The 72,089-nt window shown below is 46.3% G+C and overlaps 1 non-coding gene and 1 pseudogene across 1 annotated transcript; one reads left to right on the forward strand and one right to left on the reverse strand.

Annotated features, from left to right (window-relative positions):
- Nucleotides 1-17,337: 17,337 nt before the first annotated feature.
- On the forward strand, nt 17,338-25,631 carry LOC124973860 (protein FAM240B-like; annotated as a pseudogene).
- An 18,199-nt stretch (nt 25,632-43,830) lies between these two features.
- Nucleotides 43,831-43,905, reverse strand: Trnaa-agc (transfer RNA alanine (anticodon AGC)). Its single transcript has one exon. It is a non-coding gene; the product is annotated as a tRNA-Ala (tRNA).
- Nucleotides 43,906-72,089: the final 28,184 nt, after the last annotated feature.

A 72,089-nucleotide genomic window follows, 5' to 3' on the forward strand; every position in this document is an offset into this window, starting at 1 on the left:
CAACCCACTGGCCTTGGTCCTTTGGAGCAGTGGTTCATGTAGGTTGGCAAACTTTTTCTGTAAAGGGCAAGTCTTTACCCAATTCTGCCTAAATGCCTAAGTGAATGACCAGGCTGTATTTGAAGAAGAACTTATTTATAAAACAGGCAGTGAGAATTAAAGCTAGGTATTGAAAGACTCATAGACAAATTTTCTTAATAACATCATTCACCATAGCCAAAGACAGAAACAATTTTTGTGTCCCTTGACTGACAAATGGATAAATAAAAAGTGGTTATAGCCACACCATGAAACACTATGCAGCCAGAAAAAGGAATAAAATTCTAATACATGTTACAACATGGATGAAACTTGAAAGCATTTTGCTACATGAATAAAACCAGAAACAAAAGGGCCCCTATTTTGAACCAACCTAGATGCCTTTGAATAGATGAATAGATAAAAAACTGTGGTATATATGCACAATGGAATATTATCCAACCATAAAGAGAAATAAAATTATGGCATTTGCTGGTAAATGCATGGAGTTGAAGACATCATGCTAAGTGAAATAAGCCAATCCCCAAAAACCAAAGACAATGCGTTCTCTGATAAGTGAATGATGATACATAACAGGGGGCAGGGGGAGGGCTAAGGGAAGAATGGAGGAAGGATGGTTGTGTAGAGGGAAATGAGGGGTGGGGAAGGAAAGATAATGGAATGAGACAAACATCATTACCCTATGTACATGTATGATTAAACAAATGGTGTGACTCTACTTCATGTTCAACCAGAGAAATGATAATTGTAACCCATTTGTGTACAATGAATCAAAAAATATATAAATAAATTAATAAATAAAAGGAAAAATAGGGCACCTATTTTATGATTCCATTTATAAGAAATACCCAGAATAGGTAAATAGAGACAGATAGCAGATTAGCCATTGCCAGGGACTGAGTGGAAAGGAGAATGGGATTAACTGCTTAGTGAGCATGAGGTTTCCTTTGGGGACAGTGGAATTAGTAGTGATGATCACTCGTGACTGTGAATATATCAAATGCCATTAAATAGTACCTTTCATTGGAAAAAATGGTGAATTTTATGTTATGTGTATTTTACTGTGATAAAATTAAGTGCGTAATTATTTTTTAGAACAGGGCAGTGGACTGGATTTGACCTGCACTATGTAGTTGCTAATCCCTGATCTGTAGACACAGCATGTGACCAGGGCTATTTAGCCTCTCTGTGCCTCAGAAAGTTGGGTAAGGATTAAAAATGAGTCAATATTTATAAAAAGTGTAAAGTCACGCTTAGAAGGTAACACGCAGTCAGTAGATTTTAGGCGGTGGTGTCACTGTTGGCAAACCTCTTAGAGTCTTGGAGCCCTTTAAGGATTTGAGCAAAGCTATGAAAGTTCTCTCAGAAAAAAAAAAAGAAAAAGATACACACATGCACCTGATGAAGGTTCCCCAAGGTCACAAGCCAGGCAGAGGCAGAGCCCCTGGACTCCTGTTACGGGCGCCTCTGCTGACTGAGAAAGGAAGCCCAGGAGTCTCAACCTGGGAAGGCGTGACAGTCAGGAAACGCTGGAAGAATGGGAAACGAAGGCTCAGGCCCCACGGGAAGGCCGGAGGACCAGCGCCAACTCGGCCCAGCCAGCAGTTCACTACGCAGCCCCAGGGCCAGGTTCTTCTGCCCTGCACAGTCACCAGCTGCACCCAGGCCACAGTAGACTGGGGTGAGGACTCACACCCTATGCCTTGGGTGTCACTGGCATGCCACTGACATTGGAGGCAACGGGAACATGGAGATGTTATCCGTAAGGAGTTTCATCTGTTTCCCAGACCCTGTGACTGTTTTTTTCATATTCTTGATGTTCCAGCATTTGGGACCCTGTCCCTGGAGATAGCAAAGGACTCCGGTGAGCACAGCTTCAATGTATGGTCAACCAGGCCTGAGCTCATGTCCACTCCACGCCAGTCTCTCCCCTGCCCTAAGTCACCCCAGGGCAGGTACCAGGCAACCCCTATAGCCCAGAGCCCACCCACATTAGTCCAGCTAACCAATCCTAAGTTCACACATCACACCACTCCTTCCCCATTCATTTCTTCACCGAAAAATTCCAACAAAGACTGTGAGCCATGCTGTCTCTTTGATCTATTGTGTTATAGTTATTCATTCAATTTCACTATATTTTATTTTATTTATTTTTTATGTTTTGTACTGGGAGATTGAACCTAGGGGCACTTAAACACTGAACCACATCCCCAGTCCTTTTTTATTTTTAATTTTAAGATAGGGTCTCACTAAGTTGCTCAGGGCCTCACTAAATTGCTGAGGCTAGACTTGACTCACAATCCTCCTGCCTCAGCCTCCCAACTCACCAGAATTACAGGTGTGTACCACCTCACCCAGCAGTTTCACTATATTTTCTTAAGCAGAAAGACATATGTAGATATAGAGATAGGTGGATGAATAGAGAAATGATGGATGGATAGATAGATAGATACATAGATACATAGATACATAGATAGATAAAACTCACCACTATAGTTTAAATATATTCCTTGGAAACATTTTTAATTGAATTTTTCCTCATTAAATTGTTTTTGCAGGTGGTACTCTGCAAAAAATTTTAAGAACTAATTCTTCTTTCTCCTTATGAAAAAAAAAACTCATCTGTAAAGTTTGGTTCTGCTATTACATCAGGCATCTAGACTATAGTAAATGGGATAATTAAAATACCTTCACAGATTCTACATTAAATATTACCACTTCAGCAAGATAAAATCTGAACATCGATATTAGACGAGGCTGTCATGTGTAATATGTATAAATTTATAACCTGCCAACCAAGTAATAGGTTTGCAATTAGGAGCCTAGTCAAAGGATTTGATGAAAACAGAGCTATTTCTGTGCCCCGATGAGTGGGGCTTCTAAATGTTTTCCTGAGGACAACATGTGCTCCTCCCTAATGAGATAAGAGCCACTCTAAAATGAGAAGTCGATCTCACTTGGATGCATTTTATTGGAAAACACTCACTGGGGGTCAATTCCTGCTCCAACGGGCAGAGAACTGAACAGGCCATGATGTGTCATCACCAGCTTCTATGCAAGGATTAATGGATCCCAAGAACAAGATGCCTCTAAGTCTTCCTGTAATGTTACACCCAAGGGTGACTCGTCCCACCATTCCAGTCCCCTTTACACACCAAGGGGCCGAGGATGGTTTTCAGGAGTCACCGAGCAATGGGGCACCTGGATAATCCAGCTCATGCTCTAAGCCATCTCTCCTGGTTTGGGCCAAGTCATAGCATCATGACACCTGCCAGAACAGAAGCTCCTCGCCCCGGGGGGTGGGGTAGCAGGAGATGGAATTTGTTTAGAGCCATCTCTCACCACAAGGAAAGGCTACAATGTCCCTGGAAAGATGTTGTCTGATTCTGCTACTAATTTGGCTCAAATGACCTTGAAAGGCTGAGGGATTTCTGTAACTCCTTCCAGTCTATATAAAAAGAGCTGCAGCCATGAGACCTCAGGACTGAGCCTGCGGCCTTCCCTAACCTGAGCTGAGGAGGCAGGACTGGGGCTTGGATGCTTGCCCTCCTCTGCACCCAGCAGGAGATCCATCACCTGCAAGTTCATCTGTAAGGTAAGGTGTGTTGAGCTCGTGCATGTTGGGTGTGAGAATATCTCAGTTTGGGGATAGACATTGAAGTGGACATGGCCCCTTATACATGTGATCTTTGGTGGAACTCATTTTCTCCTACCTGCAACCAGTGGGGAATGACTTAAATGAGCCAAAAGATTTTTCTTTCCATCTTTGATTGTTTCCATCTTTTTCTAAATGTCAATGATGCATGAATTTCAAGTTGAAGAATGTGGAAGAGTCAGAAATCAGTGTTCATCTCAGTGAGGAAGGTTCTGAGATTAACCAAATAAGGAATATACCATGCTGATTGATGTAAACTAAGTCCCAAGAAAACTTCATTGTAGGTGCCAGACCATGGGAGTCTCTGAAGAAGCTGGTGCTCAGGAGGATTAACCTTTAACCTGGGGCTCCTGTCAGCTGAGTAACCTGGGACTTGGGAAATTAAATGGTAGAATTCACTTTTGTTTTGGTATATACAACTGACAAGTCCATAGCCCCTCATTACATAGATAAAAATGTCTGAACCACACAAAGTTAAGTTTCAATAAATGTTATTTGGCTAAATGGATAGTCATTTAAAATTTATTTAAGAGTGAATTCTAGTAGTCTTCAAGTTAATCAGTAAAGTAAATCACCATTGGAATACAGACTTTTCCAAACTGGTAATGATTTACTGCAAATAGGACTCATTCTCCCAGGAGATAGAAACTAGCAAAAACTACTTTTGCTGTAGGGGATGCAAAGAAATAGATTCTTTTATCCCCAGCAGTCCCTGTTGCTAAAGGCCTTTCTAATTATTGATATTTGCCCTTCACATATATACAAGGGAACCAGATACCCTCATCTCGAAGTGAAGAAAGCAAAACCCGCAGCCCCACTAATTGATAGATACTGACGATTCCCTCGAATTTAGTGATTTCCTGACTGTCAGAGCCAGAGGGACGTGGATGAGCCTCAATCCACAGACAAGGACTCGAAACCAAAGTTCTCCCAACATCTAAAAAAAAGAAACCTTTCAAACAAAGTGAATAAAACCCATCAAATAAAAAGCATTTAAACTTGTACTTAAGAAACAGCTGCACATTAATAATCATAGGGTAACTACACACCAAATACCATTCAAAGAAAATAGGAGAAAAAGAAATTACAGTTAGCCAGGAAGAACACCCATCTGCTGTTAGAACTTTGAGCATTTCTTTTTACATACCTCAAACTCTATGTGGTTCCTACTAGCATAATAATGCAATAAAACTGGTTAAAGTTGAAATTTATCTGTTCAGATGATGAAGGGTTTTCATGGCTGAGGCAGAATTGAATTGAGACACATCTCGAAGGCCTCTCTATAAGCACATCATGATTCATTTGTTTATTAATTTGACAAATATGTTTCAAGCAACCACAGCTGTCCAGGGTCTGCCTTGAGTGACAGGTTCAGGTCCACCCTCTTCAGCACGTGACCTTCATCTGTGCTCTTTCCACTACGAGGCAGATCCATGGGCAACCTGGTGTTTCCTGCCCCACAATGATCCTCCTAGGACCCGATGCTTCAGACCTGAGTGTGTGACCAAACGTGATTCCCTCTGAAGGCGTCATTTAATTCCCCTGCAGTAACTGGATGCCCATCGGTGTGGGAATGATTAGACAGAGCCCAGCATGTCTGTGAGGGGATTAGAGCGCAGCCACGAACAACAATGTGCACTGCAGGAAAATGTTTTCCCTGAATAAAGCAAAATCCGGAACAGTGCACGCAGCTTGGCCCTGCTTGCAAGAACAGAATACATATGTTTATATATACACAGAAGTACGCACTCGTAGGCTTTCATTAAAATGGAAATATGAACACGGCGTCGTTCACAGTGGATGTCATTGGGAAGTGCTGCTGGTGGCAATGTGGAGGAAAGCTTTTTATTTCATATCCTTCAGTATTATGTACACATTTTACCATGGGCGTTATTTACCTTTTTTTCAAATACAATCTGGAAGGAACATCTTTGCTAATAGTGTAGAACTTTCTAATCCTTTGACCAAATTATTCTGGAGTTACTTTTGTTGTTGTTGTTTTGGGTTTTTTATTTGTTTGTTGTTTTAGTTATGGAGATTTTGTGACAAGAGAGAGTGAATAAATTATGGGATGCGGTAACTTTTGCACGCATCCTCAAACCCAAGCACCATCACAACATGAAGAAAACGAAGGGAGTGGTGGCCCTGAAATACTCAAAGAAACAAGGAGCACATGCTCCTGGTCGCCAGGTCTTGGTTCTTCAGTCATCTGGTCCTGGGTCTGTCACCCCGACAGGCAGAGCACCCCTCTCCCGGCCAGCTCACTGCCCCTCACCACCCCTCCCCTAGCAGCCTCCTCCTGGGGCCTCCTCCGGGCCTCCTGAGTTTCTGAGGGCCTCGCTATTGAGCCCGTAATCCAGCTGGTTGGGGCTGGATCTGTGGACCTCCACCCATGGCTGATGTCACTCAGCAGGACAACAGGGGAACCAAGGAGACAGTGTTCCAGACAGTCAGCTCTCTGCTTTGGTGAGGACAGGCAAACCCAGAGACATCTTTGTTTTGAACACACAAATCCCTGTTAGGCCAGCAGAGAATTTGATTGATGTTCAGCACAAGGCTTTAAAATATCTTAAATTCATTAGCAACATTTTAAAATAAGGAGATTATACTTGTTTTAAAAAATCAGGATTTTTACCCTTTTTTGAAAAACTTGAATATGGGGTCATGCTGGGACCACACTCTGCTAGAAACATTCTTTGGGAGCTGAGAGGCCGTGTCTCTTTTAGAAAGACCCACACATTCTAGAATTTGCCATAGAACCCTTAGGCTTCTGAGTTTGTGGCCTGTGCTATGTGGATAATCAACAGTATAAATATTAAAAAAAAAAAAAGATTTTATTAAGCATGTACTTTGTGGGGTGCTCGACATTACCCAGAGTAGCCTTTCCAACTGAAACCTGTGAACTAACTGTATTGTACTGTGAATGTATTGTTCCATTTGACAGATGAGGAAATGGAGGTTCAATTCAAGTACCTGGGCCAGATGGGAGGTAGGCGTCTCCTAACTCCTAGTCCAGGGCTCTTTCCCTGACAGGTAGGGCAGGGCTCTCTGGGACCACTGGCTCTAAGACACAGGATCTTTGTGTGCATTGAAAACATTCCTTAGCTGGAGAACAGCCCATAATTCACACCTGTCAGTGGCGTCAGGAAGATGCATGTGCTTGGTATAGCCTTTTTTTTTTTTTTTTTTTTACTTTTTATTTTGAAATAATTTCAGATTTAGGGAAAGTTATAAAGACAGCACAGAGTGTGCCCATACATCTATCACCCGGCTTTCTCTAATGTGCACATCTGACAGAGCCGCGGAACATCTATCAAAACCATGAAATTAACCCTGGTGCAACGAAATGCACTGTGGACTTTGTTCAGATCTCCCACTTTGCCCACTTTACAGTGTCCTCAGATTCAATCCAGAAAAGCACATGCACTTACTGCAGTGTGCGGGCGAGGGTGCGTCAGGTCTCCTGCTCTCCAGTCTGTGAGAGATCTGCAGTCTCTCCTTACCTTTTGTGACCTGGACTATGGTATTTTGTTTTGTTTATTTAATCTTATTTTATTTCATTCTATTTAATTTCATTTTATTTATTCTGTGTAGGATGGAGCCAGGCCCCCGTGCACGTGAGGTAAGCGCTCTGCCACTGAGCTACACCCCAGTCCCAGCCTTGACCCTTTAGTAAGGGGTGCTCAGGTATTTCATAGAAGGTACCCTGACTTTGAGCTTGACTAATTTTCTCAGTAAGAACTGAGCTTTCTGGAGTTTAGGGACGTGCACCACAGTGGCGACAGGTCTCTCTGTGGCACCGTGTGGGATCAGGGGCACATGATGCGGTGGTACGTACTGCAGGTGATGCACCCCTGACCTCTGGGTTGAGGTGGGCTCTGTTTCTGCACTGGAACGTCACCGTTTCCCCTAGTCACCAAGTCGTCCCGGTCTCCGGGGGAGGCAGGTGGGTGTGGAAGAAGGTCCTGGCCTAAGGTCCGCAGATGCCTGCTCCAGGCCTGGTTCCTCTTTGGTGGATGAAGTCTGCTGCGTAGGCTCCCCACTGCTCCAGTGTCTCGCCCCTCCTTCCTTCTACACTGACTCACTGGAATTATGAGAGCAGTTCTTTTTCTTTCATTTATTTATCTCCATCATTTCTACCCATTTGGACTCAGTCTTCGAAGGGTGACCGAGCCACGTGACTCAGGTGGCAGCTCCAGCTTGGCTCTCTGGCCTTTGGCAAAGCCCCCACCCACCCTTTAAGCCTTTCATTCTTAGCAAAGCTCAGTCCCAGGGCTGTAAGTCCACGCCTCTCGGCAGTGTAGAGACAGACCTGGGTTCTGCTGAGAGGTTGGCCAGGAAGTCAGAAAACCTCAGGGTTCTTTCTCTTATAAGGAGATAAAAGTAATTTTGATTGTCTTAACATTTACTTGGAAATAATTTTAAGATTACAGACAGTTACAAGAATAACTCCAAGAACTCCACACAGCACAAGCCCAGGTGTGCCTATGGTGGCCTGATGGCTTCGGCAGCTGCTTTGTCCACCTACGTATTTTTTCTGAACCATTTGAGATCCGTCGACACGTGGTGACCCCTCAGTCCCCTCTAAACATGCCAGCGACTTCTCGCCAGCGAGGTCACTCCCATATAATCACAGCACAGGGTTCAACTTGAAGAAATCCGACCTCGGTACCACTGTCATCGTCCACGTTCATTCAGCGTCGGCCCTTGTTACAGTCTGAAATTCAGCTTCTGACCAGAGCACCCAGCTACACCCATGGTGCTCCGACTGGCCTCATCCCTTCTGCTCCACAGGAGCAGGGATCCTGACCAGGAGCAGAGACTCTTGGGACCTGGAGGGGTCCAGCAGTGCTCCCGCAGAGCATCTTGGGATAATTATAATCTTCGGTGACAGACACTCATTAGTCCTTGAACTTTCCCCTAAATGAGTGAGAAAAGCGGCTCAAACCTCGGGCTGTGATGACAGGCGCATGGTCATCAGACGGCACAGGATCAGACAGCCCGGCATTGACTGGTTCCATGATGGAGACAAGCATTTGCACTTTCCGTGCCTGGCTTTTTGTCTGCTAACTGGGGAGTCATAAGACCCACTTCCCGGAGCTATTGATATCATTTTCAAGACAAACTAGCAATTGCAAAGCTTGATTCATCTTTTACTGTCAGGCACTTCTGTGTGATGTCAGCACAGCAGGACTGGCAGACTGGGGACTGTGAAATGAGCAGGTCTGGGCAGGACGCCTGGGACGTCACTTAACCTCTCAGGCTCCCTTTCTTGTCCCCAAATACAGGCATAATAAAACCTATCACAGTATATTGAGGAGTAAATGAGACAACATTTGGAATTTCACTCAATGCAGGTTGCTAATAGGAATAGAGATGATGTAGAGCATTTACTATGAGCCAGGGGTTATGTTAAGTGTTGGCATGCTACATTTCCTTGTTTAATTCTCAGAACAATGCATTTTTCATATAAAGGAGTTAAGCTTCTGAAAGGTTCAGTCATTTTCCCAAGGTCATAAGAACCCAAAGTCATAGTGACTGCCCTAATACCTGTTGGTGTTCCTCCTTCATGACCTAGGGTCACTCTGTGATGGACAGCTTTTCGTCACTGTGACAAAAAGCCTGAGAAGGAAAGATTGATTTTGACTCACAGCTTCAGAGGTTTCAGTGTGGGGTCAGATGGCACATCAAGGAGGAGGGGTCTGGCGGAGAAGATCTGCTCCCATCATGGCTCTGAGCAAGCCAAAAGCCGAGAGAGGGAGGAAGAGGTGGGGTTGAGATACAGTGCCCACGGGCAGGTCCCCAGGGATTCACTAGCACCCACTTCCTGCCGTTCCCACCACCCTCTAAGAGTTCATTCAGCCATGAATCCATCGATGCATGGATTCATTGACGAGGTCAAAGCCCTTCTGATCCAATGACGTCCCAGAAGCCCACCTCTGAACATGGCTGAATCAGCCTTAGCATTATGAGCCTTTGTCAGACATTCCAGATCCCAACCATGATGCCCCCTAATCAAGTCAGGCAAGCCCCAGAGGAAAACATGGGACTGAATTATGATGGACACGTTCAGAATAAGCATGTTTTCTTTATAAATCTTTTAGTTGAAAAATACAGCTATCCAAAACTCACATGGTTCCAGGTAGGTTTATTTCCCTTGGGCCTCTTCATAAGACCCAATATACTGTTAGCACAATCTGAGTGACTTTGCAGGATATTAATTATACTAATTGGAAAACTGTAGAGCAAAACTCAAGATCTAAATGCAAAGAGCCTGACTAAAGTTGGAGGGGAGGAGTAAAAATGTGTTTTTGCAAGTTGCTAAACTGAGAGGCACTTCCACATCACACCGCCACTTCCATGGGTGCAGGCAAAGGAAGAAAAAGGAGGAAGACATTTACTCCCTGAGCCTGGAGCCTGGAGGTGGGACGGGAAAGAAACCCTGTGGTCTCAAGGCCACTGTCAATTGTAGCCTCTTAACTGAACCCAGCAACTTCTGACCTAAACGTATTGCCACCGGGTGTGAAAAAGTCCCCCTAGAGGAAATGGAGTGCCAGGGAGGCCCTGGCACCTGCAGAGGCATGAGCCCCAGGTGAAGGGACTGGCCTCGGTGCCCCATGGTGAGGAGCGCTAGCGTTAGGACCCTGGATCTTGTTTATTTGGTTCTTATCATGACACACATAAAACTGGCACCATGAGTACGTTTGACTGAAAGTACTGGAGAGGAGAAAGGAAGTTTGCCATGATGCGATAGCATGGAATAATCTTGGAGACCAAAAATTAATCCAGTTCTATGCTGATAAAGAATTGGTTCCAGCCTTGGAACATCAGGTGCAGGTGCAGAGAGAACGCAGATCTTCAGTCTGAGTAGAGTCCAGAAGGACACCTGGTGCTTGCATTACCCAGCAACCCCAGGAGCTGCCCTCTGTCTGGCTGGCCAGATTTGCACTTGGGCAAGGTTGGAATCCCAGCCCATCACAGTGCACAGGTGACGCTGGGCAGTGGCATGCCTCTCCACTTCCCCAGCTAAGGGAAGGTAACAAGGGGCTGGTGAGGATGGAAGGTGAGAAGGAAGTATCAAACAAAGAGCATGAAGTAACCCAGAGACCATGGCCGGGCAGCCCACCAGCCCTGGGCGAATCAAGGAGGTGGGTTGATCTGAAGCCCTGGGGACAGGCCTGCCCCAAGGCTGCATTTCAGTGGCCAATGCCAATGCATTTTACCCTCCTTTTTATCTTAAAGGAGAGAAAGCATTCTCTATACCCAAGATTTTATAAAAATCAGGGAGATAAAACATAAATGCAGGGAACCTGATACATTTTTTAAGTGAACTTGGGAAAGCAGATAGTACCCCTAAGTGTTCCTCATGAAAATAACCAGAATAACTCATTGACGTGAACTTCTGACTGCTGTAGTCAAATCTGCTGCTCTTGATTTTGAAGCTCTTGGGGCTGCGGGACAACTCAGTTCTCTGGGTGTCAGGAAAATGCACCATTCTCTGTTCTTAGCGAATCTCAGGATTGGAGGGAAAGAAAAAGACCAAAGCATTCACACACTCACATGAGAAATTTTTCCCTCCCATCCACAGACACCACAGGATCTGAAAGTCACAAATTGAAACTTAGAGGGGGTGAATGTAAAGATCTGAAGTTGGGTTTATAAAAAAATCAATCACACAAGAACAGAATGGAGACACCTGAGTTTAAAATGTTCCTCATATAAAAAAAAAAAAGAGGAGCTTAATCTTGCAATTCTTCGACAGTGACCCAGGACGGGTCAGGTTCCCGACAGGTTGACGTGTCTACATTCTTTAGCATTTCTTATTTCTGTGACTATAAAAACACTACTGATCCAGCCCACAGGAGATCACAGCGGCTTTCCCTTTTTCTGGATCCTGCAGACAGCAACTGGAGAAAGCAAAGCCTTTCAGTGCTCCCATGAGCCCAGCAGGGGGCAGCACTGTGTGCCTACAGTGCAGAGTTGATTTTTCTCCTCCTGGATCAGGTGCGGGTGCAGAGAAAGCAATTATCAGAGCTTAGATTTTCCATCAATACCCCCAGGGAAAATGGACAACATTTATTCCTTTTTCCTGCCTTATTTTGATATTTCCCTAATATGTCTATCAAGTCCATTTCTTGAGGGTCCAAAGCAGCAGATATCAGCCACTACTGCACTGCTCATAAATGCAAACAGCAGATGTAAATAGGAGGAAGAAATGCATAGTGTATCTGAATCAAAGCATATTTCCTCTTATAGAATGTGTCATAGTCCTGAAGTTCAAATTTCCCAGCAAAACAAGCAACTGGGCTGCAATACCGCAGGAGGATTGAGCCCCATTATTAGCAGAGAGCAACTATCAATTTGAGCAATACAGTCACTTCTTCCATATGTTCAGCAGCCCTCGATGATTGTGCCTCAAGGCCTGACCACAAAGAGCCCACAAATACAGCATCCTAAGTCATAGGAGGGCCAGTCGCATCACCGAGAGCTTTGCCAAAGGCTTCTCTGTCCTTGCCAATGCTGGATCTTGGACAATTTGGGAAACCGCTCATCCCCATGACCTCAGGCTCTCTGATTCTGACAGCCCAGCAACAGAGATAAATAAACCTTAAATATGGAATGAGTCAGTAAGGAGCGAGCGCTTGCCATCGTGTGTAATCGGAAGACCATGGGAGTTCCATGAGGCGGTGGCCAAGGCAGCATCGTCCATGCTCGCCAGGGGCGGGCAACAGACCCCAGCTCCTGGGGACCAGCATGCAGCCCTGGGGCAGAGGGACAGAGGGCAGGTCGTGTCTGAGGCCCTTTCCTGTATAGTCTCCATTTCATGGGTAATAAAACTGGGGTCCCCAGTGAGCAAAGGGCTCGCTTACTCAACACCACAACAGTGACAAAGTCCTGTGTCCCTTCTCAGCTCCCTCGCCCCTCTGGCTACCATGGTGCAGCCTGCAGGTCTGGGAGGTGGGCAGGAAGGCGGGGAGGGCAGCCAGGCCTGCATGTCCCCTAGGGGCCAGGGAGGCCTGGGGAAGAACACCATTTCCAACAGGGTCTGGCCAGAGTCCAGTGGATTTTCCCAGTCTGCTCATGTGCACAGGAGGAGAGGCAGCTGCTCGGAGCTGGGCAGAAAGTCACAAGGCCAGAGCTTCCTGCAGTGTGCGCCCCGAGAGGAGTGGGGAGGCAGCCCTCAGCCTGCACCTTCTCCGGTGAATGGCAGGCACCGTGCGGGGCTCCTGTTGAGACCACAGTGCAGTGCCTGGGACTCCCTTGGGCTCAGGTTAGCCTGGCCCCTGAGGGCATCGGAGTTGGGGACTCCTTCCTATGTCTTCCCAAAGGTCATGGCCACTGCACTCAGTTTCTCATGAAAACAGAGTCCTCTGTCCCTTCCCCAACTGCCTCCTCCCTGAAGAGACCAGGAAACAAGCCCAGCATGCTGCCCCTCGTAGCCCACTGCCTGGCCTCCTTTGATCATTCTGGTCCCATTTACTGCCTGAGTTTGTGGACACCACTCTGCCTTCAGCTCATGATTCTGCAACTGTGGGGCTGCTGGATTAAAGCCTCCTGCAAACGCAGAACCCACCTTCCCGGGAACAGACAGGATGACCTGCAAGAACCGCGTCTGAGCCTGGGCTCCTGCCCGGGCCTCTTTTTTCTTCTCCTTGATGCTCTTCCATTTAAAATGCTAATTCTAAATATTGAGAAAAGGAAGACATTTCCATGAGGACCTATTTGGCTGAACTGTCCTTTCTGAGTGCCAGATACTTGCTAGGAGCTTGAGATTCTAGGAGCACTTTCATCCTACCCGTGAGGGGTGTTCACAAGGTGCACGTTTAACAAGCTCCTCTCCATCAAAGGGCACGCTACTTTTTCTCCTGTCATTCAAGCCTCAACAAAATGAGAGGACTTAGACCCCCACAGCGCCAACCACCCATACCAGGGAATCCAGTCACTGCAGAAGGGCGCGCACGTACAATTTCACTCCACCTTAGTTCTGGGAAAATGTAAAGGCTGCTTTATTTTCATGAACAGCTTTCCTTCAGATCCCAGTCACTAGGAACCTGTTAGAACTCCTTGCACCGGATCCTTTATCCTGGGAGAGAAGTGACAGATACGGCCCCCGGGAGACGAGCATGTCTGTGGTTGGGCAGAGACAGGGCAAGTTCAGAGAGGCTCCAGGGCTTGGTCCTGCCAGGAAAGACAGCCCAGGGCCCTGGATGGAGCTCTTCCCTGGCCAGTCCCTCTCTGACCTCCCCTGAGTAGCTGAGAGGCCTCCAAAGGAGCCATTGTCCTCTCCAGCCAGGACTTTTTTGAAAACAATAATTTAGAAAGGGATTAAGTTAGTTAAGAATACGGAAGCCCTATCAAATGTTTCGAGGCATTTCATATGAAAAATATCAAAATAAGTCTCTCCAGGAAACTTGGGCTCCCTGTCACAAAGATCTCTGTCAGTCACAGGAAAGACCTCTGAGCGCGTGGGGGAGGGGTGGCAGATTCAAGTCATGCTCTTCAGGGACATCTCCACGCACTGGGGACAGGACCAGCTCTGCGCTTCTGCACCCTGTGACCTCGGCAGCGGCAATAATTGCCTCTGAGAATCAGCCTCCTCTTGTGCAACGTGAGGCATTCGTTCAATAGTTTTAGCCATCCCAGAATGTGCAGGTGTTTCAGAATATCATGTCGTAGGTGGGAAGTACGGACGATTTCACTTGTCTATTAAAAACAGTTTGGGGTGGGCATGGAGGCACCTGCCAGGGCTCGGAGGCTGAGCAGGAGGATCACCAGTTCAAAGCCAGCCTAGGGAATTTAGTGAGGCCCTAAGCAACGCAGTGAGACCCTGTCTCTAAATAAAAATATAAAAAAGGCTGAGGATGTGGCTCAGTGGTTAAGCGCCTCTGGGTTCAATACCTGATACCAAAAAAAAAAATAGTTTTTTTCTTTTAAATAAAAAATAAAATTATAAAGGATCAAATTGCGTTATGTGCATGTACAAATGTGGCATGATGATTTCTACTACCACGTATGATTATAATGCACTGATTAAGAAAAACCTCTAGTAATTAAGTATCTATTTTTATTTGTTCTAATTAGCTATATGTGACAATAGAATGCATTTTTAAAATATTTTTTAGTTGTAGATGGGCACAATACCTTTATTTTATTTATTTTTAATTTTTTGATTCATTGTACACAAATGGGCTACAAGTGTCGTTTCCCTGGTTGTACACGAAGCAGAGTCACATCATTGGTGTAATCATACATGTACATAGGGTAGTGATGTTTGTCTCATTCTATTATCTTTTCTTCCCCAGCCCCTGCCCCACCCTTCATCTAACTCTACACAATCCATCCTTCCTCCATTCTTCCGTTACTCCCTGCCCCCACCCAGTTATGTATTATCATCCACTTTTCAGAGAAATCATTTGGCCTTTGGTTGTTTGGGATTGACCTATTTCACTTAGCATGATGTCCTCCATCTCCATCCATTTACCTGCAAATGCCATAATTTCATTCTTCTTTAAGGCTGAGTAATATTCCATTGTGTATAGGCACCACATTTTCTTTATCCATTCATCTGTTGAAGGGCATCTAGGTTGGTTCCATAGTCTAGCTATTGTGAATTGAGCTGCTAGAAATATCTATTTTTTAACAAAGTAAAAAATGGAGGGGAAGAAAAGTCAGGGCAGTAAAGAATGGCTGTCATGTGACTGCATTACAGGTGGGAGTTACCCAGAGCGCAGCCAGTGAAGGGCACCTGGGAAGTGTGCTCTCCCCGTCCCCCACAGTCTCCTTCCTGCATCCCCACATCCACCCACATGCTCCTGGCTCTGGCCACAGAAACTACCAGACGATTAGAAGACAGACCCAGGAGGAAGACTAAGAAACATGGGCTTTTAAAATCTTACAGAATTGATAGAGCGGCTGCTTTCCCTTCCAAGATTCCTCCTATCTCAGGACGTTTCCGTCGAGAAGGCTTCACTGTCCCTCTGACGGTGGCCTCAGATCCTATAATGAAATATAACATAATGGTAGTAGGAATGTTATGTACTGTAAATATTAAATAATAATTTATTTTTTTTCTCTGAAGTCCATTTTAAACTCCTCTCCAAACCCAGTCCTGTGGACTGACCCAGGGGGACCTGGCTGGCGTGGAATCACTGGACTTCATAGCAGGGGAGAAGGGACAAGGTCCCTTTCCAACCTGCAGCCAGGCTGAGGCTTTGAGCAGGTGCGGGCAGCAGGCAGGGAGAGATCTGTTTTGCTGTGCTTCGCATCTGCCTGCTTGATGTACATAGGCAGAAAATTTTCTGGCTTACGGTCCAGAAAATTTGCACCTTCGGGCACAAAGCCCACACCCTGAAGCATGGCGTTCTCCGAGATTCACACACAGGCCCAGCTAGTTGGCTGAGGATGTAGCCATTTGCAAAGATGGTGGCCACTCCTAGTGCCGAGGATCGGAAGAGCAAGGAGCAGGCTCTGGGTAGATGAGCAGACCCAAGCTCACGTCCACCCAGCACACCCATGTTCAGTGGTGAGGCCGTGGGTAGGGTCTCCTCAGTGTCCTCATCTGATGTGAGTGGAGAGTCCTCCATTTCACAGGGTTGCAGTGAGGAGCAAAGAAACAGGGTGTGTAAGATGCTTATCAGGCATAAGTAAAAGTACAGGTAAATACTCAAATGGTAGAGGTCATTGTCATTGCATGAGGAACAATGGAAAAAAATATAACATTTACTGAGTGCCTGCCTTTGCTCTGCTTTGTGTTTGGTTTTTGTGTGTGCTTTTATTTTTGTTTTTGCTTTTGTTATTGAAGATTGAACCGTGGGTACTCTACCACTGAGCCACATCCCCAACACTTTTTTATTGTTATTTTGAGACAGGGTCTTGCTGAGTTGCTTAGAGCCTTACTAAATTGCTGATATTGGCCTTGAACTTGTGATCCTCCTGCCTCAGCCTCCTGAATCACTGGGATTGCAGGCAAGTGCCATGGTGCCTGGCCAGAGTTTTTGATTACTCATTTTATACACACATGTACACACCCACACACAAACTATAAAATAAATGGTAAATATATTTTAAGAAAGTTTAAATCATGACTCTCATACAGATATAGAATGAATGCATGCCAAAGATTTTATTTTACTTATAAATAGTGAGAAAATATTCAACCGATATTCAAAGGGAAATTCAAAGAACACACAAATGTAGGCAATTGGGAATCCTCAAATGAATTTACAAGCAGATTAAAAATGGATTGATATCCATAGGTGTTATCATTTGCATCCCACTGGACAAAATTTATTTGAATTTCTATGTTCAGAGAATCATTTACATTATTATAATTTTTCTATAATTTAAAGAATTGCAAAATTGCTCGAAGGCAGTGGAAGGGGCAGGCAGTTACAGAACCAGTCTGGAAGGGCTACCAGACATGCTTTTTATTTCTGTTCACTTCAAAAACGTGTTCCCAACATTCTCTGATGTAACTGTCGTCATCTTCATCTGCAGCTGAGAAAACAGATTCAAATGTGAGCGTGTGGTGTGTCTACACTTACAGGAAAAAGCATCGGGAGGCAGTTGGCTTCAGACTCACACAAAATTAAAGTGGCTTTACTGAGAGGACTGGACCTCACTGTGCCTCTTGTGCTTCAGGGATGAACAATCAATACATCCGCCGGGAAGTCTTCTGCTGTGAAACCTGCCACGAGCTCAAGAGCTTCTGGGAAAAAGAAATCAGCAAACAGACTTGCTACTGAGAGCTGGAGGAGGACCGCCAGGGAAGGAGCGCCCTGAGAAAGTAGGTGGACTGTTTCTCCATTACCATTGGTCAATAGGCTTCCCCAGAAACTCGCCAGATGTGAAGAGCAGGGGCTGAATCAGCTTCATCATCTCCTGCCCAAGGATGGGCAGAGGAGGGTGCCACAATCTGCGCAGCGCAGGAGGAAGTGAGAGCAGCTTGGAAGGAAACAGGTCCCAGGAGGGCTCTCCACCTGTCCGGGCTTGGGTCAAGTGGCAGAAGGCAGGAACTAGTGGGAGTCTAGGCCAGAGCCTGCTGGGGTCCGTGGGACAGGTGCAAACCCAGTTGGCGCCTTCGAATGATTCTGGTGGGCCTCGGGCTGTGGCGTGGCTACAGCTGGTCCCGGCTCCAGGATGCTCTAGGGCAGGGCATGTCCTGCCCAGTGTGTACCAGCCAGGTGAGGAGTCTCAGCAAATGTTGGTCTGGAGATTGCCTGAACCTTCTCCCACCTTGGAGAAGGCCAGTTCTGGGAGGGGCAGCCCTGCCCGTCAGCAGGCTTCTTAAGATGCCAAATGCACGTCACACAGAAACTAGAAGCCAAGGTTAGTACAGCCATTCACTCAGTCTTGCCACATCCACACCAGGATTTCTCAGGTGTGTCTGGACTCGTTTGCCACAGGGTTTGTAGCACTACTAAACGTAGGTCCAGATGACTCTCGGCTGTGCGGGGCTGTCTTGTGCTTTGTAAGTTGCTCAGCACAAGCCTGGCCTGGAGTGTTCCAATCCCATCCCAGGATCAGAGGTTCCCTGGAAGGCAGAGGGGTCCCTGTTAAAAGTCAATGGCTCACAGAGGTGGATAAGCCTTTTTAAATTGCAAGCAAAAGAAGTTCTGTCATCTGTATCTCCATGAACCAAAAAAATAGCTCTTCCTCTCCACTTCACTGTTATAGTCCCCAGTACATGAGGTCACACGAAGCATCAGGGTTCATTGACAGATGAGTGTGTGCATGCAAAACCAGCTTCACAAAAATACCCCCCAGTGGGATGGGAAGAGTGGAAGATGGGGAAGAAGGGGAACATGGCCATCCCATTGGCAGGCAGACGTTCTCGCTCTAGGCAGAAGTTGCCTGAACAGGGGACGCATTCACGGGTGTGGGGAACATGCATATCATGTGTGTGTGTGTGTGTGTGTGTGTGTGTGTGTGTGTGGTTATGATCCGAGGCCAGCAGCTGCCCCGGGTGTGCAGTGACCCAGAGCAGCTCTATTGGTAGGGAACCGCCCGCTAGCCAGGGGTATGGTCGGTGGGTGACTTGCTGGACAGCAGGCTCCTGATTCCTGTGTCTGTCCAGTGTGGGCTGAGCTAACAATAGGCACAGTTCTGATGGCTTAAACTATTTATTTATTTATTTATTTATTTTGGTACCAGGATGTGAACCCAGGGGTGCTTAACCACTGAGCCACATCCCCAGCCCTTGTTATTTATTTACTTATTTTTGATTTTTGAGACAAGCTCTCACTGAGTTGCTTAGGAACTCCCTAAGTTACTGAGGCTGGTTTTGAACTCGAGGTCCTCCTGCCTCAGCCTCCTGAGCCACTGGGATTATAGGAGCATTCCACTGCACCTGGCTGTCAACATCAAGTTTTAAAAACACTTTTTAAGCCCAGAGAGGAGCCTCTCTCCATACCCTGGTAAAATCAGGCACTTCCCTGAGGGTCACACTCCAGAGCACCTAGGGAGTGAGGACACCTCCCTCCCCTAGTCCTGGACCACTGATTCTCTGGAAGCTGGACCCCACACTGAGCCCTGTATGGTAACTTCCTTTCTAGAAGCCCTGCAGTGCTGGATTAAAGGCAAATTTTGTGATATGATTTGATTTTTCTAGGGATAGTGATTGTGTGTGTGCGTGTGTGTGATTAACACATGTAATAGGCTTGTATAAGATAACAATTAGAAGAAAATGTGCTTAGATATTATAAGTGGCTATTTTTAGATGGTGGAATGGCAGACTGGAGGGACGTGCACATGCTCATATTTTCCCCAGTTGCTCTAACGAGAATGTGGCATTGGGTATTTAGGAGAAATTTGTTTAAAAGGCCACCAATGGCCAGTGGTCCATAGAGCAAATGCATTATTTCCCCAGGCACCCATATGCCCAGAAAGGACCCCTTCCAAAGTGTGGGGTCGTGTTCTCTTCCTTCGACATGTGTCATCGTGAGACCCTTCATTGTCATCTCTCCCAAATGGATGTTTAGAGACATGGATGTCACTTCTGCCTTGCTCGGGACAGGAGGGTCATGAGGAGCTGGGAGAGGACTTTTCTGTGGTCTGTTCACCCAATCTCAAGCCCACTGTCCAGAGCTACACTTTTATCAACTGTAAATAAAAAAAAAAAAAGGAGAAAACCTGAAGCCTTCTTCATCTGGAAGCCACAAATGAAAACCTACTTGCTACCAGATCACCCAAGAAGAGTCTAGATATTTTGAAACTGAAACCAGAAAGGCAGAACATTTGTTTAAACCCCCATTGATCTGAGTGAACAGTTTGAAACACTGTCCTAACAGAGCGACCGTCCCCTGGTGTGTGCTGGCAGGACAAGGAAGCCAAACCCTGGTTCAACACCACCCCTTGTTCCTTCCAGTCCAGTAACACAGTGGTTATGTTGTTCCCTGGAGAAGTTGGGGGCTCTTTGTAAACATCCCCCTGGGACAGAGTGACAACAGTCAAGCATGGCGTGGATTCTGTGCCAATCATACCTCCTGGTTTGCCTGGGGTGGGCTGGCCCTACAGCTATCCTTCCAGTCTAACTTTCTTTCATTCCCTTTTATTTTTAAAAGCATCTGTTTAGATGATAAATCTGTCAACATCTAAATCTAAGTGACCAGCCTATAGCTATAACTGAGAAACTGTACAGCGATTCAGTGAAAAAGTGATGTTTAATGCAAACAGTGAGGTCTTTAAAGTACCTCTTCAGAATTTAGAGGAACTCAGTGTTGGACAGACATCAAATCTGGTGAGATTGCAAAGGGGAGAGGGCTTCACACCTGTCCAGAACTCACTCGCTCCCTCCGCTCTGATGGCTGCCCATCAGCTCTATCCATCAGGATTCTTATGACCACCAGCAACAGAATATCCTGCTCTCAATGAGTCATCAAGGTGAACCACAATTTCAAACTTTTCACAAGAGTTAGCCTACAAGCCGTACATGGTGGCACATGCCCATAATCCTAGGAGGCTGAGGCAGGAGAATCACAAGTTCAAAGCCAGCTTCTGCAACTTAGCAAGGTCCTAAGCAACTCAGTGAGACTCTGTCTCTCAATAAAATATAAAGAAGTCCTGAGCTGTGGCTCAGCAGCTAAAGGACCCTGGGTTCAATCCCCACTAACAAAAGAAAAAAAAAAAAAGAGTTAGTCTACAGAGGATAATCAGAGAGGACATTTATTAGGTAAATTTGTCATTTAAACCAAAAATAGAAAGTGCGGTTGGTAAATTGAGTTGCTCAGATGAGCATGTGGAAGCTTTTCAGCCTGTGTCGGCTGACTGAGCACTGCCCCATGACCAGAGACCGGGGCAGTGAGCAGCAGGTCACAAAGAAACCAAGCTCAGACCCCAGCTCCCCACACCAAGGAAAAGAACTCTAAAGACCTGTTCCCTACTGGAATGCAGGAAGAGGAGCAGAATCTCATCTAACATTTCATATTAAACCAAAGCACAGAAGAGAAGATTGGAGTAACGAGAGCTGAAATAGGAGATGGAGAATCTGTCAGTCATACATTCCTCCAGGGCAGGGATTGCTCTTTCCATTACTCGTCTTTACATATGGCGGCCACGGTCATGGCCCCTCTCAGCACTCCTTTAGGGAGCAGATGACTGATCCTCTAGCTGCCGCCTTTCCACATCTATCATGGTGGCCAAGCTGCCCCAGACAGCAGCCAGGCATGGCACAGGTGGCCTTTCCACACAAGTCCTGCATGACAGACCTCCTCTGAGGAACAAGGTTTACTCAGAGATGCCTCATCAGCCCAGCCAAGCTCTCTCTGAAGCGGACTGTGCTGCAGGGCTCTTCCCACCCATCATTTCTTCTCTCTGTCCTTCTTCCACAGATGTCAGACCAGTGGCCGTTCCTACCCACTTCTAGTCCCTTCCACTGTGTTTTCCCCATGTCTTTCCCCTAAATCTGCTTCTTAGGGGGTCCCAAATAACACAGATGTTTAATGCCAGCAAATGATGGAAAAGTATAATTATGGGCCCAACTGATCCTTACTGACTCCCAATAAGGACACTATAATTACGGTTTAAGAGCTTCACAAGCATCACCTGCTTTCTAGGTAAGGCCCATACTTCTCAAGAGAATCTGTGTTCCTAGACAGGAACTACAACTCCTGAACAGCTCAGAAGAATCCAGAACAGCAAATAATAAACATTGTTTGGCCCCCATTTGAAAAATGAGGCATTTCTAGGCTGAAGGTAAAAATGTTCCTCGTGAGCATTAATGCCTGTTTTCTCACTCCTCTCACGTGTTTGAATCTATACACTAACTTTTAAGCATTGTCTTCCTCACAATGACCGCCCCCATTGCAAAGTAAAAGCTCCATTTATATTCACCAATTTACTGAGAACCTGAAATTAAGCAGAAGCAACACAGTGATGAAAGGTATTGACCAAAAAGGAGCCACAATCAGTCTAAATATTCATAAACCAGGATTTAAAGGTCACTGGGGAAGATGGGGACCTGAATCCTTCACTGTTCGGCAATAAATAGTGGCAGGGCTGCTATAAAAAGTGAATGAATGTGTTCTGAATCCCAGATTTCTAAGCCGTGTCCTAGAACAAATGCCTCAGACCAAATGTGTTGATTCAGGTCCTCTAAGAAGCAGAGGCAAGGCGAGATGAGGTGTGCATAGATTTACTGGGGGAAGCACCTATGGAAGAAAAGCAGGACAGAGGTGGAGGTGAGCTGATCAGTGCTTAACAGCCGGCTCTGGGGAACGCACACAGGTAAATACACGCCCAAGTCTGCTACAGGTCTCACTGGTACAAAGGCCCCATAGCACACACTTACACATAACAGGAAAACACAATATGTTCTTTATTGGAAATTTTAGGTAGCCAGCTGATTCTCCCAGCCTGCCTTTATGAGTTTTTGCCACCCTCTTGTATCTACAGCCAACCATGCAATTCAACCAAGACTGACAAAATCAGACAACAAATAAGTGTCTGATTACTATCCAGCTCAGCAAAGTTCATGTCATTGATCATAATCAACTTTTTTTAATTCTGAAAGAGCACTTTCATCAATTATTTTGAATTCCAAAATATTAGCTATAGATATGACATGTTTCTAAATTTAATGCATTATTAAAATTTCCTCAATGGCTCTCTTAAATGTAGACCAGGGGTTCAGCAAATACTTTTTCAAAAGGACCAAGTAGTAAATATTTTGGTTTAATAAGTCATACAATCTGTGCAGCAATGACTCAACTCTGCCATTGTACCAAGAAAGCAACTATGGCCATTTGTCAACAAAATAGGTAAACACATAAATAGGGCCCTATTCCAATAAAACTTTATTTACAAAAACAAGTGATTATCTAAATTCGACCAGAGACACAGTTCTTTGTTTGGCAGTGAACAAAGTAAACCAAATCTTGTATTTAACAGTGTTTGCTGATTTGCATGTTGTGAATGTTACCACCATAGTCTACTCAGGCTGCCAGTGCTGTCCATGCAGACAAGTTCTGAGGCGACTCTAGGCTATGGCTCCCCATCACACACGGCCCTCATCACACAGAGGCAGTAGACCTTGACCCCAGTGGAGCACAGAGGTCTGTGAGACGTGATAAAATAGGAAGTGGTGAATTCTGTATATTTATCACTTTTTGTTTTGATAAAATTTAACTATAAGCTTCTATAATTTACTTTTAATAGTGTCTGTATTTAATAACTCAAAAATCTACTAATTAATAATTAGCCCTCACAGACTGTGTATCATAAGCCAGCTCCAGCACATCCCTCAGGGGAAACCCGAGAAGGGGGCAAGAGTCTTCAAACCCTGATGCAGGCCTGACCTCTGTGCCCGAGGAAGGGGAGGAAGAAGTCTTGGGTGGACAGCAGGACAGGCCTCATAAATTTTGGCCACACTGATGGGGAGACCTTGAGCCAAAGTCACCTGGGAAAGAAGTTCTGCTGCTGCAGGAATGGCTGTGCTCAGTGGTGCTGGGTCACCAGCTGGGGGCAGCCCGCAGGAAGTTTGGCCTTGGCATCTGCCTGGGGGGCAGACACAGGCATATCTGCAATAGAGCCCTAGCAGCTGCCCAGGTAGCGCAGCCCCCAGTCAGCCTAGGCCACATCCGACTGCCCAGTCCTCATGGCCACTGCCCCAAGTCAGAGCCAATCTCCTTTTGTGAATGAACAAATCCACATTGTTAAGAAGTTCATCAAGTTCCATGCCACCGCTGCAGCAAACCTTGTTGGTTAGGGGTGGAAGAGCCCAGGTGACAAAAGTCAATGTAGGTAGAAGAGGACTTTGTTACAGGGCCTTTCAGAGATGTATACGAGGGAGCTTTTGTAAATCTGGCCATTCTCCCTGATTGGAGAAGCTGATTACAAATTACAACATGGAATGACTAGTTCACAACCCAGTGAAGAAATATAATCATAAAAATTACTAATAGGTGGACATCAGAAGAGAAGGTTCTAGAAGCTCGACACATTTTTCTAGGCCATCTTCCCCCTCTGAGATCAGCAATTCCAGGCCCTCTGTCCCCTCTTCAAGCAGGCAAGGCCTATTGAAATGTCATTGACCTCTGTTCTAAGTTAACGTGGAGGAAGATGACAGCTGATGTCCTGTGACTTTCCCCTGCGTCCCTCATTCTGTGCACACTTCAACTCCAGTCTTTGGTTGCTAACGTGCTTCAACCACGAGCACCACTAAACAACAGGCTGACTCCAAATTCTTTCCATTTCCATTCTTTCCTGGGCCCATAATTGAGCAGAGTCTTAAATAAGTTTTCCTGGAGCCAATTTGGTGCCTAGAGCCTTCAAAATATTTATCTTCTCTAAGTTACAATATTTCACCTGGGGAATCTCTCTCAGGAAAGTAGACTGGAAGATGGAAAGAGTATTAAGCATTGCATTCATTTGAGAGTTATTCACAAGAGTGGAAAATTAACACGCATCTAATTTTTCTTTGTTCTTTTTTATACATTTGGATTTTTCTGTATTAAGCTGGTTCTATTACCTAAACCCCAGCACCTTCAGATCCTTTCCTTTTTCTTCCAAGTCCATAATTGAGAAAATTTAACACCATCACCTTGCTGGTTAGGATTTCAATACATGCTTTGGGGGGAGTGTGGGAAAAGTATTCCCACCACAGCAGACTCAAAGTCCATTTTTTTTTAACATAGATGTTTAACTATGTTGAAGCACCCATTTTTTTTTAAATACTATCCTTCTTCCACTTAGTTGTCTCTGCTCCTTGCCACAAATCAATTAGCCACATTAGTGTGTATTTCTGGACTCTTTTCTGTGCCAACACCTGCCTGCCTGTTCCTTTGCCAAGGTCACACTATAATGATCCCAGGTTTATATTAATCAACTAGTGATCAGGTAGTGATTTTGAGACAATATAAATTAACTATTAAGATTAATTTGTATTAACTTATATTAAGTATAAAGACAATATAAATTATTATAGGGGTATTTTTTTGCTGTTTTTTTTTTTTAAGATGGGGTCTTGCTATATTATTGAGGCCCAGGTTGACCTCACATTCCTGGGTTCAAGTGATCCTCCAGCCTCAGCTTCCCAGAAGCTGGGACTATATGCACGCAGCTTTCCAGACACAATTGGCAACCAGCTTGTCAGTCGCTACAGAAATGCCTGCCTTGGACTTTGATAGGAATTGCATGAAGTCTAATACTAATTTGGGAAAGATTAAATGTGGGGGAAACTACCTCTTCACAGTCTTCACCCATTTTTCTATTCCTTTCCTTTATTCCTATAAAATCCCTGGGCTTCTTTTTAAAAATACTTCAGAGAAGAAAAAGAAGACGCTTTGCAGGGATGGCAGCTTGGAGACAAGTGTGCTGACGACCTCATGTGCTGTGTCCCCTCCCCAGGCTCTGGGAAGAATGGAAGCAGAGGCTGGAGAAGAGGCTAAGGGTGCTGGACAGTCCAGATGAGAAGGAGAAGCCGGCTGACCCTGTGCACTGAGGACTTCCTGCCTCACCAGCTTCAAAGAGAGCGAGACACCAAGGGCCTTTCTAGGAGAAAAAGCTAGCACCCAGGTCATGCTGAGTTACTGAGCAGGGGCTCCATTTGCTCACCCACCTGTGAAGGGATTTACATGGGAAACCCCCCACCCTGAGTGCTAATGGGAGTTACTATCCTGCTCAGTCCTCTCTGCACAGAGATGGGGTGACTGCAAATGGGATCACAAGTTTGGTTGTTTAATATAAAAAGCTCTTGGAATTAGCAGCCCCCTGGTTTCAAAGATCCATGTAGCATACACTAGCTCCCCATCCTCTTTGCCTTCTGAAATCTGAATGTTTCCTCTCAACTTCCAGAAGGTAAAGATCTCAATGGAAACTGGGCTTCCCCATAGCTCCTGGAATGCAAAAGTCAAAAACAAAACAAAACACAACAAAAAGGCCCTCTGCTATCTTTTCCCCCATTTACATATACAGAGATGGAATTGCCTCCAGAAATAAAGCTATTATTAAGTTAAAAATTGAACAGGATGGTTTGACAGTGAACTCTATTTTTTTCTCTTCCTGTGAATCTGGGTTTGGTTTTTCATAAACCTGTTTAATTGATAACATGTCAGAAGCCAGGAGCAGGGGTGTACAGCTATGATCCCAGCAGCTCAGGAGGCTGAGGCAGGAGGATTGTGAGTTCAAGGCCAGTATCAGCAACTTACCAAGACTGTCTCAAAATAAAAAAGGGCCAGGGATAGGGATGCAACTCAGTGGCTAAACAGCAAGTTCATTCTCCATTGTGGGGCAGGGGTGAAGGGAGGGAGGAAGAAAGGGAGGGAGGGAGGGAGGGAGGGGTGAAAGCAGAGCAGTACTAAGTAAACAGTGGGTTCCTGCCCTGGGCATTTGCCCTGACGTTGCCTGCCCTGGCCTTACACACCTGCCTTGGCCAGTTTTCTCATAGAACAGCAAGTGTCAGCATCAGCTGCCCCAGACACATTCTGAAAGTTGAAGCCATCCCACATTAGCCTCCTGGTGGGTCCCAGGTCATGGACATCTATAGTGGCACTGGAGAGCGCTCCTCTGCCCGGGAGCTCTTACTGCAAGACAGAAGCAGAGGGCATACAGCAGGGAGGCCTGGGCCTCCAAGGAACACAGGGGCCAGAGAGACAGAGGGGCGGTGGGGGCACAGCTTCACAGTGCTGGGGAGGACACGTCAGGCCTCACGGATGACATGTGTGGTCAGGACCTGCTGCTCTGGAAAACCAGAGACCTCATCATGGCTGAGAGCCACAGGGAGCAAGAAGGGTCGGAGCAGGATTCCACTGCCCCCATCACAGTGAGATCTGGGGAACGATGCTCGATGCCCAAGCCCCTGATCTGGGCTCTTATTCATCTGCATACAACAGATAAGCTCTAGACCCCCACCACAATAGCCGAGCAAAGTATGGACAAGGAGGCTAACAATAAAACAGAACTTCAGTAAGGACAGAGAACCACAGGAACAAACACCAGGACACCCAAACACTTCTGGGGGCCATTGAAAGCCCTCCAAGAAACTGGTGCTTAAGCCAGACCTAGACCATAATAATAACCACTTCACTATGGATACGCACCTCAGAACACCATGCCATACACCCTAAATACACGCAAGTAAATATGGGTGAGAATCACCCAGGAAAATGGAACAGGAGGTATCTCAGCAAAGGGGAGCAGAGGGGCAGGGAGCTGGGGGCCCCCAGGGAGATGAAGGACAGGGAAATGTGTTTCTGCGACACAGAGAAAGAGGCAGGCCCTCAGCTGCAGGAGAGTGGAGAGGGGAACAGGGACCTCTGGAGCCAGGCTAGAGAATCTGGACTCACCCACAGGACAGGAAAGAGCCATCGGCAGGTAGAGGAATGAACTGCCTACATTTGCATTGTTAATTTTTCTCAGTTTTCAAATATGCAAACACATGTGCATAGAATTTTATGGAAATGTACAAATAGAATCATACCATGTGTGTAAGTCAGCAATCGCTGTGACAAAATAAATCAGCTTAAACAGAGGAAAGATGTATTTCAGCTCACAGTTTTGGAAGTCTGGGTCTATTTCTAGGTCTCCATGACAGAGCAAGGACATGAGCCCTAGAACACAGGGGGCTTGTGGGTTGGTTGAATGGAGAGGAGTGAGGCACCCAGAATTTGAAAATATAGTGTTCATTTATTTTAACCAATACCGACTTAACAAGGGTTAAGTAGAAAAAGAACACAAGCCCATCGAGAGCAGAGCCGGTTCTGCAACTGCTCCACTACTGTGGGGTGTGGGGCACACACCCGTAATCCCAGCAGCTCAGGAGGCTGAGGCAGGAGGATCACAATTTCAAAGCCAGTCTTAGCCACTTAGCGAGGCCCTAAGCAACTCAGTGAGACCCTTTCTCTAAATAAAAAATAAAAAAGGGCTGGGGACGTGGCTCAGAGTTTAAGCACTCCTGGGTTCAATCCCTGGTACAAAAAACAAAGAGCTCCATTTCTTACCAATGTGTCTGGGACATGGTGCCCAACCCCCTGAGTCTTGGATTCCTCATCTGCAGCAATGGGCATGCTGACACCTATTTCTCAAGAGCAGGTGTGAATTCCCTGGAGCAGAGCCTGGCCCAGAGACAGCCCTCAGTGCTGCGCCTGAGCTCTCAGCCTCCCCACCTGTCTCTGCCTCCTCCTGGTCATCACCAGCCTGAGCCCATGGAAAGTGCATGGCCTGCAGTACCCACACCTGCCTATTAATCCAAACCCCCTGCAAAACTGTTTTAAATTCATAGGACTCCCGGGCACCTCTCTGAAAGGTTCTAATGCTGTTGGTCTGATGGGGGTTAGAGATTGTATTTTTCTCAAAATGCCCCGGAGACCCTGGTGCTCAGCCAAGGTGCTCAGCCTTGGCTCTCCCATGGAATCTAGTGAAGATGAGCTACTGACTCTGAGTCTACATGGCCAGGCCTTGCAGGGAATGTGAGGGTTGTGTGGTTGCAGCCTCAGGGAGGCCTGGTGGGCAGGCATTGGAAGAAGGGTCACCTATGTACAGGTGAGAAATGGCTTCTGTGCTCTCAAGGGGCGGGCAGGCTGGGTTGAGTGGGGAGGGATCTGCAGGGCTGCAGTGAGGGGTGTAGACTCGCTTGCATGGGCAAGGGTCACTCAGAGGTTTGTAAGCAGCAGAGTGACTTGCTAAGAACTCACCTTAGTAACTTAGTTAACCAACCTGGCAGCAGCATGGAGAATGGACACTACAGATGCCAGGATTGGCTTTGCTGAAACTCTGACCATCCAAACAGCTTTCTTTGGAAAATATACCACTTCCCATGATCCTCCACTCTTTCAAGTTGAGCAAAAGTACAAATGAGAGTGTGGTCTCAGTACTATGCTGTGGGGACCACGTGAGGGCCATTTTGCCTTATGCTGTGACTCAAGATAAACACCTTGAAACTTCCAGCTTCTTATTTCAAAATTAATTAGCACTTTTCCTTTAATAATAACTTCATGTGAAACATGGACCGAAGAATGGCAAAAACAAGGCCCAATAGCAACCTAAAGGTGAGCTCAACTGCTCGGAAAAGCTTTCGTGAATTTTAAACGGAGGCATGACAGATGCTTGACAAAGAGCTGCAGCGGAAGGTCCTTTTGTCTTTTGGACAGTTAAAAAACAGCTCAGTGTCAGTGACAGGAAATCAGAGCAGAGAGCGTTCCTTTTCATAAAGCAATTTAACGGCAAGACTGAAAAGGGTTCTCAACTTCCAGACCAGCGTGCAAGCCCTCAGGCTGGTTTGGGTGCTCATGTGCCCAGAGGAGGAGACACATGGCCCTTGGTGGCCATGCTACTGGAGAGCCTTGTCTATGGGGAGGGACAGGAGAGACACTGGGTAGGAAAGACTCACTGTGCCAGGCATACAGACGAGATGTCAGAACCCAAAGGGGGCCAGGTAAATCTGAGGTGTGTTTACAAGAGTGGGCCACCTCCCCAGCACACCTGAGATGGAAACCCTCCTGAAGCGCAGGCAAGCTCCAAGCCAGGCCTCCCAGATGACCACGCAAACACAGGAAGGGGACTTCAGGAAGGAGGAGCCCAGGGCAATTCCCTAGTGGTCGCTGGTGCAATAAGGTCCTTGAATATACAGATTCTATGAACAGTTTAGGACTGACCTGTGTGACAGAGTCCTACATTAGCTAAGACTATAATGAGTTTTCTTTGAAAATAATAAATAACTTGACTTTTTCTGATGACAAAAATACACATCTGTGGCAAAAATTCAGGAAAGGAGTAAGAGTATAAAAATTTTCCATAGCGCTTCCAACTCAGCAATCAACACTGCTAATGTTTGGGGAATGATTTAAAACCTCTTTATTCATGCAGACTCAAGAAGAAAGGTCAACAATCTTTCCAACATGAGGTGATTCTTGGAACCAGTTTCTCCTTTCAGTAATACGTTGTGGATAGTGCACATAAACAAATACAGATCTTCATTTTTTATTGGTTCATAGTATTTAGATGTGAGTGATTTAATTATTATTCCTGTCTTAATAAATTCCATTTTCATACAATTCCCTTTTAAATGAAAATTAAAGTTTTAATAAGAGTTCAGACCTATTACAGATGATTAGTTGAGCGTGTTCCACTTTAGGAGAATTTACAAGGATTCCTTGCAAAGGATCATGTTACTGCAGATGTGGTCATGTGAAAAGATTGTACAAACCCTTAAGAATACTTCATCACTCGTTAAACAATTCTCTTTGGACTGACTTTCTAGTTTTTCTCTACTATAAGCAATGTTATATGTTTGCACACCATTTTTTGCACTTGTTCAATGACCTGCTTAGGTAGGTCTGGCCAGCAGCTCTAGGAAGTGGAAGGGCTGTGGAAGGGGAGCCACAGAGCAGGCTGCTCCCAGCTCCCCAACCCACCCTCACTGCGTGCGCTGTAGGTTTTATCTGCCCAGGTCCGTCCCCTCTCTCCTTCAGACTGTGAAGGATGGGCAGGAAGGGTATGCCTGTCCCTGCTCGCTCTCCATGTGGTGAAGGTGGGGCTCAGCCCCTCCTGGGCATGCGGTACAGCCTGGCTAATCAAAGAAGGGCCATCCTCTTGGTGCCAGAGCTGGCTGAGAGGTGGGTTCCTGACCCGCTGAGCCCAGGAGGAGCCCGAGCCTGGGTTTGGCCTGGAACTCCAGGGTGGGAGCCCATGGAACCTGGAGCCACCGTCCTCACGTGGGGGAGTGGTACCAAGAAGGAAGCCATTGCCTGTGAGGGCCAAGCTCAGAGAGTCAGACTTCTAGTCCCTGGGCCCAGACAGATGTGGAACCAACTTCATCTCCTTCAACCCAATTGTGACAAATAACAACAACAACAAAAATACCACTTCTTTTTCTCTTGCAATTTAAATTGTCCTGGAGAGTGAGGTGGGGGTGCTTTTCCAGGTGCAGCCCCAGCACACAGAGCCCTGCCTGCACCGAGGGATCCTGTCCAAGCCCCACTGTCCCCTGACCACAGCTTGACAGAACCTGGGCGGGGCGCTCAAGGCTCAGAGACAGCAGGGGGCTGGGAAGAAAGCTGCTCCCAGGCCTGAGCAGGGAAGAGAACCCCGCACCCTGCCTCGCGGCTCTCTAGTTGAGTAATAACCCCATCTTAAGAAAGCAAGGGGGTTGATGGACAAAGAAATGAGAAACGCTGGAATGCAGAAATGCAAGCAACACATTTTCTGGATTTTCCGCTGAGTTCCTCAGAATCTTTTCCATGCTAGTGGCAAAGTCAGCTCAAAGGCCCTGCACAGTCTGAGTGTGCTGAGCATAAGGAGCATGTGGGGGTCAGTGGCAGGCAGGATGCCAGGCGAGGCCCTTACCCTCTCTGAGCCTCATTCCCTCATGTCTAAAGTAACTACCTTCAGGATGGTGGGGAGATGGCGGTGCACAGGACCTGAGAAACCCAAAACACAGAGTTGTTACCCCCTCAGCATCAACCCCTGAACTTGCTTCTTCACGGTCGCCCGGACCACCAGCCTCCCCGGGGACGTTCTTGCCACGTGGACTGCGCTCGGGGCACATCTGCCCAAATGCGGGGTGGCCCTTCCTGCCCACACTGCTCTTCTCACCAGAGGCTTACTCAGAGCTGTGCTTTGGGATAAGTTTGTTTCTCCTTTACTCTTTTAATGCCCTCGGGAATTCAGTCTCAGAATGCTGACATTGCAGCAGTGTTTTTAAGGAAAAGGGCTCTGGGTGTAGGATCGGTGGATGGAGGTGCGGCCCTGCGATCCCACATGCTGACTTGGGCTGGTGGAAGGGAACCCAGGTGGGCCACTGGGGAGGCTACCCTAGATTACTGCCCACAGAGACGATCCTGTGGTGTGAACCCCGTCTCTGACAGGTGCCCCTTCCTGTGAGCTCCTGCCAGGGGTCCATATTCTATATGTCATTTATTTGGGGCTGGTACCAAAATGTGGTAGGGTTCCTGTTTGTGTGAAAATTCTCATCTCTTCCCATACTTCCTTGATGGCCCCGGGTGTCACCCTCAGGGCTGCATCTTTACTAGCCAGGCCCTTCCTAAGAATGAGTCCGGGAGGGCTCCCTGTGCTTGGTCCTAATTGGTGAGGAGTTTTCTCAGTCTTTTTTTTTCATCACCAGTATTTCCTATCTGTGGCAGTCAGAGCAACAGTGGTAAAAGGTTTGTTCAGACATCTAGTAGCTGTGTAACAAAACATGGGTAAAAGTCCACTGAGCTAGAAAAGGTATTTTTGAAGTGTGTTAAATTGAACTTTTAAAAGTGAACATATCTTCATGACATGAAACAAATAACACGACAGATGGCACATGAATGTGTCAACCTCGAGTCCATGATACTGCGGAAGCAGAGGTTGGGCCCGCTCCACAGCATGGGGAGGGGCAGGCTCCCTCACTCTGGCCTGATTACCTGACCAAGTGTCCAAATTGTCCCTCCGGAGCACAAAGCAAACTCCGGGCAGTTGACCCTTTATTTCAATATTTTAAATATTCAAATAGTAGCTTACACCACAGCGAGGTGCAATTCAAAGGTGCAGAGGGACACAGGGCAGAGCCAGCCTCTCTCCCTCCCTTCCCCAGCAGATCCTCGGCCCCAGCTTAGGTTAACACTGAGACTGACTTTTAGGACTGGGTCATAAGCAGAGCTGAGAACAGAGCCAGGACTCCAGGGAGTCTTGCTGCAGACCCTGAGGACCGCCATACCCTCAAGGTCAGGAGGAAGCTCAACCTTCCCACTGGCCCCCACCCGAAAGTGTCCAAGCCAGGAGGGCAGAGTGCCCTTCCTCATCCTATCAGGCCTCCTCTTGAACTTGAACTAGAATGCAAGGACTCTTCCATGGGAGGAGCATCAAGACTGAGCGAGGTGGCTGCGGGGCTGGGTTGGAAATGCTCACGGGGAGAAGCCAACAAACCAGAGTCCAGGGCTATTCTGACAGCAGCACTTTCCTCCAGCCTCCCTGGGCTGGCCTCCTCTGCCATTCTATCCATCCTTCTGTCATCCTGCATTCGACACGAAGATGAGACGTCATGAGTCCCACATCACCCATATCCCCGTTAACCGTCTGCTCAGCCATGGGCAGTACAGCCAAGCACCCCAAACGCAGCACAGGGCAGGGACCTGACCGACTTCACTGGGCCGTCCAAGGATGATGCTGAGCAGACATGTGGACTTCGTAGAGGGGTCACTTTGAATCTGCACTCGCTCTTTCCCTGCCAAGTCTGATGAGTGCAAGGACCACGCCAAGTGATCCAGTTTGGATGCAAAAACTCAGTTAAAAATACAAAAAAGAGATTAACAAGGGTTCATGGGTTCATTTTTGAGCCCAGTACATCTTGGTCATGTTTCTCTTCCAAGAATTTCCATGAGAGTAACTTCACGGTGTTTTAAAGTTAAACTTTCAGTGATCACAGTCAATAGCCACCTTGTGCCTACCTGGTGTGGAGCAGCGGTTGGAAGAGTGATTAGCAAAGGCACAGACATCTACCAATCTGGCTTCCAAGTGCTGCTTGCTGGGCCTGTCACCGAGTCTCAAATACAAATAACCAGTTGTTATTTGCAGAGCCAGGAGATTAAGTGCTTGGGCTTTGGAGTCCATAGGATCTGGGAGCTAATCTCAGGGCTGTCACTCACTGGGCACATGATCTAGCCTCTGTAAGCATCAGTTTCCTTGCTACTATGGTCTAGATCGTGAGTGTCTCCCAAGGCCCATGTGTCAAATGCTTGGTTTCCAAAACGATGCCATTGGGAGCTGGTGGAGACCTTGAGAGGTGGGGCCTAGTGGGAGGTCTTTAGGTTCCAGGGTCTTTAGGTTCCAGGTTCCCTAACCTCTTCCTCTTCCTCTCTTTGTCCCCTGGTTTGAGATACAATTGGTTTTACTCTGCCATAAGTTAACATCATGAAGTGCTGCCTCACCAGAGGCCCAAAGCAATGGGACCAACCTATTGAGAACTGTGAGCCAAAATAAACCTTTTCTCTTTATAAGTTACTTTCCTTGGGTCTTCTGTTATAGTGGCAGAAAACTGACAAACCTGTTTGTCTTCAATATGGGGTGAAAAATTCTACTTTGGAAGGATCACATGAAAAAAAAATGTGCATGATCTACTTTAAAACTGGAGCCCTGTTCTTCTGGGTACATCATTTGGGAGAAGGAAGATTCAGGTCTTGGAGTGAAGGGTATGTTTTGTCACATATAACAGAGAAGACTTGAGGCCAGAGTGTTCTGAAAATCATAAAGACGGGGATGGAGAACCCTTACTAGTGCCGTGCAATGGAAAAGATTCTGTTTCCAGGAGCTTCCAAGGAGAACAGGTGTTCCAGGGGTGGAGCAGAAGGCCTCTTGAGTGTGTTAACAGGCAGGCTGAGTTGAGTAGTGGAGGGGCGCATCTCCTGCTCTGCCTGTGAGTGACACATGGCAGGGAGTTTGTCTCTTGAGACAGCAGAGCTAGCTTCTACGATCTGAGTCCTTCCATTTGCCCCTTCAAGGATGAATCCTGGGTTTAAGTTCTTCAGAGAAAAGTGTTGGCACCAGTTGCTCAGCACCGTCATGGATAACAGTCCATACAGGGACACACGGACACCAAAGTTGGAAAACACGGCTTCCAGACCCCCTGAGAAACTGTGCCTTTTATCCGCTTAAGTAACCAGCTGTTTCTGTGACCTAGCAATAAGCAAAATGCCAATTTACACATCCACAAATCCTTCCTAAGATGTGTTTGCCTCTCACAACAAAAGACATGATGGCATGAAGCTCAGAGAAACTGACCTTGCCTGGGGCACGTGGCCCCACAGCAATCCATGGGACCAGGGCACGCCGGGACGTCTCCTTCCCCGCCATGAGCACAGCCTTTGTCTACTGCAGACAGTCCATGTTTTATGTTAACCACCCAGAGTAACCATCAGATGCCATAGGCTAAAGGCAGGGTCCTGCACAGCAGTGGATCAGATGCCAGTCATACATTGGGGCTCTCTAGGCCACCCGCACTTTCCACTAACTGGGTCTCAGTCCAGGAGGTTCCCGTGACTCCCCACACTTTGATGATTCACTAGAACAACTCACAGAACTCGAGAGAGCAATACACTGATGAAAAAAGTCCTATTATAATGGGCTCAGATGAAGCACAGGCGGGGTGCGGAGGGTCCTGAACACAGAGCTACCTACTGCTCCCTGGAGCCTCGGGGAACATCAGCTTCCATCCATCAACATTCCACTAATGAAGGGTCACACCAAGCTTCAGAGTCTGGATGTGCATTGGCTTCCATCATGTACACATGGCTGGTTGAACCATTGGCCATGCCATTTCTCCCTGCTGGAGGCCGGGCTGGCTGGAGGACCCACCCTCTAGTCAAATAGCTGATCTTTCCAGTTACCAGCTCCATCCCCAGTCATCTTGTTAGGGTAAACTGGGCATGATCCAAGGGGCTCCTGAATAACAAAGACACTCCTGTGGCTCAGAGTCTTCCAGAGCTTCAAAGCCCTGGAACCAGGGACAATGGCCACTCAGACTCTTAATTATACAGCAGACCTCTATCTCAGGGACACCCGGTAAGAGAAGAGTAGAAAGGATTTGGACCTTTCAAAGACTGAGCTTTTGTCTGAGAGCCATCGCAAGAGAATAATTACACAATGGGACTCCAGGGAGACCAAGAACTCACATTCAAAATGGTCCTTTTTAACTAAACTACCGTTAATGGCAAGAGTAAAGCACCCAGCAGCCCCACCATCTGGGCACTCGTGGGAATGACCCATGTGGTTTAGACTCTCCTGAACAGATTGGCACTAACCTAGTGAAGAGTTTATGTAAATCTGAATGACATGCAGCAATTCAGAGCAAGGACTATTTTGATTAGGTGACAACCAATCGTTTGACCAGCTCCCTACAGAGCTGAATGTGGAAGCCCCTGGTGCTGTTGCATGTGGGGTGGGCTGCAAGGCCTGGGTCCTCCTCACCATGCTCCAGGGTCCCACCAGTCTCCTGTTGTCAGACAGCCCACCATGTTTGTGCAGCCTCACTGGTATGCCACTGCGTCTTCTTGGGGACCCGTCAAGGTCATCTTGTTCGACTTTTGTAGATTGAGTTTTCCTCAACACATGATTACCTTCAGATCTGAGGGTGAGGCCTCACTGCATGTGCTTTTTCTCATATGTTTACCCACTTTTAAACTGAAGAGGACCAGCCACTTGCAGGGAATTCTAAACGTGCCCCAGAATTTGGCCCAAACACTCTACACTGCAGACTCTGCCCGGGGGCACAATTAAAAGGCTGCCTGCCATTCGATCCAGCATGTTTACTTGAGGCACGTGTGACTAATCGCAGGCATTCATCACATGCTCTGTGGCCTGGCGGTGTGGCCTGCGTGTCATCTCCTTGACATCTGATTGTCCAGTGGGAGCCTTTACACGTCTTTCATCAGGGGAGCGTGTATGAGAAATGGGCTTCATTCTGCGAAAGGCTGGGATGGTCTTGGGAATGACAGAGGGAGACAGAGGGAGGAGCTGGCAGACACAGTGCCACTTCTGCCTCGGGCAGATCTCCTGGTTCTGTTTTTTTCCAAGATCATTCAATGAAAGGCAGCTGTCCCAGACGCTCCAGCCTGTGACCATCCATATCATCAGCTTCCACCATTTGGCACCCGGTGTCTACCTTGTAGGGTGTCCTTTCAGAAGCTGTCTGAGGCCCTCCCACCAGGGTTGGACACACAGATGGCTCACCAACCATGTGCACTCAACCCCATGTCATCTGCCACCAATGCCATGGGCAGCTCAGCCAGGATTCTGTCACAAAGCCAGCTTGGCTTCCTTGGGAGCAGCCATCCATAAGAAGGAACTGCATGTCAGTTGCCAGTGGAGGGACCTGCCTGCCATGCAGGAAGACTGGAGAGCGCTCCCTATTTTCTCTAGGGAGGGGTCCTGAGTCCTCACAGGCCAAGCCACAGTCACACCTCAGAAACAGTCTGTGACAGTGACACATGCATACCTGTGTTTAGAGCAACTGATCCACAAGAGTCAAATCATGGAACAAGTTGGTGCCTGTCGACAGTCGGATGGATAAAGAAATGTGGCATGTTTACACAATGGTGTTTTATTCAGCCACAAGGAAGAATGAAACTGTCATTTGCTATGAAATCGATGGAACTGGAGGACACTATGTTAAGCAAAAGAAGCCAGACTTAGAAAGTCCAGAGTCACGTGTTTTCTCTCACCCAGGAAAGCTAGAGAGGAAAAAAAGGGTGGGGGGGTCCTGCGTGTGCATGCAGGGGGTGCAGGGAGTTCCACGAAAACAGAAGGGAGAGCAGTAAAGAGAAAGGTGACCTGGGAAGGAGGGGTGGAGGGGTCCAGGGAATTAAATTGACCAAGTAACGTGCACACACGGGTATGTAAAAAGTCCCACTATGACATGGGATTATGATGCACTAATGAAAAACACACAAACACACAAAGGAGAAAACAATGCCATGCTGTGTATCAGGGCCTATTGCCAAAGTCCCTACCAATGCTCAGTGTGGACTTGTTGAACCTGAGTCAACGCGCCAGTGCTCCAGATCCTGCTCCCAGGCAACTGCAAATCTCAACGGCTCAGGGTCGACCTGTCCATCATGAGAATTGTCCCTGACTCCGACCCTTCTCTGTGTTGCCAGCCTGACTCGGGCCACCCCATCTGTCCAGATACTGGGAGCTAGTTCCTGACCGTTCCTTCTCTCGCCCACCCATCAGCCATCAGCGACCCATCAGCAAGCTCAGCCACTTGCCCTCTGACCTTTCTCAGCTCCACCCTCAGCCTCAACATCCTAGCCCTAGTGGTGACCATCCCTTTCCCGATGAACTCGGATGCCTTCCCAACGGATCAGTCATGGCCCCTTCCCTCCGTCTGCTCTCCGCCCCACTCCAGGGGGATAATATTAAACATAAATTACATCACCACCCTGATGAAAGCCTTCCAGTCACCCCACTAGTCTCAGGAACAAGATCAGTACCCAGGTGCTGTGAGGCCTGTCCTCTGCCCTCGACTCTGTGGAAGTGGACTCTGCTCCCTTTAATTGATGAACTCTGACTGGTCCTTTGGATCTCAGCTCAAAAGTGGCTTCTTCAGAGACCTTCCCAGACTATGGCTGGTGGCCTGTCCCACTCGCCCTGACTTCAGCCCCTCATCAGGAATTATGTGACTATCGATGGTGTCTGTCACCCTCCCGTCACCACCCAGTACGTGGTGGGCCTTAGTTCAGTAAGTGAGTAAGGATGCAAATGAAAAAAGGCAGACCTGCCCCTGGCGAAGACCACCTTTACATACGATAGAAAACCACGTGCTTCTGCATTTCCTGAACACGGGACAGTGCCTGATCATGGCTTCACCTTTTGGTATTTGGAACAAATACCAAAACCAGCAGTGAGGTGTCCTTTTCTTTCTTGTCTCAAGCAAAAGAGCAGTTTCTCCACAACTATTAGTCTGAACTTCAGAGGAAACCCCCTGTTGGCTTTTAAATAGTAGGTTTCCCTTTGATTCTAGTCATCAAAGTTTTGAATCTATTGAACCCAGAATCAGACTTCTTGAGTGGTCTGTAATTTCTGGAAACGAATGCAGAGCTTCCTTGGCAGTAGACACTCAACAGGATCCTGCCCTGCAGAATCTGCAGAGAAGCCACCTCCCCCACCTGGGGTCGATTATGGGGTGTGGAGATGGCTTTCCCTGGAAACTGAGATGTGTCTACCACCACCGAGCTCATGGAAAACCCAGTCAGGCCTGATTCCAGAAAACCCACCTGTGGGGCCAGACAAGGTTGATTTGAGATTTAGTGGGCCCAAGGACTGTGACGCACCCTGTTGCTGCAAGAACGGCCCACGTTCACATGACCCTTCCTGCTTGGGGCACTGCCCATGACATCAGAGGTTGACAGCAGAAGCAGCAACGACAGCATCCTGGGTGTTACAGATGAGGGGAAATGTGCAGGCATCAAAAACCCTTGGCAGGGCCTGGGTCAGATGTGACATCTGATTTTGGCATGAACAGCTCAGCTCCACTTTCTCCACGTAACAGTCACCACTGCATTTTCAGAGGTGACGTCTACCAAGGCAGCTGGAGAGGTACCAAAAAAGATCTTCTTGTCACTTTGTCAGTTTGTGCCACAGGCAAAGCCATGAGCAGTACAAGAAATGTGACCTGTGTTTGTTAGGCCCTGGGACACTTGGTACTGGGTTGTACCTGCCATGGTTTTTCAGTGTGTGTTGACTGTCCAGCTGCTCACAAGTCTGGGAAGTGGCACCTGAGGATGGCAAGGACTGTCCGGTAACATGCAGAACCCAAGCCCCAGCCCCACAAGCCACATCCGAGGTTGGCCTGGTCCCGTGTCTGGAATGTTCTCTGCAGGCCCCAAACTGAAGCTGGAGCAGCAGCTTGTCCTGGTTTTCTGCAGAGTTTCACTTAATCTTGGGGGAAAGCTAGGATGGATGCTTTCTGCTTCCAAGTTACCCCCAGGGGATTCCTCCAGATCCTGCTGCCCTGCCCTCCTGGGGAGAAAGTGGTGAAGAACAACACACTAATCTCTTGGATCAAAGGGAGGATCAGAATACAGAAGGCCCCCTCCACAGGATCAGTGCGTGCTGAGATAACTCCACAGGCTCTTGGCCCAGGAGGTGTTGACAGAAAGGCAGGCGCCCGCAGTGAGGTCACCGCCTGAAACCTCCTCACAGCTGTCCCTTGCCACCAGCACCGCACCCAGCCTTGGTCCCACTGAGCCAAAGGTTCCAGTGACCAAAACCTCCTGCACCCCACATTTCCCATGTCCCATTGGGTTTCCCCGCTTCTGATCTACAAATCTGCTTTTCATCACCTCCACCACTTTTTCCCTTCCGTGACCCTCACCTCCTCGGCCTTGGCCTGGCTCATCTGTTTCCATGTCCACGATCACAGCTTCCACTGGGGCAGAACAGGCAGCTCAGCTTCATACTAACAGCAACACACAGAAGCTTTGTAATTGACCTCCATGGAGATTTTCCAATGTCCCTTTGTTTAAAACAAAGGAAATCTTCCCAGGCTCTGTCATCTGACCTCAGGAGTCTCACCTTCTACGGATTCTGGAAGGACTTCCAATGTCCAGAGGGGAACAGAGTATGTGATAATCATGTTCTTTTCATAAATTTCTAACATCATCCTCATCACAATTATTATTCCACACTGATTTCCACTCCGATCCTTACGCACACACTTCTCTCTCCTGACATAAGCACTCTGGGCGTGTATCTCCTTCAGTTAAGGGCTTTGTTGTCAAACCTTAGCTTTGTCAGCTTACAGATCATTTCCACTGGTTTCTGTGTTTCTCAGGCTGTTCCTGCTCATGTTTCCCTGTGTGTGTCTTTTGCGTGGCGACTTCACCTAGGACACAGGTGTGACGGCATCAGGATCACTGTGGTCAGTGACCACAGTCCTCCCAGAGGCACAGGGCAATGCTGCCCATTCATGCATTTCCTCTGTCCTTGAACTTTTCCTGACTTTTTAGGTAAGATCAATGCCCTTAACATACACACACACACACACACACACACACACACACACACAACGCACAGGCTGGAGAGAGGTGGTGATATTTTTTGAGGGTAATTCTCAGGAGCAATAGTCGGTCGTTGGGTGTTCCTTAGTCCCAGCCCTCTAGTTTAAACCATTTCTGCTGTTAGAATTTTTCATGATCATGCATTTTAAAGTATTCACTTAAACTTAGGCTGAGATCATAGAACCCAGGAAAAGGGTGTGAAAGGAGCACAGAGAAGTGACACTCACTGAGTTGGAAGGTACCAGGCAACTTTCTTAATCTGGCTGTGAATTCTGGCCTTTGTTTGAGAATTAAATTTTGCCTTAGAGTGCTGAGAACTAAGCAAGGAGGAAGACCACTGTGCTTTGTGATGATCATTCAGTGTATGTATGAGTCTCTGTCTTGCACAAAGAACAGCAGGAGCCGAAGGTGCCCTTTGAGCCCTGGTGGCAGCTCTGGGGATGCTGTCCCAACCATGTCCTGTCATCATTCAGTGACTACAAACCTGATTTCTGGGCAGTTCAAAAGCATAGACCAGAAGAGGACTCAGCATCTAGTTTAGAAAGATGAAAGTAATATAATGAGACCAAAATACAACTAGCAAGAGGCCAAAGAATGTCCATCAAGACAGGCAGCCTTCCCTCCCTGTTCTTTCAGACACAGGCAGGTTGGCAAAGGCCCCTGTTGCCATGCGTGGATTGTCACGGTGGGAAATTTCCTCAGCTGTGTTATTCTCACTCAGTATTTGTTCCAAAGTCACCCTCTGTGGCTACAGAAAACCTGTTCTAAAAATAAGGAGGCTTTGGATCCATTTGGGGCCTGTTATGGTGTTCCCCCCAAAAGCTCATGTGTGAGACTGTGCAAGAAGGTTCAGAGAAGAAATAATTGGGTTAGGAGAGCCTTAGCCCAATCCTGGAACTGATGCCCCATGGGGATTAACTGAGTGGAAACTGCGGGCAGGTGGGGCGTGGCTGGGGGAGGCGGGTCACTGGGGACATGGCTCTGGGGGACATATTTTGTGTCTGGCAGGTGGAGTCCCTCTCTGCTTGCTGATCATCATGTGAGCTGCTTCCCTCCACCAAATAAACTTTTCCTTCTCTGAAATTGTTCTTGTCCAGTGTTTTAGTCACAGTATTGAAAAAGCCAACTAATACAGGGCCCAACCTGGAAAAAGGGAACTAGAAAATTAATAATATAATATTACTTGTGACTTTATATTTTCAGGCCTAGGTATGTTTTCATTTCAATAAAGACTTGTGCATGGCACGCAAAACTGGTTTTACAGATTAGATTATAAAATGAAAAGAAGCTCAAACACCTCAACCGTTCTCAGTCATGAAGTATCTTTGTTAAAAATAACTAACTGAACAGAGTATCATCTACTGCGTGTAGCAAATTACCCCAAAACTGTCTGGCTTAGAAAACAATAAGCATTTATCATCTCTCACAGTTGTTCATAGGGCCCCTTAGGTGAGGTTGCGGCTCAGGGCTTCTCATGAAGTGTCAGTCACAATGTCAGCAGGAGTGCAAGGGTCTGAGGGCTTGTGGAGCTGGGGAATCGACCTGAAGATTGGCCAGTGCCCTCGGCTGGTGAGGTGGAGCTGGAAGTCAGTATGAGGCTTCAGTCCCTGGCCACACGCACCTCCACCAGGCTGCTGGAGTGTCTTCATGAGTGAGCATTCTGAGAGAGACAGACAGACAGACAGACAGAGAGACAAAGACAGAGACAGAGAGACAGAGAGAGCGTCAGGTGGAAGTTATATCCACTTCATGACCTAGTTTCAGAAACCACCCAGCATGGCTTCTGCCACCTCTGTCGACCTGCTGTGCATCACTTAGTCCACATTCAAGCAGAGGAGAATTAAGCTCTGCATGTCCAAGAGGAGTGTCAAATTTGCAAACTTGTTTGAAAAGCATTGGTGCAGTTTATATAAAACAAAATTCACATTAAATCTAAATATCAGTGACTTTACCTGGATAAACACCTGGATAAACATCATCCAGTTCAAAACTTAGCATTTTTCAGCACCTCAAAAAGTCCCAACATGTGAATCTTTTAAAATTTTCTATATGCACAAATCATGATATGCAGATAAAGACAGCTTTAGTTCTTCTTTTCTAGTCTTTATAACTTGGGCTTACTTTTCTGGACTTTGTACTAAGACCTCTAGAACAACATTGAATGGACGTGGTGTAAGCAGATATCCTCGTTCTGAACTTGGGGCAACATGTCCAGCATTTCACCTTTTTTTCCAGTTAATTTCTAACAGGTCAAGGAAGTTCCCATCTACTCCTCTTTGACTAAGGTTGGCGACAGAACTGTGAGTGGGATCATTTCATGACTCTGCTGTTTGATTCACACAATGTGCACACACTGGCCAGGGTACTGCCTGTGGCTGTGACCCTTCCTTATCTCACTGATAAAACAATCAAACCAGATCTGCACATGGAGGAACAACACCCAGGCAGACCTCAGTTTCCAAAAATGCTGACTTCAAATGTGTATTTGTTTGTCAGTTCTGTGGTGGAAATTGCCAAGATTCCTCAAAAGGAAGCTTAATTATGCTTCATGATAAAAGTTTAGGTCGAACACAAAAATCTATCTTGTCTACGTGACACCTGAAGTAGGGCTCTGTGCTAGGGGCTGGGAATTGGGGGAGGGACATGGGGAAATGGAAGGGAGAGGATCCAGGCAGCCAAGTACCAAGGGCAGCAGCAGAAAGGGCAGATCTCACAGCCACAGCCTGAGAGCCGTCCCAAGGCTGGGCGTGGCTGGCATTTGTGACTCAGCATCTTGAGTCAGGCTGCTGAACTCTGCACATGGGGTGAAGAACTCTGAAATGTCTCAACACCTAATTCCCAAACCTCTAAAAGCAATAAAGTTTAAAATGAGAACACTTGCCTGGCACCTGCTAAGTGCCCTCAAATTCATTATCACACGTACTCTTACCCGCAACCAAGAGGCTCACATTCATTGTGAACAAACAAGGACACTGAAGCCCACAGACATTCGGGGACCTGCAACAGATCACACAGCTCAGGAGGGTGCCTCCGGAGCTGGTCCGTGGTCATCGGGGCATGCCATCTTTGCACTGGATCCTGTTGGCAAAGATTGCATGACAACTTCCAATCGTGTTTTTTCCATGGCTGCTGCAGATGTGTTCATGCTCTGGGGACTTTGTTTGGAGGGGGTGCTAGGGATCGAACCCAGGGCCTTGCACATGCTAAGCACATGCTCTACCACTGAGCTACACCCAGCCCTTAATGTGACTTTAGATGTTACTTTGCTCCAAATAAACTGAAGTGACTGACTTTAAGGTCCCCAGCTCTCATTCAGGGTACACTTAGCCAGTTAGCTGAGCAAACAGAGGGTAGCTTCTTCTCTTCTTCCTGGCACATGCACCTTTGCCTGATCTCAAGAGTCACACTCTAAGGACTCAGACATGGAAGAGGAACACACCTGGAAGGGGCATATTTCTACAACTAGACAAAGACTGTGCAGCAGTAGCCTAATGATGAATGACAGTCACTTAACCTTCTTCTTTCCCTTCCATTTTCCATTATCATGGGCAAACTCTTCCTTGGGCACTTTTAGGGCTGTGACCGTCCAATATTTCAGAAAGAAAACCTCAATTGACTAATTGCTAGTTGCTCCTTCATGTAGATGTTTGGGGTCATTCTCAATTTTTCAAACAGTAAGACCCACACCAGGACACTATGTGTGCACAGGGACATTCTGGATACCAGGTTGATCTCCACAGTGAGGCAGTGGTCTGCAATTCTGGTGTGGAGGCTCCGTTTTGTTTTCTTTTGGGGGAGGGTCCTGGGGATTGAACCCAGGGGCACTCCACCACTGAGTCACATCCCCAGTCCTATTTTGTATTTTTTACTTAGAGACGGGGTCTCACCGAGTTGCTTTGTGCCTCGTTTTTCTGAGGCTGGCTTTGAACTTGTGATCCTCCTGTCTCAGCCTCCCAATCCACTGGGATTATAGGCGTGCACCACTGTGACTGGCCAGAGGCTCCTCCTCATGAGTCTTGGACTGACAGTGGTGAACAGGGGCAGGTTAACTCAGGCCTCCACGGAGAGTGACAGTCCACGCAGCACAGGACCTCTCCCGAGCCAGAGGAGAATGGCCCTGGGGAGCACGGGAGCGTCCTGGGACCATCACCCAGGGACCCCAGGGGTGAGAGATGACTGCAGATCCAGCTTCAGGGAGGGCCAGGGAGCAGCTGGCTGGGCGTGTGGACCCAGCAAGGGCAGGAAAGGGGCTGTCTGTGTACATAACAGTCGGTGACCTCTGCAGAAGACAGACTCACATTTCCTCAAGGTTTTCTATTTGTACCAGATGAACTCAATGTCAGATCTGAAAGGGCAGCTTTCCAAGGGCGGGTGACACCAGTCTCATTTGCTATGTAAACAAGGACAGAGGCAGGAGAGCCAGAAGGCCATTATTCCTTGGATCCTGTGCCCACATGCATAGCTGCTGGCTCTGTTTTTCCTAGTATTATTGAAATATTGATTGGATCACCCCACAGACATGAAAGCTTATGGCAAAGAGGCATTTTTCCAAAAGAGTTGGGCTTCTCCCTCCTTAATTTTCTGAAGTTATTTCAGGGAAGCACCCAGTGATCTGAACAGCAGGGAGGGTTTAGAAGGCTTTTTCAGGGTTCTGATTACACTGAAATCTTTATTTATTTTTTAACAAATCCTTTGGCTATTTATTTTGAGATGCCATGACTTTTCTTATTGCCTCCCTAGCTTTTAAACCTACTAGCATGTAATTGGGAGAAAACTATTCTTCATAAGCAGGAGGTCAGCAAGAATTCCCCATCCCCTGGGATAAACCAAGAAAAGGAGCATGAGAGGGCTCGGTCCTCACCACAAGCCATCCAGGGAGCTGGGTGTTTGGTTGACGCATCCCTGGCAGGGGATTCCCGGATTTGTCTATTAAACAAAGTGTCCGTGGGGCATCACAGAAAGTAAGCTGTCGACTGTCTTCCCCCAAGCTTTTCTGCCGTTGTTTTCCAAGGAAATTCACCTTTTTTTTATACCCCCAATCTCCTCTAGTCACCATCTGTGACATTTCCAAACCCTGGTTCACAGCTCTCCCATGCTGCCTTGGGGCCTGTGGGATGATGCCTTTAGAATTCTCACTTCTGCTGGGGTTCAGTGTCCACTCCTGTGAGAAGAATTTCATGCTGAGGAGGTGGGGTCCCCTGAGGTGAACTTTTGGGGGGTTCTTTGTCACTCACCCTGATGGGGTCTGCTTCTGACAGGTATGGCGAATACCTCAGGTGATGTTCAGGGCCACAGCCCACTTGGAGACAAAAATAGCAATGATAACCATTTGATCAAATAATGGATTCAGACTTTTACAATGATTGATACAAGTATTTTAAGCCCTTCATTTATTTTCCAGCTCACTGGGTGCTTATTTTGTTTTGCTTAGTAATTGCCAATCTACAGCTAAAATGCAGGATGCTGGTAGATAATGAAGAGGTGGTTGAGCTCACACAAGAAACTCAGTCACTTTTTTCCAGGGTTTAGATTAGGTGATACAAAGAGAGGTCCGGGTTCTGGTCACTGGTGCTACTTTTCACCTCCTTCCCATTTCTTTATGAGAAAGGTTTCCTTCCTCTCCAACTCCAGCTCATCCATAATTGAATAATGGCCAAGTCGGAGCTGTCTTAATGGAGAAAATCTCTTTTCTATTTAGATCTCTAATTGCTCCAGAATTCCAGTTCCGAATAACTCGAGATTGCTTTCTACGAGTCCACCAATCCCACTGCTGTGAGTGCTCCCTAATCACTAATAATGGGCACTAAATGTCAACTGTTCATCTGGTAATTTGTGTCCTTACTTCACAGATTTTCTTAATTGCTTTAAACATAAATCTGAGAAACCGTGATTAAAGCATTGCAGCCCTGGGAAGATTTAGCATTAGTCTGGAGCTCTTCTGAGGGAATGTTAAGTGCTCAGCCCTCAGGACAGAGGCAGTGGTTTAGTCACAGGGTTCTGTGCCCCAGAGGTGCTCCTGATGACAGACACTGCAGAGCCAGGTCAGACGTCCCCATCCCAGAAGGGCCCCTCTGACTTTTAGAAATGCGAGTTCCCAGCAAGTAACCCTGTGGCTCCCCCTGCCTTTCCAGTTGGATCTCACCAAGGTAATGTTATATCCCTTCCTGCTTCTCTTTTTACTGTGTGGTGTGGTGCTGAGGATGGAACCCAGGGCCTCACTCTTCCACCAGCTACACCTCAGTCCTTCTCATTTGATTTAGAGATAACGTCTGTCTAACTTGCCCAGGCTGGCCTCCATCAACATGTGATCCTCCTACCTCAGCCTCCAAACTTGCTGTGATTACAGGTATTCGACCCTGTATGGCTTTTTCTGCCATAGTTTTGAAGCATTCCAGGCGTGGATATGTCCTCAGTTTCTCCCTGGACTTTTGCCTTAAAGCACTGTAAATGTTGAAAATTTCTGAGAAGAGAACAGACAGGATCTTTGAACTCTAAAGTAGTAACGAATGTGTTGGGCCCACTTTGTGAAGACTCCTTTTCTGAGAACATGTTGTTCTGCCTGATCTTGTTGTCTCTTCTCTTGTAGGATCATACAAGAAATAGTAGGGTCGTGGTGTAAAGTGGTTGAGTCTTTATAACTGTCCTTTTTCCATAAAATCAGTCAAGTCTATTTTAAAACATCTTAGGATGACAGAACATAATGCATTTGGGCAAAGAAAGAATAAATGAATTAGAGAGATAAAAATGAATATCATGCACAGCAGCTGTTCAACTTTGCTACTGTAACAAAACACCTGAGATAATCAAGTTATAAGGAGGAAAGGTTTATTTTGACTCATGTTTTTGGGTATTTCAGCCCATGGATAGTTGGCCTCTTGTTTTTGTGCCTATGGTGAGACTGAACATCATGTTAGGAGTCCATGATGGAGGAAGTTATTAATTTCATGCAGTTGGGAAGCAAAAGAGAGGAAGAGGCTTAAGTCCCAACATCCTCTTCAAGGGTGTGCCCCTAGTATCCTAAATTTCTCTCCCTAGTCCCCGCCTCTTAAAGGTTCTACCATCTCCCAACAGTGCTCCAGGCTGTTGACCAAGTTTAGCACATGGGACTCTTGGGGACAGTTATCCAAACCATAGCACCAATTATGAAGTGAAGCTGTCTTATGTGCCTTGAACCACTTCAAAATCCTCCATTCTCCAATTAGAAATCAACCATCTATGTAAACAAACAAACAAAAACCCAAAAAACCTCACAGCCTTCGTTTTCAGATACCATCAGCAGCCTTGCCCTGTCCAAGCTAGCACTGAGGGGACACGGACTCCACTGTGGACACTGGAACCTGGAACTGACCCCGACACTGCCTGTGAACCAGGACTCTGTCCTCAGGACAGTGCCTCTCAACATGCATGTGGTCAGACAGGCAAAGTGCTTCCCAGGGCCTGCCCACTCCTAGAAACCCACCCCGCCTTTACACACATGCCAGCCCCTCCTCAGCCCTCACGTCTGCCTCACCCACCAAGCTCCTGGACAGCAAAGGGCTGACCCACCAGGCCTGTGGCTTTCAGACCTCAACTCTGACCCCAGGAATGGAACCTGTGCCAGCAGATGGAGACCCTGAAACCCTGAGCCCTCAACAAACTTTTCCTCCCCTATGGTTGTTCTGCGTGGGTTTTTAGTCACAGCAGCGGAAAAGCTGACGGAAACAGCACCCCTCACAGTCCCCGCTCTCCCACTTTATAATAGACCCTAGCTGTATGCACATCCACGATGAACTTAAAATCCTGCAGAACTCCTGATTCCAAGATTTCCCAGTGTAGTTAATGTCCACCTATGAGAGGATTTTGGCAATACCTTGTCAATACCCCCAAACTCCCCTGGGATGTTGATTCGAATTTGATCATATTCATAGTTTCTTGCCATTTGCCATGTCTTTCATGAGGATCTGCCAAGGTTTATGGTGTTCTTCATGAAAGCCACTTTTTATTTTCTTCTAGATTATTATTTATTGCAAATCGGATTCCCCACCAGGAACACCTTGTTTGTTATCTCATTCCGCTGTGAACAGCATCCAGTCAAATTTACAGGTAACAAGAACCACTACCCGTTCCCACCTTCAGAACTTCTGCATAAGCTGTCAACCAGCCAGAAAGGGCCGCCACTACTGTTTGCTAAATCCTTGCACCAGGAGCAACACCTGACATTGAGATCGCTCTAAGGACACACTTAATGCACACTTATTATCTTACCCTAAAACCCCAACAGCTATTGTGACACACACGAGCCCCTCTGAAAAAGCAATCCATGAAGGAAGTCTTGTGTGACAGTGCCAATGTGTCACCAGCCAGCCCAGGGCTGCATCCACCTTGGGAGATCCTGCCCCTCTCACCCTGCAAGTCCAAAAGGAAATCCCAGGATGACCTTACAGGCTTCTCATAAGTGATCAGAACACAGCCCTTCTAACTCAGAAAAACAGACAGAAAAAAGGGGTGACCCTGTTTGAGTCAGCTCTCTCCCTGCTGCGACCAAAAGACCTGAGGAGAACATCTTTAGAGGAGGAGAAGTTTGCTTGGTGCTCTCGATTTCAGAGGTCTCTGTCCACAGTCAGCCAACTCCATTGCTCTGGGCCAGAAGTGACACAGAACATCATAGCGGAAGGGTGTGGAGGAGGAGAGCTGCTCAGGACATAGTACCAGAAAACAGAGAGAGAGCTCCCCCCAGCAGGGACAAAATATAAACCCCCAAAGCAAAATATAAACCCCAGGGACCCACCTCCTCCAGCCACACCCCACCTGTCTACAGTTAATTACCACCCTCCTGATTCCTATCAGGGGATTAATTCTCTGAATGGCTTAAGGGTCTCAGAACCCAGTCACTTCTCCTCTGAACCTTCTTCCATTGTCTCAGACATGAACTTTGGGGGACACATCACATCCTGCCACCTTCTTCTTTGGATGCCAACATGACCACTCTTAAGTTCTCACTGTAGCAATAGAACAACAACAACTTGGCCTCAAATCACAGCCTGGTACATAAACTCATTCGGGGCCACAGACAAATGGGTCAATTCAGGACCTCTGCTATCTTTTAGAGAGTCAAAGTGTTCTCAGCCTGGAGAATCTCTCATTCACTCCTCAGATAAGATAATAGGTTTGAAAATGGATTAATTCCTTTAATGGGGTGAGAACAAGGCCTGGAAGGTGTCCTTAAAGTCCCTTTTTGCTGGTTCTGTGGACGGGCCTGGATGTTCTCATCAGCTCCATGGCAAACCCACACAGCATCTGGCCACTCTGAAGGGGTAGGTGCCAGGCCCAGTCAGACATGTGGATCCTATTCAGCTAGTCTGTGTTCCCCAAAGTGTGGCACCCTGGAGATACTGGTTTTAAGTTGGAACATAGTACTTTTACTTTTTATTTCATTTCCACTGTGACTCACTGTGGCCAGTGATCCCATGTTTGCTTTCAGTAATGATGTGCTATTTCCTCTTAAAATGTATTATTTAAAACTTGAGACCATTTTAAAATACATTTATAATATAGGACATAGAAAATTGTGTGAGTGGCATATGAATTAAGTGAATTTGGTGATCAGTCATGTCATACGTGCGTTCTATCCACTACCAAAGTCAAGTATTTCTTCACTGAACTCCAGTTGATTTCTTTTCCCAAGATAAATGGTTTGGAGGATCAAAACCATGAAGACCTGGCTTCAGATTTGGATGCAGAATGTAAATGATCAGTTTTAATGGTAGGTATGTTGGGAAGGATAACTTCGTGAACAATCAGGAGAGCTCTCTCAATACTTCAGGGGTGGAAAATGTTCACGTGGCATTGATCGTGAAGAGGAAGGTGGGCAAGATGGAACATGACCTTAACTCTGCCAAACAAATAAACCCAGCCCGGCAGTGTCCAGGGGAGTGTAATCAAGTCATGAAATAAAAAATCATCACCCGATATTCTTCTTTTCCTTGTGCTCACCCCTATTCCTTAGAAAGTTTTCCAAATTTTCCAAAATCACCTTGCTTTCCATGTATTACAGAAAACACCTCAAGTGTTTGTTGTATTCTCCCTCACTTCTATGAAATTTCATACACATGAAAATCTTCGCACCATGGATGGATGCAAACTCTCAGGACTTTTACTAAGAACTGTGTTTCTAGTGACATGTTTTCATCTACAGTAGGGACATCAAAAGTGAAGTAGAATCTCCCCCCATGGAGCTGGGGCCCTGCCAGGAGGGAGAGGGTGCTGGGACTCAAGAAGCAAGCTGTGTCTGTTCCCAGTCACCTGTGCTCCTGAGGATGGGACTTACCTTTTCATTCGGTGTCTTTCACAAAGCAGAAGTTTTAAATTTTAATAAAGTCCAATGTACCTATTATTTTTCTCTCATGGATTTGTGTCAAAATTCATCACTAAATCCAAGGTTATGTAGATTTTTCTTCTATGGTATCTTCTATGGTTTTTATAGTTTTATGTTTAACACATAGGGCTATGATCCATTTTTGTTCATTTTTGTGAAAGGCATAAGGTCTGTGTCTAGATTTTTTTTTTTTTTTGGCATGCAGATGTCCTGTTGATTCTCCACCCTTTATTGAAACGAAGTGTCCTTTCTCTGTTGAATTCCATAATTGCATTGGCTCCTTTGTCAAACCTCAGTTGACTGCATTTATCTGGGTCTACTTGGGAACTCTCTCTTTTGAACAAATGACCCAATTTTCTGTTCTTCCATCAATACCAGGTTGCCTTGATAACGATAGTTTTACAGTAAGCATTGAAGTTGGGTTCAGTTCTCCTCCCACTTCTTCAGTTTTGCATTGGCAGTTCTGCATCTTTCCATACCCACTTTAGATCAGCATGATAATATCCACACAGTAATTTTCTGAGGTTTTAATTGGGATTGCATTGAATCTATCGATTGAGCTGGGAAGATGTCACATCTTAGCCATACTGAGTCATCCTAGCTACAAACATAAAACAGCTATTTAGTTAAGTCTTTTATTCTTTCCTTCAGACTTTTGCACTTTTCCTTCATAGAGATTTTATACATATTTTGTTAGGTTTGTACCTAGACATTTCATTTGGGGGTAATAAATAGTATTTTATTTTAAATTTTAAATTCCAGTTATCCATTTCTGCTACAGGAATATGATTGACTTTTGTGTATAAACTTATATCCTTCCTACAATGACTTAAGTGTTCTAGATTTTTTGTGAATTCTTTCAAATTTTCTACTGAAACAATAATGTCATTTGTGAACAAAGATGGTATTATTCCTTGCTTCCAAATCTATATGCCTTTAATTTCCTTTTCTTATCTTAGTGCATTAACTAGTTCTTCCAGTGTAACATTCACCAGGAGTGTGAAAGGGAACATCTTGCCTTGCTCCCAGTTTTAGGGAAAAGCATTTATTTTCTCACCATTGACCATGTTGTTCACTGCAGAGTTTTTGTAGATGTTCTTATCAGCTTGAGGGCATTTCCCTCTATCCCTAGTTTGCTTGCAGTTAAGTGAGTCAGTAATGGATTCTGTCAAAATGTTTTTTCTTCATCACTATGTAAACTTCTCATTTAACCTGTTGATTTGTTCGATTACAGTACTTGTTGGTCAAATGCTGAGCCAACCTTGCAGACCTGGAATGAATCCACCTGGTTTGATATGCAACCTTCTTTATACTGCTGGACTCGACTTGCTAGTGTTTTGTGAAGGATATTTGCATCAGTGTTTATGAGAAGTATTGGTCTGTGGTTTTCCTGTCTTGCAATGTCTTTGTCCACTTTGAGTGTTAGGGTGATGCTCGTCTCATAAGTCAGAATGGTGTTCCCTCTGCTTTATCGCTGGAACATATTGTAGAAAACTATCATCATTTCTTCCTCAAATGTTGGGCACAATTTGCTTGTGTATCCACGAGAGCCTGGTGTTTACTGTTTTGGAAAGTTATTAATTATGATTCAACTTCTTTTAATAGATAAAGGACCATTCAGATGATCTCTTTCTTCTTGTGTGAGTTTTAGAAGAGTGTATCTTTTAAGAAATTGGTCGTTTTCTATGTTATAAAATTTGTAGACATAGGAGTGTTCCTAATATTCCTTTCTTGTCCTTTTAATGCCCATTTCATCGATAATGAGAATCCCTCTTTCGTTTCTGATATTCTCTCTTCCTCAGCCTAGATTAAGGAACTTTAACATTAGTTTTATGTAAAAAGCAAGCCTAGGCATATTCTCAATATCATTCTTCGTTTGTGGCTGCTCCGGCTCCCTCCTTGGTCCCCCTGAAGCTATGGCTCTGCTCTCACAGAAGAAACTTGAGAAGTCACTCAGCATCAGCCGCTCTGAGGTATTACCTTTCTTCTTTCCTCTAAATGGTGGCACTGAGGCAAATTTATCCACTGAAAAGTAGCATCTTAATTTCTGTGCAAACCACCAGCAGAAAAAAGCTGATACTTCACACTAATGAGAACAGTTCATGGTTTTGTGACTTTAGGATTCTGGCAAGGTCATTGCATGGGCTTTTTGCTAAGCAGCACACCAATATCCCGAGCTTTGAAAGTTGAAAAAATCAGGGCAGAAGGGAGGGTATTGGGTAGAGGGTAGAAAGGGAAGTGGGAATGGAACTAGCTCATTCCTGGATGATGGAAGACAGGAGAGAACTCGAGTGTACAGAAGTGTGTGCGGGAAGGCAGCAGAAAGGCAGCTGGCCGATGCTTCCTTCCCAGTCACCCTTGTAAGCAGACACAGGAACCGACAGAATGAAAGGTGCCACACAGTCCCCAAGAGGTTTGAAACCATCTCTCCTCTCCATTGAATCTTTTCATTCCAAAGACAAAGTTGTGGTATGAAGTGAGATCAGCAAGCATCTGAAATAATGTAAATCTCTATTCATAACAAATGGTTCATTTATTACTAGCACTAGGACAGGAAATGAGCACATGTCACCAATGTTACAAGGATTTCATTGATTTGGTCATACTACATTAGAACAATATAATGCCTATCTAGCACAATAAAATCTGAGTACATTGATCAAATATATGAACCCAGGGGGCTGGGGTTGCAGCTCAGTGGTAGAGCACTTGCCTATCACGTGTGAGGCACTGGGTCCGATTCTCAGCACTGCATATAAATAAGTAAATAAAATAAAGGCATTGTGTCCATCTACAACTTAAAATATATTTTAAAAAAATATATATGAACCAAACATTGTCTTACAAATCTTAAAGTTTACACCTATTGAAGCTCCCTGCACCATTCATTTGTAACAATTATCAAAAAGTGACTCGAAGACACTCAGAGCAGTCAATTCCTGAACCTCCTCATACTTCCACATTTTCCTGTCTTGCATCCACATAAGTACATAAATCATAAATCCCAATGACAGGATGACACTTTATCATTATACCACGTAGACTTTTTTTAATGTTGCACAGGCTGGTCTAGAGCTCCTGGACTCTCGTGACCCTCCCATACCAGCCTCCCCTGCACGGGGATCGCAGGTGGGCCACCACACCCGATGTATCATGAAATCTTTCATATTTTTTCAGAATGATTTAAAGACCTCACTAGCTTCCTAGTGAAGGTGAGTCTTCTCAGTGAAGTCACTTTTTGTTAATGGTTGCAAATGAATGGCATAAGAAGCTTTCACTATGGGTAAATAAATGTATTTATTTCTGACTCTCGAAAAACATGTAAGGCTCAAAGAGTTTAAGTGAATTTCGCAAGGACCACGGAGGTGCTTAGAACCAGAATGAGAATCCTTCAAGCCACTTCCTTTCTGGAACCTACGTGATGACATGTTTTCCTCTACCCTTTCATACAGGCTGCGACATGTCCAGTAAAACAGAGTGAAGAACACAGCTCTTCTGGGGGTCAAAGGCTGCAGGAAAGATGTGCGAGTTAACTGATGCAAATCATCCATTTTACAGTGAGGAAATGAAGACCCGCTCAGGTGAACTTCTTATCCCTTCTCCCAACTCCAACCAAAGCCTATCTACTATATTTTGCCAATATTTGTACTGATTTTTTAAAACTAGGAGTTATTATGAAAACATTTGCTCTCTATTACTTCCCTAGTACAAAAACTGCTGGTTCTTTGAAACTAATTATCTAGTTTACACACTTTTCAAGTTTCTGAAACCACTAACAATGCTTTGGTTTTTTAAGAAGACTTTCATGCTGCAATGGGAAGGCAAGTTCCAAGATGTTCAGTAGAGGAAAATCTTGAAACAAAGGACTAAGTTTTCATCTACGCATGCAGGTTTCACTGAGTGTGGATGCTGCCTGTAGCCTGCATCTTCACAAGGAAAGAAGAGTTTATAAAGTTACCAGAAAAGCTAGATAATGGCTTACTATGAATTAAAAGAGTTTCTTTTAAAAATAAAACATAAAAATTATGACTATTTCACTTCAGAATTAATGCATGGAGGGAAGAGCAAGGGTGCTTATCACCTGGGATCATAAAAGTGTTAACAGTCTCCATTAGAAATGTGCCTTTATATGAGGTTGAATTAAAAGTCCAACACTAAGGGGCTGGGGAGATAGCTTAGTTGGCACAAGGTCAATCCCCAGTACCACAAAAAAAAAAAAAAAAAGAAAAAAGAAAATAGTCCAACACTAAGCATGCACAGCTTGTTGCTATATTTCAGTGCTATATGTGCTAAAACAACATCGTGATCAGCTGTCTAATAATACACAGAGATTCACATCATTCACTACCCCTTGATTAGGAACAAGATTCTGGGTAGTTATGTGACCTGATGACATATTCAGAATGTGGTGGTCTATGATGTAGAGGAAACATAGGGTCTGGTTTTCATTTTAAATTTTTTAACACATTTGCCATCTGGGTTTTGTTTTGTTGTTGTTGTTTGTTTTTGGTTTTGTTTTTGTTTGTAATACTGGGGTTTGGGCTCAGGGGTGCTTAACCACTGAGCCACATCCTCAACCCTGTCTGTTTTTTTTTATTTTGAGACAGTGTCTCACTAACTTGCTTAGGGCCTCACTAAGTTTGTGAGGCCAGCTTTGAACTTGCAGTCCTCCTGCCTCAGCCTCTAGAGTTGCTGGGATTACAGGTCTGCACCACCATACCTGGCTGGTTATTTTGTACAAAATGACATTTTTAAATTATGTCATCTCTCTGGGACAAGACATGACCTCAGAGAGGTGTGGCTGCAGAACCATCATCAATGAGAAGAAGTGACAGGCAGAAGTGGGACACACCAGCCCAGCCACTGCTGTGTCGGGGAGCAAGCCCCTGGGGGCAGAGGTGGAACACCATGGCGGCAAATCCACAGGCTTCTCAAGTGCAAATCTTGTCTCCCTCACCTCTGACCACAAGACTTTGGACCTTAATTCCCACATCTCAGAATGTGAATAATGACCTCATAGGGTTGTTTGATTATTAAATAAGAAAAGGCATGTGAAGTAGAAATAAATGTTAGTGCCTGTCCCTTGTGGTAATGATATTTTTGATGGGAAAGTACTAGGGTGATTGTGGGACAGAGGAAGAGTCTGTTGAAGTCAAGGTTCCTGGGGAACATGGGGCCTCTAGCTACCCTCTCAGTTGTCTCCTTTCCCTGCTCAGAATTCCTCTCCTGATTTCTTTGACTGCATAATTTCAGACTGCATCATCTCTCTGCTTTTTCAAGAGGAGTCTGCTGCAACTGTCAGTCATCTTAAAACAGTTCCAGCCTGTGCCCCACCTGGACTACATACCGTACAAACAACTCCCTCCGCGAAACTGTGAGCACATGCCATCATTCAAACCACATTCTCGGGATCATCCTCCTAAATGCTCTGGCTGTGCAGCTGAAATCTACAGCTCTGAGAGATGCGCTCAAAACCCCTGCCTTACAAAACAGTGCACCCTTGGATGGGCACCAAAAGCGATCTAGGATGCCAAACCCTTTGCACTTGAAAATCCTCAACAGCTGGCTTAAGGAAGCACACCTAGAAGCAATTTGCATTTAGCTCCTGAATAAGCTTTCTAATCCAGAGTAATTGGGTTGTCGCATATTGAAATGCCTTGCATTTGTGGTGGGCGGGGTTGATTTACTCATATGCCCAGGCTGCCTAAACTGCTTCTTCAGGCAGGTTCAAGGAGTGCTCCATTGTCTCCCTACTGGCTGGCTGCTTGTTTTTGTTTTCGGGATGCTGAGAGGGGGCGGGGATGGGGTCACAGTCTCCTTTTGCTGGCTCATGGGTCAGTAAGGGTTTTCTTTTGGTTATTAGTACCACAAAGGTCACCATTGTTCAATCAGAAAGCAGTCTTTCCATGATGTCACCATATGTTGGTGTCATGAAGACCTCACTCAGGATGTCACTCAAGAAGCTACAAGAATATTTCCTCAGCCCCTTATTGCCCAGAGAGCCTGTGGTTCATACACCACAGAGAAGCCCACGGAGGAGACTTCAGGAAGGAGGGAGTGGCTGACAGCGTCAAAGGCTGCTGGGAGGCCGGTAGGGTGAGGGCCTCTGAGGGTCCCACTCAGGGGTACATGCCTATCAAGCACACACTGATACAGGATGCTAAAAATCCCAGCCACAGAGGGGTCACTGCCACATCAAATACTGCCAGACTGCTTTTTAAGATTTCATTGGTTCTGCTTAGATACGCATGACAGTAGAGTGCATTTTGATGCGTTATGCACACTTGGAGTATAACCTCCCATTCTTGCCGTTGCACGTGATGTGGAGTTACACTGCTCGTCTGTTCCTATGTGAACGCAGGAAAGTTCTGTCTCATTCATTCTACTGTCTTTGCCATTCCCGTCCCCACCCTTCCCTCCGTTCCCCTTTGTCTAATCCAATGAACCTCTATTCTTTCCTCCCCCCCGCCATATTGTGAGTCAACACCCACATATCAGAGAGATATGGTTTTGGAGGGCTGGCCTGTTCCGCTTAGCATGATAGTCTCCAGTTCTGTCCACATACTAGCAATGCCATCATCTCATTCTTCTTTATGAAATACTGACAGACTCTTATTATCTGGCTTTCTCCCAGAGCCCAGGGAGTGGCTGAAGGGGTGTTGGCTCCATCTGCAGGCCCCTAGATTGGCTGCATCGGACTGGGAAACATCTTTAAAAACAGACATCAGAATCCCAGTCCCAGGAGAGTCTAGATCAGTAGGTCAAAAGGGTCTGGGAAACCCCTTGGATAAAAATCCCAAGGCTACTGTGATGCAGTGGATGGGGTAGAGGCCCGAGAGGCCTGGCTCGGCTCCCACTCCTAGGTCTGAGCGGTTGCCCTGTGCCCAGATCCCTGTGGCTGAGACTGTTTCCCCCTTATAGGATGAGGAGAATAACGGTTGCCCAACCAATGGCTGAATGGGACTGAATGGATCTTGTCATGAGTGTGCCTAGGAGTAAATCTGCCCCCACTACAGATGCAAGGCATTTAAGCAGATTACTTGGCTTAGAAAGAGTCATTTCATGATCTCTGTCCGCTCTGGTCCTGTCTCATCTGCCTTCTTACAGGTTCCTCTCTGCCCACCATGGCAAGCAGAGTTCACCAAGCTCAGTCCTAGATCCATCTCTCATCACCCCACACGTTCCTCACATCAGTGTGGAGCAACGTGCTGATGATTCCACTTTTAAATCTCAAACACGGACTTCACCTCGGAGCCCAGGATTTAGACCCTGCCCATATGCTTGGCATGTCCAGGAAGGTGACCCAGAGTGTCTTGTGCATGGCTCCTAGGCCAGTCCCTCCGACGTGGAACTCCCATCCTTTCTCCCTTAGCCTGAACCTCGTTTCCTGTTCCCCATCCTTGTGAATGGTAGGGACCACTGTCTGCCCGGTGTACAAGACCGAGACCGGGGAGTGCCCCATAAGGACCCTGTCTTCCCCAATCCAACCCAACTCTGACCTAGTACTATCAGCTGTAGCTCCTAAGTATCCCTCCAACACACCCACCAGTTCACCAGGACCCTGGTGGACACCCTGGTCCAGGCTCTTGCCATGGCCTCCGAAGTCCCTACTCCACAGGGACCCCAACCCTTCCAGTCCCTCCCCACACTGCAGGCAGCAGCCCTTACAGTGGCTCCCAGTGATCCCCCTCCTGGCGTCCACCCTTGTGTACAATCTCCTCTGGAGAGTGACCTGCATCACGTGACCTGCCTCTATGAACAGTGCGCGGGAAAAATGATGGGCTGTCCCCCCTCAGATTAGGCTACAGGAAGGTTGTTCTGCCTCTCCTCGCCCATCCAGCTCCTCCCCTTGCCTTCCACACTCTGGGGGAATCAGATTTCCAGTCACCAGCAGCCCTATGGAGAGGCCCAAGGACAACGGATGTCTCCAGCCACCCGATGTGGGCGAGCTTAGATGTGGGCCCTCACATAGTCAAGACCTGAGATATCTGCAGCTCTATGATTCCCGATTCCAGCCCTTTGGGAGACCGGGAGACCGGGAGACCAGGAGCCAATGGAGCCATGACCAAATTCTTGACCCACATAACTCTGAGGTAATAATGCCAGTTGTCCTATGGCACTGTGTTTTGGGGTAATTTGTTACGCAGCAGTAGACAACTGACACAGCTCTCCTGCCATCCTCTGCTGTATTTCAAGATCACCCATTCTTAAAAAACAATCACTAAAACCCTTGACCCCAAGGGGCCTCTCTGACCTCTGCACCTCTCTTGGCACAAGGTTCTCCTGCTGACCGGGTCCCAGTCATCTTCTCTTCTCAGGTCTCGAGGAAGCTCTTTGCAGAGGCCCCTTCAGGCTTCCTTTAACTTCGAGCAGAAACTTCTCCACCTGTGGGAAGGCTTCTCAAGTCCTCCGCTCCAGGCTGCACCCACCGGTGGACGCTTTTGTAGAGACGCCCACTTCCTGGCCTCACTGTGTGGAGGGGCTGACTCAGTGTGACTGCACACCCACGTTTGGGTGCGTTTCCCTAGGCCTGTGTCCCTCGCTAGCTAGTAAATGCCAAAGAGCAGGGGACAGGTGGAGGGGACCCTGAATATCCCACCATCTCCCCAGCATCCAGCCCATTAAGACTTCTCAGTAAATATCTGCTGAAAGACCCAGTGGGTCCGTGCCTTCGGGACGGGCTGCTCTCCCCGTTCCTGACCGGCACCCACACCTCCTCTAGAGCATTTCCAAGGAGTCGGTGAGATTGGAGGGCAGGACACAGCCATTCAGAGACTGAGGTCTGCACTGTACCCCAAGAGCACTGAGGGCCCTCTCTGTGCCCGCGCTGGGCCGGGTGGCGGGGACGCATATGTGAGGCACACAGACCCATGCCCTCCTTCGCAGGGATGACAGTCTGCTGGGAGAGACAGGTGCCAGTCGAATTGTCACACTTGTTGAAACGCAGGCACTCCTTGTGCCGATGGCGGTGACAAGGTGCTATGAGGACATGTCTTGCGGGAGATGAGCTAACACACAGATGAGCGACGCCCCTCTCCTAGGTGACCCTCTCCTAGGTGACAGGGCCTTGGAGCAGAGCCAATGAGCCCTGCTTAAGCGTCTCTCAGCCACACCTCCCTCTTCCTCCCTTCACCCTCTCCAGCCTACGTGGATGCCAGCAGTGAACCTGCGGATCACAGGCAGGGCTGGTCTTCCGCCACCTATCCTCCTCGTGTTTTAAAAGACAGAGAAACGCAAGAAGGGGTGGCCCTGCACGATGACACTGCGGTGGAGGATGGAGCTCACTGAGGATGGACGGTGACCCTGAAGATCACAAAGGAGCTCCTATTCCTATCACCAGGGCGCCGCAGAGGTCACAGCATGATCACCTATTTGTGGGGAGCTGTTGTGAACCAAGCCACTGTGCAGGGGTCAGGAAAGGACAGCAGGTGCCAGCAGGCCCGGTTGCGTCCTGCTCCTGGTGAGCGAGGCTCAGCTCTGTGCTCACTGTGCTGCGCTCTGATCGGTGCTGTAGCGTGCACGCCTTCGACTTAGTAGAAAAGAGCCTCCTGCAGAATCTGAGGTGCCATGGGCAGCACCTGTCCTGTGCTCCTGAGCCTCCTCACTGTGGCATTCTCTGTCCTGTCCATCTTGCGTCTTCCTGCTTGCTGTGTCCCGGGAGCCACGCAGTAGATTGCCGAGATGTGCGGCAGACCACACCACCCAGGACTGTGTGAGTGCACGCCATTCGCACAAGATCACCCGGGGATGCGCTTCCCAGGACTCCCCTGTCCCGAAGCCATCATGACCCGACCTTGGGTGGGAGGAGAACCAGACTTCACCCCAACCTTGCTCAGTGGCACACTGGATGTGCACAGTGGATGACGCTCATAAGGAAGGTGACCCCAAACCCATGCTTGGGAAACCTCCCCACCCGTATTCAAAACCCAGACAGACAAAATCTGACAATATAAATAAAACAATGAACAACAACAAAAACCTTAAAGCTTTAAACTTCTTTTCCGACTAAATGAATCTGTGTGTGAAGTACCACCTGTGTGTGTATGAAGTACCACCTGTATATGTGTGAAGTACCACGTGTGTGAAGTACATGTGTGTGAAGTACCACCTCTGTGTGTGTGTGAAGTACCACCTGTGTGTGTGTGAACTTCCACCTGTGTGTGTGTGTGTGTGTGAAGTACCACCTGTGTGTGAAGTACTGCCTGTGTGTGTGAAGTACCACGTGTGTATGTGTGAAGTACCACCTATGTGTCTGTGTGTGAAATCACCTGTGTGTGTGTGAAACACCACCTCTGAGTGTGTGTGTGTGTGTGAAACACCACGTGTGTGTGTGAGGCACCACCTGTGTGTGTGTGTTTGTGTGTGAAGCACCACCTGTGTGTGTGTGTGTGAAGCACCGTGTGTGTGTGAGTGTGTGTGTGTGTGTGTGAAGCACCACCTAGAAAGCAACACCAGACCGTGTTTCTTTGATGAGCCTCGGGAGTTGGTGCCTGGACAGCAGCTCCCTCAAAGTGGGCAGCAGCAAACGCGCCTCCGGGTTCCAGCCTCCAGCCTCCAGGGAGGTTCTGGAGATGGCGGCCAGGGGAGAATCCCAGGTGCGCGGAAGCACAGGGGGAGGAAGGGGAAGGGGCGCGACAGCAAGGACAGCGACCTAGAGAACCAAGGGCGCCCGGTGGCAGGCGGCCAGGAGGACGCGGGCTCCTGGATGGGGCGCAGAGGACGGGCTGCTTCCGACTTTCACCTGACGGTGCCGGCGCCGCTCCTCCTGGGAGCCCGCCCACCCTGGACGCGGCCCGCTCGCCCCGGGCAGTCCGTTCCCCATCGCCCCGCAGAGCCTGTCCCTGAGGACCGCGGCCACCGGCACGGGTCGGGCGCCTCCTGCAGGCGTGCGGGCTGCCGGGCCTACGGGACCGGCCGCCTCTCCCCGGCCCTTTCGGATTCCCGGTTCCCACCCGCCCAGGAGAGACGCCCTCCCGCGTTCCGGCGCATCCTGCGGGCGCACAGCGCCACCTGGTGGAGTCGCCTTCGGGCGACGCCCCGTGTGTCCCCCGGGACCTCCCGCCAAGCGCAAGTGGCGCCCAGGGCTTCCCGCTTCTGTCCACCTGACCTAAGAAACGAGGGAATCCGGTCGCGTTGCGTGTTGGGTCGTTGTTTACAGAGTGAGCTGAGTCGCATGTACTCTAATAAGGTTGCGCTGACTTCAGGTGCAGCCCTTTCCCGCCTTCGCAGGAGGCGCTGGGGCGCCGCTCCAACTGGCTGCATGGACGCCACCGTCCCGGGAAGTCTCCCGCCGGTGTGGGTCAGAGGATGAGTTCTGGTCGCGGCAGGAGAAGACCCACCCAGGAAGGCCGCAAAGAGGGTGAAAGACAGGACACGCTTTGGGCTGAAAGCTGAAGAGTGAAAGGGTTTGCTCTCCGGGCCCCAAGCGCTGCTGAGGTCGCCCTCCCTTCCTTGGCCTACGCGGTTTACACCTGGAAGAAGCCTCAGTCTAACTGGAGAAGCAAAAGCTTCCTTCCGCTAGACTCCTCTCAGGCTAGGTAGCAGGCTCAAGATGCTGGGGCGTCCCTTCTGGAGATTCCCCCCACTCATTCTGATTGAGAATCATACTCCATGAAATATTGTAACTACCGATAAATATCAATGGTGTTGGACACAAATGTCATTGAATTAACAAGTTCAATTTCATTAAGTTCACAAAATATTTCTATATTGTAGTAAAACATAGTCACCCATCAGTGTCCACGTGGGATTGCTTCCGGGACTCCCAAGGACACCAGATCCATGGATGCTCAAAAGTCCCTTGCATAAAATATTTGCATATAATTTACACACATCGACCAATTTATTTTAAATAATCTATTCTACCTAAAACGGCGCAAATGCTATGTAAATAGTTGTTAGGCCACATTGTTTAGAGAAAATTGACAAAAAAAAAAAAAAAACAAACAAACAAACAAAAAAAAACAAAAAACCTGTCTGCATATGTTTAGTGCAGGCAGGGCCATGGCAGGCCTAATAAAACAGCCCAGGAATAAGAAGAGGGAGGAACTTAGCTCAACCATCAGGGAGAGAAACTGACCTGTGAAATGGCCAGAAGCCACGGCAGGATGTGCCTGCACCCCACGCCATTCACAGGGACTCTGGGCAGTGCCTGGTGTGTCTGAAATCCAAGTTTTACCTTTTGAAACTTTGTGGAATTTTTTTTTCAAATATTTTCCATGTCCAGTTGGTTGGATCTGCAGATGCAAAACCTGCGGACTCTGCAAATACAGAGGGTGACTATTTACATAATATTAAAACTTACCATCTTCACCATTAAGTGCACTTTTTAGTGGCATTAAGCACAGACACATTGTTATGCAACCACCTCCACCATCAGTATCCAGAACTTTTTAAAAAATATTTTTTGTTGTAGATGGACACAGTACCTTTATTTAATTTATTTATTTTTATGTGCTGCTGAGGATGGAACCCAGTGCCTCACACATGCTAGGCAAGCGCTCTGTCACAAAGCTACAACCCCAGCCCAGTATCCAGAACATTTTCACTTGTTCCCATTGAACACCAGCTCCTCTTTCACCACCCTCCTCAGCTCCTGGTGTCCTCTATTCTATTTGTCTCTATAAATTAACTATCCATGGAATGATAAAATAGATATCCCTTGGTGGCTGCCTGCATACACTCAGTACCACGCCCTCAGTGCTGACCCACATTGTGGTGTGTCAGAATCGCCTTCACCTTAGGGCTGGACAACGTCCTGGTGTTTGCCTGCACCACGTGGTGCTTGTCTTTCCATCCGTTAACGGGTCCCTGGGCTCATTCACCCTTTGACTACTGCGAATAATGCTGATGTGAACGTGGGTGGACCCATGTCTGTTCTAGTCCCTGTTTTCAGCTGTTTCTGAAATGTATCCAGAAGGGGAATAAGGAAGATAATTATGTACTTAATTTTTTGAGGGAACACCAAACTGTATTCCACAGTGGTCCCAGTACTTCAGATTCCCACCACCAGTACACAGGGCTTCCAGGTTCTCCACATCTTTGTCAGTATTTCTCTCTCTCTCTCTCCATATATACCAGGCATCTTAATCAGTGCAAAAATGCATCTAATTATGGTTTTGATTTTCAATTTTCTAATAGTGAGGTTAAGCATTGTTTCATGTGCTTATTATCATCCTTGGGTGTATCTTCTTTAAAAAAATATGTCTATTCAAGGTCTTTGTCCATTTTCCAATTGAGTTTTTGTTTTCTGAATTGTGTTTTACAAGTTTTCTATATATTCTGGATATTAATTTCCTAGATATATGATTTGCCAAAATTTCTCCCAACCTGTGGGCTGTCTTATTATTCTGTTGATAGTGTCTTGATAACATAAAAGTTTTTTTAATTTGATGAATCCAATTTGTTTATTCTTTTCCCTTTGTGGCCTGAGCCTCTGAGGTCATATCTAGAGATCATTGCCAAATGCAACATCAGGACGGTTTTGCCATTTTGTTCTAGGAGTCTTATGGCTTTAACTCTTATATCTAGGCCTTTAGGTCATTTTGAGTTAATTTTTGCATAAGGTAAGGATCCAACTTCATCTTTTGCCTGTGGCTATGCGCTTTTCCCACCACTATTTTTTGAAAAGACTGCCCTTTCCTGCATGGAATGGTCTTGGTCCTTTATCAAAAATCATTTGACTTTTAAAGTGAAGGCTTACGTCTTGATTTCTCTTATTTCTGATATTCCATCAGTCTACTTATCTGTCTGTATGCCAGTACCACACTGTTTAGACTCCTGTAGCTTTGTAATAAGTTAAGGAGTGCAATACTGCAGCTGGGGCTGTAGCTCAGTGGTAGAGCACTTGCCTCACATGTGAGAGACACTGAGTTCGATCCTCAGCACCACATAAAAATAAAGGTATTGTGTTCATATACAACTAAAAATATATTTATATTAAAAATTTCTTTAAAGAAGAAATGCAAAACTGCCAACTTTGTTCTTCTTTCTGGATGATTTTGGTTATTCCACAAGGCAAAACTTCTTCAAAAGAATGGAAATATAAGAGAAGAAGAACTAAATACAAATTATCAAACTACAGTTGCTGAAATAAAAGATTCACAAGAAGGGCTCTGTAATGGCATTGAGACGACGAAACAGTCACTGAGATCAGACAGAACAACAGAAATTGTCTGATATGAACAACAGAGAAGAAATGACTGAAAAAACAGACAAAACCTCCAGGACCCAAACAGCAGCAGGAAGAGGCTGGACCTTTGTCAACGAGATCCACAGAGAGGCACAGGCATCAAGTGAGCAACGGAGAGATGGGCAGACAGACACACAGTAGATTTATAAGCTATGTATTTGAAGAAATAAATACTGAAAACTCCAAATTTGGCAAAGAAAACTTACAGATTCAACGAGCTAAGCAAAACTCTAAATTCAAATGAATCCATGGATAGTGCACTTGATACAAGGAAATGATGATCAGAATGACTATGAAGCTATGAAGAATCAAAGAAAAAGGCACAATTTAAAGGGACTAAATAAATAAGCAGATAGCAAGCCAGAGTTCTATATCCAGTGAAAATATTTCTGTTATGAGGTAGAATAAAGACAATTTCACATGACTGAATTAATCACCAGCAGATACACGCTGGATGATATTAGAGAGAAACGTGGATCATCAGGTGTGAAGAAAGAGAAACAAGCCGGGCAAGGTGGGGCATGTCTAGGATCCCAGCTACTCAGGAAGCTGAGGAAGGAGGATCACAACTTCAAGGTCAGCCTGTGCAACTTAGTCAGACACTGTCTCAAAATAAAATCTAAAATGCAAAAAGCTGGGGATGTAGATCAGTGATAGGGCAACCCTGGGCTCAACCCTCAGTACAGGAGGAAAAAAGAAGAAAAGAAAACAAAATATAAATACAATACAATATTACCTTACTCTCTTGAACTCCTTAAAGTACTATGAGTGTTGAAAGGAAAACATGAGAAAGAAATGTTGTGTTGCCTGATAGATAGAATTTTCTGTATTATGTGCTGATGTTATACACAGGAAAACTACAAAATGAATGCCAGAGAATAAAAGGACTTATATTTGTAAGGCTTCTAAATTCCACTTAAGGTAGTAAAACTATTAACTACTAGCAGATGGTGAAATGTAAAATACTAACATTGCAGTCTCTAGAGAAACCACTAAAAATAAACTATACAACAAGCTGTAGTCAAAAATTCAACTGGTAAATTAAAATAGAAGACTAAAGACTATTTGGATTACCAAAGAGAAGGCAGGAAAAGGGGAAAGGAGAGGAAAGATACAAAACAGACAGAAGACAAATGATAAAATAACAGACATGAATACAAACACATCAATAACAACATTAAATATACATGGCCTACACACACCAATTAAAAGACAGAGATCATCAGAACAGGTTCTTAAAATGCCCTAACTATATTTTGTGTGTAAGAAACTTACTTCAAGCATATTTAAAAGTAGGTAGGTTGAAAACAAAAGATGGGAAAGGTTGTACCATGCCAACACTAATCAAAAGAAAGTGGAGCAACTTTCAGAAAAAGTGTTTCTAAGCAAGAAAAATTATTAGGGATAAAGAGGAACTTTAATTACATAATGATAAAATAGACAATTTGCAAAGAAGATGTAAGAGTCTTAATGTGCATCTTCCTAACAAGACAGTTTCAAAATAGATGAAGCAAAATAGGATACAACTGAAAGGAAACAGATGAATTCACAGTTAAAGTTGGAGATTTCAAAGCTCCTCTCTTCATAACTGATAGATCAAGTTGATAGAAAATCAGCAAGGATGCAGAAGAACTGAACAAAAACACCAGCCAACAAGATCTAATGACATTTACAAACTACTCCACCCAACAAGAACAGAATACTTGAACAAGGAACAGTCACTGAGAGAAATCATGTCCTGCATCATATTATGGGAAGAAAATTCAAAACATTTTAAAGAATGAAAATCACACAAAAAGTGTTCTCCCTAACTGAAATGGAATGAGTTTGATTTGAAAACCAAAGATATATTTGGTAGGACATTTACAATATGCTTTTCTAGCATTTTTTCCTATGAGTCCCTTACATTTCAGTCAAACCTTGCTCTTTAATCATGCAATGTGCTTCCTGGGTTAGATGGCTTTGTGTCTCTGTGACCAAAGTACCTGACGAGAACAGTTTAGAGGAGGAAAATCCACTTTGGGCTCATGGTTTCAGAGGTTCAGTGAACTCCATTGCTCTGGGCCTCAAAGGAGAAGGGAAAGGTGGACAAAGCAGCCCAGGTCATGACTACCAGGAAGCAGAGAGCAAGGAGCCAGGGATAAGATAAAATCCCCAAAGGCACACCCCCAGTGACCTAATTCCTCCAGCCACGCCCCAACCTGCCTACAATTACCACCCAGTAATCCATGCAAATAATCAATCCATCAAATAGATTAATGCACTGATTAGGTTACAGCTTCATAATCTATTCATTTCACCTCTGAACTTTCCTGCATTGCCTAACAAATGAGTTCTTCCAGGGACACCTCATATCCAAACTATAATGCTTTCCATTCCCCCACTTTGAGGGTCCCAAGATCAGGTCTGATGATCTGGTGCAGGCACTCCCAGTGGTCAACACATAATCCTGCTCCTGGCTAAGATCTATCACAGCAAAAGGAAGCAAAGGAAAAGGCACTGGGGCAGAGCCTGAAGGGCACACTCCTAGGTCTTCCAAAAACTTTTCAGATTTATGTAAAATATGGTAAGGAAAAAAAAATCTGGCAAATAGCGCCTGGGCACATTTTACTCCTTCCCTCTCCCCTTTAGAATTTAGAAGGTCACTAGATACACCAAATCCATTCTCCCCTCTAATCTTGAATTTGACCTGACTGCTTGGTGTTCAGCAGAGTCGACCACTTCCATTCTTACCAACATTATCCTTCCGCTGCTCGGTCAATTGTTCAGCCAAATGCCTAGTCAACTCAGGTTTGTTGAATTGAGCCCCAGGGGTTCAGGAACACTGGACAAAGGAGTGTTATCTGATCATTCTAACCTCAAAGGATTCAAGTGAAACCAAAGAGAAATGAAATATACTCAGGTTCTACCAAACAGGTTCCATCAGCCAGAGGCTATGAAGCAGGAGGCTGGGGTGTGATGCTGTGGTAGGAGAAGGTGCATACTGGAGGCTGTTTGGAGATGGTGCACTCTGGGCTACAGTCTAATGGAGAGAAAGATCTGGTAAGTGAATTGGACCAAGGAGGGTTGTGTTACCTTTTTTGCTTCTGTAATCAACCTGACAAAAACAATTAAAGGAAGAAAAGTTTATTTGGGGCTCATGGTTTCAGAGGTTTCAGTCTGTAGATGGCCAACTCCATTGCTCTGGGCTGGAGGGGAGGTAGAACATCATGGCAGAAGAGTGAGGGAGAGGAATGTGGCTCAGGATACTGACAATCAGGAAGCAGAGGGAGAGACTAAGCTCAGTTCACAAAATATATACCCCAAAGGCACACCCCGCGATGACCCATCTCCTCCAGCCACACTACCGGGTTAATCCATAGCCATAATCCTTAACCCTGATTAGATTAAGGCCTCCTAACCCAATCATGTCTCCTCTAAACCTTTTTGCACTGCCTCACACATGAGCTTTTGGGGGGCGCCTCACACCTAAACCATAACAAGGGTGCTGGGCAAGGATACTAGCATGGACGAAGGCCCAGAGTGGCGAATGAGGCCACAAGACTGTGGGGACATGGAGAGAAATCTGCTGGATGTAACAGGCTGTGAATTAAATTTGAGTAGGGGATTTGGAGAAACACTGACAAGAGGAAGAAAAACATTTTCTCCCAGTAAACAAATTAAATATTGGTTTTCTGCAAGTGCATCTTGCAGCAACCAAATTTAAAAACTAATTGTGTGCAAAGGGGCATGAGGGATTTTTAGGGGGTAATGAAAGTTCTAAGACCATACTAGGATGATGGTTGACTTACATTCTTCAAATGGGTGTTTATGGGATATAAACTGCACCTCAATAGAGCTAGTTTTATAAATATTTTCCAATAGTTATCATCTTAATTGTGTAAATGTATGGGACTGTGAGATATTTGATACATATATACAAAATAAAATGCTCAAATCAGAGTAGTTAACACTTCCCTCTCCTTAAACATGAAAAAATTAATGCATAATAACTGTACATATTTATGGAATATACTGTGATATTTCCATGCTTATAAAAAATGTACCGATCAAATTGGAGTAATGAGCACTGTAAGCTCCTTATCATGACTTGCTCTTTGGAGCCTTTGAGTTTCTCTTTTCTAGTTAATCATAAAATATGTAACACATTATAGAGAACTAGAGTTACCCCACTGTTGTGAGGCAACACAAGCTTAATACATCTTTTTCTCAAAAATATTTGTAAGTTCTCATGTTCTAAAGATTTTAAGTTTTATTAAGCTTGTGCTTACTCTGGTTCTGATTCATGCTGGGTTGATTGTGATTTCTTTTACTCCCACTTGATCACAGTAGTCTCCATCCATATATGTTGATTTAATGACAGGCAACTAAATTAAATACTGTGGCAACTAAATTACATACTGTGCCAACTAAATATCTTTGATTTTCCTCCTCATCTGTTTTATACTTAGGGTACTGGAAAATTTTCCCCTTTCAATTCATGTTAAAATTTTGGGGGAGCCGGTAGCAGTGGCACACACCTGTAATCCCTGTGGCTCCCGGGGCTGAGGCAGGAGGCTCACAAATTCAAAGCCAGCCTCAGCAACTTAGCAAGACTGTCTCAAAATAAAAAATAAAAAGGACTGGGGGTGTGACTCAGTGGTTCAATCCCCCAGTACCAAATTATAAACATAACAATAACAATACTAGAATATTATTTTAAAAGACAAAGCAAGCCCTTTTATAGGAAAGGAGCGCTGAAGGTCGAATCATGACAGTGTCAGAGGTTCCTGCAGAGAACTGAGCTAATGCGGTGTAACGCTTTCAAAACTCCTTCCAACCACTGGGTGATATTCTGACCCGTGAGAGAAAGCAAGTCAGAGAACGAAGAAACAGCAGTGAAAAGACAATCACAGGGCAGACGAAGAAGAAATCACAAAACCTTGCTAACTCTTGCTGAATGAAATTCCTGGGCCCCGCCTGAGCCAGCCTGGGTCTGGCACGTGAGCGCGCGGTGCCCTGCTGACACCTAGTGGCTGAAGTGCAGGTGGCAGGTGTGCAGAAGAAACCGGGAGCGAATGCTGCTTGGCAGGATCTACCCTCCGCAGGGTGTGGTGCCAGGATTGCGATCCCTGCCACTCGAAGGCTCAGTTTGAGGCCAGCCTCAACAACTTAGCAGAGTCCCATGCAATTCTGCAGGACCCTGCCTCAAAATTAAAAGGGCTGGGAATGGAAGGCGCCCCTGGGTTCAATCCCACTAACAATATCTTTAATAAGAGCATCTGCTCTCTGACCTTAAAATGCATTGTTCTTTATATGCTTCAGACCCTTTCTTGATTGCTACAGTCCCTAGACAAATAACAGGGCTGCCAACCGCCAGAGTGTTCCCATGAATCAAGTGGCTCTTGGAGGGGGTCTGGAGCCACCTTTCCTTCTTCCTCTCTGCAGCCCACAGACCCTGAGAGCAATGAGCCTCATAGGCCTCACTCTTCAGAGGCACACAGTCTGCCTCCTGCCTCCCACCACCAGGAAGCACCCCAAATTGAGTGAGGGGTCAGAGGACAGTCGCTGACCACACCCGGGGAAGTCTGCTGGCTTCACTGTGCTGGGGAAACAGATGAACTCCCACTAGACATTTGGGCACAGTGACAAAGTGAAGGATGTCAGAGCATAGTCCAGGCAGCCTACTCCAAAGGGGAGCTCCTGAGCCAGCGCAAGCCCCAGGATGCTTGCCGCCAGGAGAGAAGTGAAACCTTCTCTTTCAACTTTGCTTGGCAGGTCCAGGGAGGCAGGGACCAGCCCCAGGGTGGACATGAAGACAGCTGTCACTGGCCTCCATGGCACCAGGCAGGGTCAAGCAGTTCACTCCAGTTCCTTTGGCTGCTGTTCTAACTGCACATTCTCAGGCAGAGAGGCAGGTCTGTGGATGAGCCTGCTGCCTGGCCTCACAGGGACAAAGGGATGGAATGCACAATAGCCCAGGACTGAGCACCACGAGAAACTCCAGAGATCACCCTGCAGGGCATCCATCTCAGGGAGGCATCCCTCCCAGAAAGGGAACTGGCTCTAGGTCAAGCGGCGTGGTATCCCACAGAGTCTGAGGCCAGGACTCCACCCCACACAGAGTTCATTTCAGCAAATGTGTGTGTACTTCCAGACAATTCCGGCCTGTTTGTTATTTGAATGCCTTTATTCTTTTATAGGTGGATTCCTCTTAAGTGTTAACACATCTTAAGAGGAATTTTTTTTTTTTTTTTTTTTTGTACCACGTATTGAGCCCAAGGGTGCTTTTTGAAATTTTTAAGTCAGGGTCTTGCAAAGTTGCTTAGCGCCTTACCAAATTGCTGAGACTGGCCTCAAACTTGCAATCCTCCTGCCTCAGTCTCCCAAGCCACTGGGATTGAAGGCAAGCACCACTGCAGGAAATTTCTAAGTTCAGTACACTGCTAATGAAAACATGCTTGTTACACCATGTCTAGATTTTTCTCTCTCATGGACTAACACTCTGGTTACCTTCATTTGAACTACCATGGGCAACACCTGACCTTGCATATCAATGTGCACATCAAAGTTAGGCTTCAGGTTGGTTGGTTTTCTCACTGGAGTCCACTTTAAGCATACTTTCTTAATGGAGGTGTAAAAATAGACATGCCTACTAAATGGCCTTGTTTTAAAGCCTTTATTCTTTTATAGGTGGATTACTTTAAATCATGAAATTGAAATGTTTATGATCCAAAAGAATGACTGCATATTGGCAGTTTTATGTGGTTCTACCCAGTGCCCTTGGAAGCGTCAAAATTTGAAGAATTCTTGCTTTGTGAAAGGATTATTTGCATTGACTTTTCTGGTAGTTTTTTTTTTTTTTTTTTTTGCTATTATTCCCAAATTTCACTGATATTC

The sequence above is a fragment of the Sciurus carolinensis genome, unplaced genomic scaffold, assembly GCF_902686445.1.
Source record: "Sciurus carolinensis unplaced genomic scaffold, mSciCar1.2, whole genome shotgun sequence".
Lineage (NCBI taxonomy): Eukaryota > Metazoa > Chordata > Mammalia > Rodentia > Sciuridae > Sciurus > Sciurus carolinensis.